The following is a 72,089-nucleotide window of genomic DNA, read 5'->3' as shown; positions in this document are numbered from 1 at the left end:
TCCATTTATATTCTATTTTCTCTCTTACTAGCACTCCCTATGGAGCTTAGTTCTTGTCTCCTTCCTCTCTGTGCCCAAGTTTAAAACATAGTGCTGAAACATTCCAGGAATTTAGTACATCATGTATTGTATGGCAATCTGGTTGAAAGTCCATAGTAACAATTCTGATGTGCAGAAAATTTTTTTCACCATACTCATACTTAATTCTATCAGATACCACCATTTCCGCGAGGAAGTGGATAAATAACACCACCAGTTGTTATCTTGAGATTCAAGATACCCTAGTCACTTCCAGGTTAATATGGTTTCTGTGGAGGAAATACTCAGGCTTTCAGGATTTCTCTACACACTCCCTACTCTTCCTCTTTCATTAGATGATATCTGAGTTTAGAAGAGGCTTGCATAATAGCTGAGCATTGAAAGTGACAGGTGGAAAACACATTAGTTCATAGCCTAATGTTCCATGAGGCTATCTAGGATTCAGGTCCCTTAGAGTATTTTTCTACTCTCCATAGGGTCAAAGCTAACTCACCAGGACTCCATTCGTGTTCCAGAGTGTAAGAAAGGAGGATGAGAGGAAGTGAAGTGTATTAATTTTCCTCTTTGAAGATATCACCTGGCACATGCCCCAGGACCTTTGCTCTGCAGCACTGCTATGCCTCCTTCCTGGTAATCTGAGTAATGATGGCTGAACTGTCCATGGGGTTACCCACTCCACTCTGGCTATACTCTGGCCCCAGCACCAAGCCTCCCTGACCTCTCTGTCTTGTCCCCTCAGACTGGTATGGGGAGAAGGGAGAAGGGGAGGGATCCCATGAGCTTTGGCGGGGGGAAGAGAGCCAAGTTCTAAAGGGGATGGGGAGGGGGTATACGTGTTTGCACCCACACACACACACACACAGATATGACCTTAAAGTTGTACACATTATTCTGCTCATATGTAATAGATTCATGTATCATACTAACAGAGGAGGCAGAGCACATACATTGATAACTACAATATAAGGAAAAAATACTTTTCATATTAATATAAAAACAGTATCTTAAAGTAGTTGAGCAGGAAGAATTAATTCATCTTGAGAAATTAAGTAAAGCATTTTAGAGCATACCTCTTGTAAAATGAACTCAATGGACTACATTTGACTGATTTATTGAACTAGTAGTTAGTGAATCTCATCCATACAAATAATGGGAAGTTAGCTAATATGAAGTAAAACAATTACTGTATCTTTCTTAAGTGAGAGTTAAACTATTAATTTTGAAATAATTTTATTACTTGACCAAAATGGAAATATGAAGGTGAAATCTGGGATTTTTTAAGGTTGTTAAAGAGTGCAGAGTTTCCATGGGTAATAAAACAGTCATGTTCAATGTAATGAACCAGAATGATAGCAAAAAGAATCTTTTACTCAAGTTTCTTCTTTTTATCAGTAAAGGGAAAACTTACATAGAGGCTCTCTAGAAGGCCTAATTTTTGCTTTCTTGACCAGAACTGCAAGAAAATTTAGGAAAATAATTATCTTGAAAAGGAGATGTTCCTATAACTAGTCTAAATTTAAAAAATGGCTAGACTGACCCGATATGATAGAGCACATTGCTACTCTAATAGAATCAAGGTTTGTATAATAATAAATAATGATAATATAATAAGTAAAGAGCGGAAGAATGTATTCTGGGTAAGCAAATAATCGGTTCTATCACAGCTATGTAACCATCCAAATTGTGGCCTTTAGATGGCTAAATCTTGTGCAACTTAAAGGTTATTCCTAATGTCCACTGCATCCTGGGGCAACTCACTTCATAAATGATTCTCTCTCTCTCCTTAGTAAACAATATTCTCCTTCTACTTCCTCTTCACTATTGGAATTATAAACATAATCTGATATCTCCCATAATAAAAATAAATAAATCTCTCCTCATTCCAATGATCAATTCTAGGTACCTGGCGACTTCTCTCCTTCTCTCCGTGGCCAAGGATTTCTAAAGTATAATCTTTACTCATTGTCTCTGCTCATTTCCTCCCCCTTTGTTTTCTCACATGAATAAGTCTGACCCCTGCTGCCACAACTGCACCTCCTCCTGATGTAAACACTGGCAAGTGGTCTTCATATTTCTACCGCAACAGACAATTTTCCATCTTTATAAAACCTGAGCTCTGTGAATCATTTCACTATGTTTTCTACTTCCTCTTGCTAAAGTTAGAGCTTCCTTGGGCTTTTTCATACCTTTCTGGACACATCTTGTTCATTTAAATGATTTATGTCTTCTATTTGTGTACCTACTCTATTGATGCAGGATACCAATATGATAAAAATTCTCTGCATTAAGGAATGTACAGAAATTCAAAGAAATGCCATATATCATGTCATTATGTTATAAATACAAGACTGACTTTGTTAAACCATTAAATTACCCCATCAATGGTTGTAAATTTTAGGTGAACATGAGAATCACCTGAAAATAAGTTACCAGAAATATGAAAGACCAAGCTGATAAAGAGAAACCTCATTCCATTACATACAGAAGGGCTGAAAAAATGTAATTTAGAAGGTTGTTAAATATGAGTCAAGCATAAAAATAAAAGAAAGGGCCTCCTCAGGTACCAGCAACAAAGAAAAAACTCAAAGCTAGACCAACAACCTCGAGTGATTCATTTGTGGCTCATGCGTATTTCATTAATTTTTGAGGACTAAAATCTAACACCATTATATAAAAAGTTGTGGCCTCCTACCCCTAGAAAATGGAAAGTTTAAAGAAAGTCATGTGGATAAAGCTCAGCTCCTAGAAGTACTGCATTAGCCATTAAAAAATGAAACCTAATAAATAAATAAAGGGAATCTGTGTATCATCTTACAGAAGTGTTAAAAAAAAACTTGTCATATATCTGGGGAAGGGAAGGGAAGGGAAGGGAAGGGAAGGGAAGGGAAGGGAAGGGAAGGGAAAAAGGAAAGGAAAGGAAAAAGGAAAGGAAAGGAAAGGAGGAAAGAAAGAAAGAAAGAAAGAAAGAAAGAAAGGGAAAGAAAGAAAGAAAAAAAGAAAGAAAGAAAGAAAGAAAGAAAGAAAGAAAGAAAGAAAGAAAAGGAAAGAAAGAAAGAAAGAAAGAAAGAAAGAAAGAAAGAAAGAAAGGAGAGAGGAAGGAAGGAAGGAAGGAAGGACCACTATAAGAAATAAAAATAGAGCATGTTGGGGCACCTGGGTGGCTCAGTTGATTAAGCATCCAATTCTTGATTTGGGCTCAGGTCATGATTTCACATTTCATAGGTTTAGCCCTCCAGTGGACTCTGCACTGACAGAGTCAGTGGGGTTCTCTCTCTCTCCCTCTTTCTTACCCCTCACCCACTTGCACACTCTCTCTCTCAAAATGAATGAAATTTTAAAATAGAGCATGTAGGTCTATTGTATGTTCAAGTATGGATTCTAAATATATACTATCTACAGATAGAGACAAATTCTAGAAAGTTAACATAACACTGTTTAAGGATACTGAAAACCCTAGATCCCTGAGAAAAGCAAACATTTTGCCATCATAGTTTATATTAAATTTCCCCAGAACCTCTGCCAGTCACAGGAAAAAATTACAAACCTCCAAAGAAATAAACCCACGTAAAATCAATATGCTGAATATGACAGAAGACATTTATTCTTCCAACTCTCCATTCACTCGCTAAATATCAATGAGATGTCCACTATAAGCCAGAAAGTCTTCAAGGCACTGCATATACAGAAATGAATAGAAAACAAAGGGATGAAGGTATAAAAGAAGGTAAATAAAGCAAAGTAAAAACCAGGATAAAAAATAAAATATAGCCAAAACCATAAAGAGCAAAAGGAACAACTTGGAACAACTTCCTCCCTGAAATTAAGAACTTAGCAGACATGTGTTTAATATATATATATATATATATATATATATATATATATATACACACGCACACACACATATATGTGTGTGTGTGTGCATGCATACTAAATGGGAACAATATAGAGAAGATTGGGCTATCTTCTTGTCACAGATAGCATGCAAATTTGTAAATATTTCTATATAATTTTTAGCATCAATACCTAAACCTGAGAAAGATATCATTAGAAAGAAATCTACAGACTAATCTCACTCATGAATATTGATGAAATAATTTTCAATAACACATCATCAAACATAATTCAATATCTAAATAAAAATAGTTTAATATAAACAATTTAAGAATGCAAGGATGGTTCACTATTAGATATTCTATTAGTATCACCACATTAATTTATCTAAGGAGAAAATGCATGTCTCTGGAGATGAGGATAAGGCCTGATAAAATTTCAAAGCATATAGCTGCTAAATATCACTTAGAAAAATAGTAATTATGTATACAATGAAATACCACTGATACCCACGCAGAATGGCTAAAATGAAAAAGAGGGAAAACACCCAATTTTGTTAAAGATATGGAGTAAACAGAACTTTCCTACACTGTTGGAGAGTATAAATTAGTACAACTTTGGAAAACAGTATAGCAATATCTGCTGAAGATGAATAGTTATATAACCTATGACCCACCAATTTTACTTTCAGATATATTACTGACCAAGATGGGCTTAATATTTCCCTCCACTTTTCACCAAATGCTAGGCAGGCGGCGGCTGCTGCTGCTTCTCCTTCTCCTTCTTCTCCTTCTTCTCTTTCTTCTCCTTCTTCTCCTTCTCCTTCTCCTTCTCCTTCTTCTCCTCCTCCTCTTCCTCCTCCTCCTCCTCCTCCTCCTCCTCCTCCTCCTCCTCCTCCTTGTTTTTCCTTTTTTTACTCTTCGAACAGATTTCCCTTTCCTAGAGCATTTACTGTAGAAAATTTATTACTGTAAATTCTTTGCCTCTTTGAATTACAAACTTTTGAATTATAAACTTTTCAAAACACCTCTTGCCAGGTTTGTAACCCAAGACTGTCTGTCTGAAGGATCTGGGGAGCTCTCTCTTTGAAATGTAACCAACAACAAAGATAGCTCCCCTATCACCCAGTCTCTACAGGAGGGTAGACACAGCTTCAATGGGTGCCTAGCTCCAAGCTGTAAGACTATCTCCTATCATGCACACAAGTAATAGGGTATGGCCAACTGGCAAACACAGAGGGTCTATCATCCCCCATTCCAGCTTTAAAAAATTTTTTTTAAATCATTTATTCATTTTTGAAAGGCAGAGAGAGAGCGCGAATGGGGGAGGGAGAGGGAGAGAGAGAGAGGGAGACACAGAAACAGAAGCAGGCTCCAAGCTGTTAGCACAGAGCCCCACACTGGGCTCAAACTCACGGACTGCGAGATCATGACCTGAGCCAAAGTCGGACACTTAACCAACTGAGCCACCCAGGCACCCCAGCCTATCCCAGCTTTTAATAACACTGGTTTTTTTTTCAGTGGAGTTGAGCTTAGATCCCATTCTGGCCTCTATTGTAATAGCCTTGAATAGTCTTTCTTACCTTCCTTTGTCCAGTCAATTTTTGCTTTGGTGTTCTCATCAGAAATGCAAATGTATGTACAAAAAAAACAAACAAACAAACAAACAAACAAAAAACACACTAGAATGTTCATAGCAGCATTATTCAAAATAGCCCCAAACAGGAAACTACCCAAACAGGACAGCCAACTGTCCATCAGCAGTTGAATGAATATCAAAATTATGGTATATTCACAATATAATTCTATTCAACAATGAGAAAAAATGCACTACAAATACAGGCAAACTATGGATCAGTTTTTACAAACATAATGCCAAGTAAAAAAAGAAAAGAATACACCCTATTTAATTCAATTCATATAAATTACAAAAACAGATTAAGCTTATCTATGCTTCAGAAATAGAGTGTTGATTATCCTTGGTGGGGGCAGTGACAGGGAGAGTTGCTCAAGAATTTTCTGGCTACTGGGGTACCTGGGTGGCCCAGTCGGTTAAGCATCCGACTTTGGCTCAGGTCATGATCTCACAGTTCATGAGGTTGAGCCCCGCATCGGCCTCTGGGCTAACAGCTCAGAGCCTGGAGCCTGCATTGGATTCTGTGTCTCCCTCTCGCTCTGCCCCTCCCCCACTCACACTAGGTCTCTCTAAAAAATAAAAAAATAAAAATTAAAAAAAAAGAATTTTCTGGCTACAATCAAGAGGCATTCTGGTCAACATCAAGAAGTATGGATCATATTCTCTTTCTTGATCAAAGTGCTGGGTGCACAAGTATGTTTAGGTTCTCAAAATTCAGCACACTGTACTATTGCAAAATACGCACTTTTTAAAATGGATATAATGTTTTAAAAGTCACCCAATGATCTTGTTAAACTTGCAGATTTCAGTGCTCAACTCTAAAGATTCTGACTGAAAATCTAGGATGAGGCTAGGATAGGGACCTTTCAACAAGTAGGTGGGTCTTGGAATCTTAAACAGTGCCTTAAAAAGTTCCAGTACTATTGTCAGTAAATATACTGCATTCAGTTACTTTTGCTCACTAGTTGTGGCTTGGTATAATACCAGAGAAATTCTGCTGCACCAGAAAAAAAAAATGCTATTTTGGGCTATGAACCAAGAGTTGATTTAAGATACAATATATATTTTATGTACTGCATCTAGCCTTGCTATTTGTCAGATTTTATAGAAACCTCCATTTTCTCATGTGTGTGTGTTCTAGGCAGCCTTCTGCAGAGGTGAGGAGTTGTCTTTGTCTCTCCAGCTTACATTCTGGTAAATTCCACCTTCAGTCACTTAATAAAATATAGTTCTGCATACTTTGTGCACATGGTCCAAAGCTTAACCCTTATAGTCAGAAAGCCTCTGTGAAATCTTTAACATATTTCAACCTCTCTTACTCTACATTTTCTCAGCTATCACATAGAAATTTTAGTAATAAAGCATTTTGATAACTGGCAATCAAATGAGGTGCATATGAAAGTGTAAACTGTAAAGAAGTGTGCAAATGCCAGTTAGTTCTGCATTATAAAAAGTTAGCCAAAGACTGTGTCATAAGAAAGAGGGGTGATTTTCCATCAGCTATTCTCATTGTCTGCTGTCCCACACAGAAGTGGAACTTATTTCAAAGGCATAAATTACATCAGCCACATTCTCTGAACCTACATCCAAAAAGATGGCCACTTCAGGAGAAAGCAGACAACCCAGAAGATCTTGACACTCTAAATTCAAGCTCTTGAAAACCATGGGGCTAAACACACTCTGCTTCTCAACTTTTATTCCAATTCATCACAAAGACACTGAAGCTTCCTGCACTCCCCAAATTTCTACCTTATATTTTCTTCCCTCACTTTCAACAGATGACTTCTCCCCTCATGTACTATTTAGAAAACACAAAGATTTGGCTGGGAAATCTTACAATCTACCACCACTAGGCTTACCAATATGTTCACAATTTCTCCTATGGCAGGAAAGCTAACTCTGACCTCCAGCCTTTCACTTTCCACTACACCATTCCTGTGACAGTTAATAAATGAACCTTTCCTCCTCCATTTCACAGTCAAATTTCTTCTCAGATTCAACACTTAATATTTTCACTTCTTAACCTCTTACTCATTCTTCAACCCAGTGCATACTGGCCTCTTCCCACTACGTCACCAATAAGCGCTCTTTAAAACAGATGGAAATCTTCATACCTTTACTTCTTTGATCTCACAGTGGCTTTTGTTTTTGTCATTTACCTTCCTTTTCTTCTTTTTGTTTTTTTAATAATTTATTGAGGCGAAATTCACAAAACATAAAATTAACCATTGTAAAATAAACAATTCAGTGGCAGCTGCTCATTCACATTATGGTACAGCTACTACCTCTATTTAGCCCTAAAATATTTCTAGCTCTTCAAAGCAAAATCCCTTACCCATTAAGCAGTTTCTCCCCATTTCCATCTTCCTCTCAGGCCCTAGCAACCACCAGTTTGCATTCTGTCTTTATGTATTTATTCATCCTGGACATTTCATGTGTCAAATAGAACCATATACACATTGTAGCTTTGGTGCTTCTTATGGTTGAGTATCGTATGTACATACCACAATTTTCTTACCCATTTATCTCCCTTTCTTCTTGAAACCCACTTTTCCTACGGTTTTTGGCACAATACACGACATTCTCCTCTTAATCATTGCAGGCCCAACTCTTAGCATAACATCTTGGAGGTTCATTTATACTGTAGGGTACATTAATACTTCATTCCTTTTTTATCAACGAATAATATATCCCATTATACACCTCTACCACACTATATATATAATATATTCACACCACCACCACCACCAAATTATAAGACCTGCATCTCCATTCCAGGTATTTCTTCTGAACTCCAGAAGAACTCACATGGGTGTATTAGATATTGCCACTTGACAGTCATGCATATTCTTGTCACAAATATACCTGAAACACAACATGAAGAAACTATGCTTTCCAACAGACCACACCTCCTTCTACTCTACATTTCTCCCCACATTAAATGGCACTGCCATTCACCCTGATAGCTAACTTAAAAACCTAGGTATTGTTCTTGTGTTTTTCCTCTTCCTTCCTCTGTTACACTCAATAACCAATTGTTTTCAGTTTATCTGCTTAATATTTCTTGAATCCAATCACTTCATTCCAATCCTTCAGCATTAATCTTGTCTAAGCTGCCATCTTGTCTCCTGTGGATTGGAATAAATACTTTTTAGCTGACTCCCAGGCCTCCAGGCAGTCTGTTTTCCATATTGCACCTAGAGTAATCTTCCTAATACAAGTTTTGTTGTCAATCCTATGATAAAGAAATCTTTTCAAGTGCTTCACATTGCCCTCAGGATAAAGTACAAATTCCTTTAAAAATGAATAGACCCTTTAAGTATTGATTTGGCTTACTTTTCTCTGGCCACCTTTCCCAGCATTCTACATCTCACATATAAAAGATTAATTTTAGTTCTTGATCAGGCCCCCCCCCACCCCTTTTTAAAGGTCTTTCAATAATCTGCTTTATGTGTCTAGAACACTCTCCTCGCACAACTATCCTACTACTTTGTCTTGCCAATTCTATCTTGTCATCTCTAAAAGTTCAGGCCTCTCCTTTTTGCCTTCATTTTATTCTTTTTTTTTTCTTTATTTATTTATTTTGAGAGAGTGAGCGTGAACAGGAAAGGGGCAGAGAGTGAGGGAGACAGAGAATCCCAAGGAGGCTCCGTACTGTCAGCAAGGAGCCTGATATGGGCACCAACCATGAGATCATGACCTTAGCCTAAGAGTTGGATGCTTAACCAACTGAGCCACCCAGGCACCCTGAGGTTTTATTCTGATCCTGTTTTGGTTGCCCTACAATCTGAACTACTGTTCAGTGTATTGTGTGACCTGTTCTGCCTTTGTCTCTGCCTCATGGTTTCCTACTCCTGCTAGGTAGAGTCCATGTATTTCTGCATCTTTTTTGATAATAATAAAGCATATTTTTCTAAAACTTTCATTATTTCTGAATGGAAACATTTTTTCAGATTATGTACTTCCTTTAGCCTTCCCTTTCATGGGTAGGAAGATTTTTTTTTATTTTTTATTTTTAATGTTTATTTTTGAGGGAGAGAGACAGAGCATGAGCAGGGGAGGGGCTGACAGAGAGGGAGACAGAATCTGAAGCAGGCTCCAGGCTCTGAGCTGTCAGCACAGAGACTGACACAGGGCTCAAACTCACAAGCTGTGAGCTGGGAGATCATGACCTGAGCCGATGCTTAACCAACTGAGCCATGCAGTCGGATGCTTAACCAACTGAGCCATGCAGGCGCCCCAGAAAGACATATTTTTAAAGACTATGGTTGAGTCTCAATAAAGTGAATTTCCTATATTCCCACCAACCTTCCTCCTCTCCATACCTCAAGGTCCATTTATGTAGAAAGACAATACACTCAACACGAAAAGGTATTTAAAGGTACTCTTGCACAAGTTTGAGCTTTGGAAATTTTACTGTGAAGACTGTGATGAAAAGGGAAAATCATGGAACATTCAATCTATTAACTAATCAAAATTCAAAAAAATAGCAATTTAATACAAACAGCAAATATACTTTATTACTAAAAGTCTCTTAACATGTTTTGCACAAAGAATATACAAACTATTTTTCTAGTTATGAGCTTGAGTGTTCTAAATACACATTTGTAAAAGGTAGTCAACTAGAAAATGCAAAGAAAACAAAAGTTTTTCTGAAGATTTTGGAAAAGTCCCCCGAGGAAACAAAGTACTATGAAAAAATAAATCAAAAGCTCACAACAAGTATTAGTGTCAGAGTGAAAAAAAACTGAATAGAATAGGAAATGAACACTCTAATTTCACTGTTTGGTCTAAGTGAAATAATAAAGGAAGCAGCGTGACTTATGAAGAAGAAACTAGATTTTCCCATAAGTGATCCACATTTCTGAATCACCCACTTGCGACTTTTAAAATGTAGTGTTTTTAGCATGTGAAGCAAAGTGAACAGCACCACTTTATCTTTTTAAAGTCCACAAAAGACACATTAGCATATTCTGTAATTTAACTTTTAAAAATCACTTCACATTATGTAAGTCTCATACAAAATAAATCCCAATAGGGGTGCACCAAGATGTCATGGGAGGAATCTTGCATCAATGTTCAAAGACCAAAATTCCAGCCCAAGACTTAGGACTGACTATGTATTTGGGAACAAATCATCTAACCTCCGGTTTCTCTGTGCCACATTTTCCTCTCCTATGAAGTAATGACTGGGTTGGACTAAATGGTCTCCAAGATAACTTACAGCTCAAATTCTAGCATGGAATAAAATTGAAAAGCAAATTTACTTTTCACTAAAATAATTACTTGCTACTGAGTATAATTGCTTCCTTTTGGTAAAAGGACATGCTCATTATACTCATTTTTATGTGCATAGCCCTGTTTTCTATTTACACAGAGTGCCTATAAAGCCATGTGATGTTTTTAGAATAAGCATAAAAGCATTCACTCTTCCCAATGAGTCTAGTCCCATCTTAGGTGGCTAAGTCCAGAGGTTGCAGACTTCTACTGATCCTGAGATTTAGCTGTTTGAAACTCTTTAACTGGGGCACCTTGCTGGCTCAGTCATAAGAGCATGCAACTCTTGATCTTGGGCTCATGGGTATAATACCATATTGGGTACAGAGATTAATTAAATAAATAAATAAACTTAAAAAAAGAAACTCTTAAAATTATTTTTCAAACTAAAAATACGTATGTTTGCATTCACTTAATATTTCATTCATTCATTCACTTATCAAATATATCTTCCTTAAATGTAAATTTTAATCTTTTGACAGTGTTTTTTTATTTTTCTTTTTTAGTAACATTGAGAAATATTTCATAGCTAGGATTGGACATGAAGACAGAGCGATAAACTTGGATAATACAGCATTTGGTTTCTAAAATGTGTGATTTAATTATAACATACAAAGATGAATTTCCTTGTGTGACTAGTAAAATAGTAATTAAAAACATCTCAAAAGACTGATTCTAAATGTGGTTTGAAAAATAACAGCATATTTAGAATAAATGAATGAATTCCCAGGGAGAATACTCTGAAGTTTAACATTTCTCTGATTATGTGAGTTCTACTCTAGTTTGTTTAAAAAATCAGTTCCATTACTCTATATACATATTTATAATAAACATAAAATTTGTGTTCAAAAGAGACTATATACACGTATATACATATATATGATATAATTCGCTGGCTTTAGAATTCCTATTTCTTCCATCACTTTTTATCTTAAACCACCTTAATCCTCAATTTCCAGAATAAATAAGTAAATGATTAAAGTCAAATTTGGAAGCTTCCAGAGAAGAGCTATCTTTAAGCTTTGTGTAAGAATACCTACATAATCGAAACTTATTCCAAGGGCCGAATACTAGGCCTCTCCCTTCTTGTCAATACCATGGCAATCTCTTCACCACACTTTTCTTGAAAATTACACTTTTCTTGAAAGCAAAGCCACATTTGGAAAGAGAGGCAAATATTATCATTTGTCTGGATTTTTTCCATTTCATAAATGTTTTGGCACAAGATATTACTAGAGAAGATGTATCTTTATTAAGTCATAATTTGTGTTTCTTACACAATATATGTGTTTCAACTACTATTTTTCCTTACAGATCACAAATGACATCAAATCCTACAACTTCTAAAACGCATGCACATTTTCTTGTTAAAACAAAGACATAGATTGCTATTGTTAAAATCTATAGATTTCCCATGTGAAAACATCTTTTTTTAATTTGAGAAAAGTATTTACAAAATAAAAAATACAGCTGAGTTACTTCTATTCTCAAATTGTACTTCCTCCCCCTGTCACATGATTATTTACATTCTTTTACCCTTTATTTATTAATATAAATATATTTTACACTCAACATTCTACCATACTGTTCTTTTTCCACACTAAACACAAGTCTTTTTTATTTTTATTTTTTTTTTGAGAGAGAGAGAGAGAGAATGAATGAATGAGTAGGGGAAAGAGAATCCCAAGCAGGCTCCACACTCAGCATGGAGCCAGACATGGGGCTTGATCCCATGACCCTGGGATCATGACCTGAGCCAAAATCAAGAGTCAGATGCTCAACCTAGTGAGCCACCCAGGCACCCCTAAACACAAATCTTTTAAATAGCATTTTTTGTTTGTTATTGCTTTTTTAAAATGATTTGTTATCATACTGCACTTGAAATCTATTCAAGGGGAAAAAATTGCAGATTTTTTATTTGGATTTTGCTTTAATATTATTGTGAATACTAAGTCAACATCCTGTCATGATCAACCATAGATATGTGATCATTTTCTGGAGGAAAATTTTTAAATAGCTGTGGATAAGTTGGTACTAATGTATGTCATAATTTTACTGAATTCAGATTTTTACTTTATACTAAAGGTAGCAAAGTCTTATAATAATAATTATTGGACTACAAACTCTGTGGCAAATTTCCTAAAAGATTATGGCAAATATCGATTTAAAGGATCCTGGCTGGATAATATATAATGTAGGTCAACAGAACAAATGATCAGTGATTCTTCAAGGTGAGCTCCATCCTTTAGTAGAAAAAGCTTTTCCCATGTGCACTTAACACAGGTTTCTAAGGACGTTGTGTATGTGTTTCTTATTGTAATTATGTAATATATCGGCAACTAATGAAAAATGCTGCTCTTTATCCATAAAATAATAGGTTAATAGAAGGAACTTTGTATGTCTTATAAATTCAGCAGCATTATTAAACTCCCACCACAATACATGAAAAGAAGACTCAAGATCCCAGAACCTATCTTTCCACACTTGCTTCAGCCCCATATGATTCATCCTATAGGTATGATAAAGTTTGAGTTTTTGCACAGGCTCTATCCTTACTTTTCCCATTATCTAGCTCATTTTTCCTCAATATTAATGTCTGTCTTGATACTATTCACCTGGAAATTCTCCCCTGGCCATCTGAGACCAAGTGCAATAACGCTCCTTGTGTCCCCACAGTACCTTCTACTAATCGTCACTGTAACACACAAAAGGGCATTACAAGTTCTCATTTCCAGGCGTGAGCAAGGACTATGTCTTAGTCACTGTTGTATTTCCAATTCACCCTACAATTCTTGGTACACAGTTGATAATAAATAGTCTATTGAATCAATTCTCACTAAAAAGTGTTTGCCAACCAATTTTACCCTGAAAGTAGTATCTAATCATCCATAGCTTTCCAGCCTCATGTTGATCTTTGAAGCCAGTTTCCGTACCAGTGTATCAGCAAATTCCTGGAATCTCAACCTTGTTCATCATCCTACACTCTTCAGTGACTGTTGCTTCATGTTCACTCAACTCATGTTACATCAAAATTCAAGCCTCTTGGCCTTGATATGGGACTTCTGTTCTTGGGTACTGACCTTGGCTCTCTTCAGCTTGGATTTGCAAATTGTCATTTAGACTTGCCCACTTTGAAGTATTCTGAGAAATGGCACGGCATATATTTCTGCTCTTGGTCCAGAACTTGGTTTTACTTGAGTTTACCTTAGCCTTGTGGACAGGAAATTCACAGTATAAATATCTGATAAGGTTTTGTGTCCATGACATGACATGACAGCAGTGCTCTTCTAATTTTATTTTCTATTTCTGTAATACACTAAACTTTCTCCCCATCGTAATATCTCTCCAATAATATAAATATTAAATAACATGCTGATGCTAGATATTTCATTTTATTATTGTTGAATTATTAATGTTTTAACAAGGAACATTTGATTATTATGGGTAACTATTATAAACATATAATATGTATAATTGCTTTATTGTTTTTATTTTCTTGTAAAATAAAATGTCATCTACAAATTTTCCATATTTTTGTGGCAATTCATGTCTTTGTTTCCCCATATCTGCTATTAAAATGAAAGTCATAACGCTTAGGTACCTGTGAATGAGTCAGAACTGGCTCCTCCCACCATTCCTTCCCAACTTAGTCCCTTGCAGAAAGTATGAAAAGAGCCTTAAATGTTTTTCACTTAGCTCATAGCATTACACACTAATAGATATTAACTCCACTATTTTACTGTGTCCTTGATCTATCCCATTATTTCACCAGTGGTATCAAATATGAAAGCATCTGAGCTCATGTTCCACCCAAGAGAATTAGGAGGATGTTAAGCACAAGCAATTGAAAATCATCTGACAAAAATACATATAATATATTTACTCTATAATTTAGTGAGAAATCATTCATATATAGATACGGTATGCACATGCACATCCTTTTTTTAAGTAGGCACTACAGTTTGTTAAAAATGAAGCTACAAGTGCTATTCTAACTTACATAATTCTGAAGAAAAACATTCTGGAATAGTATTCTAATATTTTTGTCCCATATAAATAGCCATGCTCAACAGCAAAAATGAATACTGAATGGAGATATGGAAAAGAAAAGAGAAAGAAGTGCTCAGTAAAGAAAATAAAAATAAAAAGAAGAATATCAAGAATTACCTAAATTTAATTAAACTAGAATAATTTTGTGAAGTTGCTGAAATCTGTGGTATTAAAAAAATATTAAAGACAGAGTTATCTATGACCAAAATATGTTTTAAAATTTCTTACAACTGGTAATATATTTAAATAGCATAACTAGGCATCTTGGATGGACTAATGTGTCTGATCTAAAGGAAACTAATTTTTAGGGATTAAGAAGACTTCTGGAAATACATTTAAGTATGACTTATTGGGGTTCAGACATATATGCGCATGATTTGCAAACAGAGGGACAGTCTGGCAGAAGACTATTTGCAAAGGCTACATCCTTAAAAAAAAAAAAAAAAAAAAAAAGATTTGTCCTGCTTAATTTGAACAAGTAGATAAGAAAGCTTTAGCTGTTGCAAAGAATTAGAACTCTTAGAAAAAATGGAGTTGTTATCACTAGAATCTGTTCTCAGTCCCTAGATCATGCCTTGGTTTTAGGTTGGAGTACAGCATAATTCAAATACAATTTTGGTATCCTGGAGGGTCAGATCTGCTTCCAATAGCAAATGGTTGTACCTGGTGGAGACTATGATCTGATAGGAGTTCAGTGGCCACTGTCAGTCACCACAGTATGAATACCACAGAAATAGATGTTTACCTGAGCATATAGGAGATTCTCTCTGAAACTCCAAGAAATACTTAAGGGAGTACAGGTGATCTATCTGGAGAGAACTTGAGCCAGGCTAATCTTAATGCAGTATGATATTTTCTAAAACATGAAGAGGTTTAAGTCTACAAAATTTCCAAGCCAATTAGTTCCTTAATATAACAGTAATTTTAAAATATATTGGAGTGACATCTGTAAGATGGCAGAAAAAAGTTTTCACCCATTATTATCCCACAGGAACATTGATTTTGACAACCAGTCAGGGACAAAAGCAACTCTGTGGGAGTCCAGAAGTACAGCAGAGAAGTTTCAATATACCATTGGAATAAAAATTTTGAGAATAAATGCATCAAAAAGGATAAGAATAACAGTATCAGTCTACCTGTGTCACCCCTACCCTAAGGCAGCACAATTCAGTGTCAAGATGGAACCCCTTCGGCTCACAATTTCTCTCACAGGGAAAAGTGACACTGTAGTGAGTGAATGCCCAGTTTTCCCAACTATCTGGCACATAGCCCTAAAGAGTTGCTTTTTTCTCACCTCATCCAGAGTAACCATGGATTTGGTACTCAGACTTGTAAGTACCAGCACAGCTAAGTGTTTGGAGGAGGGTGAGAGCAAGGTAGAGGTGAAGACTTAGGTATCAGGGCTTGGAACTCAATCATAGGCCAATAATTCTAATACTTGCTTCATGGACTCTATCTGGAGGCCTTCCCACAAACCACTTGGGATACCTTACCTACACACTCTTCTAACCAGCTCATATGCACCCCCAGTGCTCTGCACACCTCACCCCCACTTTGACCAGCTTCCCATGCACACACCCATTGTAGTCAAATGTGAGCATTTGCACATGGCTTGCAAGTATGCACAGACAGCCAGTTTGACTCTGCAGGATTGGACAAATTTACACAAACTAGAGCACTTTAGGGTACTACCCTAGGGAAAACAAATGAAAGGCTCTCAGTGTCTGGCTAGACTTTGCAAGATTGAGAGATAGCATAAAATCTTAAGAATTCCCCCATTCGGGAATAAGAGGTGTGAGTTAGTATATCCCTAGATACAATCTGGGAGAGCCTCTAATCCCCCAGGATTCTGACTGGTGAATGTTTCTCTCCTGAAGCCAGTCAGTAAAGGCTGGAAGAAGTGTTTTCTTCTTCAAAGGCAAAGACAGAACAGCAAGACTTCAAGGAAAATAAAAAATCAAGGACCCATGACCACCAAAGGAACACAATAATTTTCTAATAACTGACCCCCCCAAATATACATCTATGAATTGCCCTGACGAAAGATTTAAAATAATAGTCTTAAGAAAGCTCAGTGAAATACAAGAGAATATAAGCAAAATCAGGAACTCAACAGTGAAATACAAGAGAACTCAACAAATTCAGGAAATAGTACAAGAACAAAACAAAAAATTCAGCAGAGCTAGAAATTAAAAAAAAAAAATCTAGAGCTGAAGTATACAATGAATGAATGAAAATAGAGCACAGTGAGATCAGACATAATCAAACAGAAGAAAAAAATATGTGAACTTGAAGACAGTCACTTGAAATTATCCAGGGAATAAAAAAAGAAAAAAAAAAACAAAAGAATTAAAAGAAATGAAAGTTAAAAAAAGCATTTTTTTAAATGGGGCGCCTGGGTGGCTCATTCGGTTAAGCATCCAACTCTTAATTTCAGCTCAGGTCATGATCTCATGGTTTGTGAGATTGAGCCCCATGTCAGGCTCTGTTTGGGAGTCTCTCTCCCACTTTGCCCTTTCCCAGTGTATGCTCTCTCTCTATTTTTCTCTCTCTCTCTCAAAAAGAAATAAACATTAAAAAAGTTAAAAACAAAACAAAGCAAACAAAAAAATGAATGAAGAAAATCTACAGGGATATCACTAAGAGAATTAATACACACATTGTGGAAGTCCCAGAAGAAGAAGAGAAGAAGGGAAAGAGTTTACTTAAAAAAAATAATAGTTGAAATCTCCCAAATCTTGGGGGCGATATGGACATCCATCCATTCATATGAACCTTGAAATTCCCCAAACAGGCACACCCTAAAAAGGACTTCAATGGGACACATTATAATCAAACTGCTAAACAAACAAACAAACAAAAAGATAAAGAGAAAAATGTGAAAGCAGTAAGAGAAAAAACACTCATTATATCCAAGGGAGCCTCTATGAGTCTATCAGCAGATTTCTAAGCAGCAACTTTGTAAATCATGATAGATGGTAAAAGAATAAAACTACCAACCACGAAAGTTTTACCTGCCAAAGTATCCTTTAGAAATGAAAGAGAGATACAGACTTTCCCAGACAAACAAAAGCTAAAGAATTTCATTACCATCGTAATTGTCTTAAGAAAAAAAAAAAATAGCTAAAAAGAGTTCTTCAAGCTAAGATGAAAAGATGCTAGTTAGCAACATAAAAATATAAGAAAGTATAAAACTCATTGATAAAGTCAAGCAAGTAGTCAAATTCAGAATACTCTAATACTGTAATGGTGGCATGTAAATCACTTTTAATTCTAATGCAAAGGTTAAATGACAAAAGAACTAAAAATATAATTACAATTATTTTGTCAATCGATATACAATATAAAAAAGATGTAAAGTGTGACATCAGAAACAAAATATGGAAAAGTGTAGAGTTTTGTATGCAAGTTGTTATCAACAGAGATAGACTATAATATTTTATGTAAGTATTGTGGTAAACAAAAAGAAAATCCTATAGCAAATACACAAAAGATAAAGAGAAAAAAAATCAAATGGAAAAAATTCACAATGGAAAATCATCAAATCACAAAGGAAGACAGTGAAAGAAATTTAAAAAACTACTAAACAGTCAGAAAACAATTATGAAAATGACAATAGTCCTTATGTATCAATAATTACTTTAAATATACATGGATTATAGAAACCTATGTGGCTCAGTTGGTTAAGCACCCAACTCTTGATTTTGGATCAGGTCATGATCTCACAGTTGGTGAATTCAAGCCCTGTGTTGAGACTCTGTCAGCATAGAGCCTGCTTGGGATTTTTTCTCTATCCCTCTCTCTACCCCTCTCCTGCTCATGAGTTCTCTCTCTCTCTCAAAATAAATAAACATTAAAATAAATAAATATAAATGGTTTAAATTTTATAATCAATAGATATAGAATGGATAAATGGATAAAAACAAAATGCAACTATAAGTTGCCTACAAGACACACATAGATGGGATATAGATGGGTGTTCCATTTTTATTTCTCTTTTTTGTACAGGAAAAGGAAAATGTGTTCCATTTTTATTTCTCTTAAAATAAATTTTGATTTCCTTTTTGATTCCTTTTTTGACCTGGTTGTTCAGTAGTGTGTTTTTTTTTTAAATTTTTACATATTTGTGAATTTTCCAATTTTCTTCCTTTTATTGATTTCTAGTTTCATAGTACTATGTTCAGAAAAGGCACTTCATATGATTTCAGTCCTCAATTTGTTAAGACTTGTTTGTAGCTGAATTTTTTGTTTTGTTCTTGTACTATTTCCTTGTACTATTTATGTCTTCTCCTACAAGACACACATAGATGGGATATAATGAGTGTTTTTTCTCTTACTGCTTTCACATTTTTCTCTTTATCTTTTTGTTTGTTTGTTTGTTTAGCAGTTTGATTATAATGTGTCCCATTGAAGTCCTTTTTAGGGTGTGCCTGTTTGGGGAATTTCAAGGCTCATATGAATGGATGGATGTCCATATCGCTCCCAATCTTCAGCTTTAAAGACACACATAGATGAATGTGAAGGATTTAGAAAGATATTCTATGTAAATGAGTACCTAGAGAGAGCAAGAGTAGCTATGTTTTTATTCAACTATGGACTATCATCCAGACAGAAAATCAATAATGCAACATTGGACTTGACTACACTTTAGACTAAACGGACTTAACAGACATATATAAAACATTCTAACCAACAGCAGCAGCACATACCTTTTCAAATAAACACAAAACATTCCCCAGGATACATAGTAAGTTAGGCTACAAACAAGTCTTAACAAATTGAGGACTGAAATCATATGAAGTGCCTTTTCTGAACATAGTACTATGAAACTAGAAATCAATAAAAGGAAGAAAATTGGAAAATTCACAAATATGTAAAAATTTAAAAAAAAAACACACTACTGAACAACCAGGTCAAAAAAGGAATCAAAAAGGAAATCAAAATTTATTTTAAGAGAAATAAAAATGGAAACACCATATACTAGAACTTGTGGATGCAGCAAAAACAGTTCTAACAGGGAATTTTACAACAAATGCTTATATTAAAATAACAGAAAGATCCCAAATAAATAACGTAATTTCATATGTCAAGGAACTAGAAAAAGAACAAATGACCAAAGTTAAGAGGAGGAAAATAATAAATATCAGAGCAGAAATAAATGAAATAGAAACTAGATAAACAATAGAAAAGATCAACCAAATGAAGAACTCATTTTTTTTTAAATAAACCCACAGTTCACAACATACTCAATGGTGAAAAACTGAAAGCTTTTCCTCTAAGGTCAGGAATATACAAGAATGTCTACTCTTGTCACTTTTACTCAACATAATACTGGAAGTCTTAGCCAGAGTAATTAGGCAAGAAAAAGAAATTAAATGCACACGAATCAGAAAAAAAAAGGAAAAATGTGTCTGTTGGCAATTGCATGATCTTACATATAGAATACCCTGAAAACGCCACCAAAAATTTATTAGAGCTAATAAATATGTTCAGTAAAGTTGCAGTATATAAAATAAATATACAAAAATCAGTTGTGTTTGTGTACACTAATAAACTCCTGAAAATAAATTAAGAAAACAATCCCATTTGCAATATCACCAAAACGATTAAATACTTAGGGATAAAATTAAGCAGGCTCTTTATAATAAAAGCTATAAAATAGTGATGAGAGAAATTAAAGAAGAACAAATAAATGGAAAGATATTCTGTGTTAATGGACTAGAAGAATTAATATTGTTAAAATGCCCAAAGAAATCAATAAGTTCAATGTAATCCTTATCCAAACTCCAAGAGAATTTTCCACAGAAATAGAAAAAAATATATAAAATTTATATGGAACCACAAAGGTCCCAGAGGGACAATAAGAAAAATAAAGTTGGAAGCATCACATTGCCTGATTTCAAAATATATGACAAAGTTATAGTAATCAAAACCGTATCCAAAAAAACTGGCATAAGAACAGACATAGATCAGTAGAACAGAAAAGAGATCCCAGAAACAAACAACACGTTCACAATCAACTGACTTTTGACAAAGGTGTCAAGAATATATAATGGGGAAAGGACATTCTCTTCAAAAAATGGCACTGAGAAAACTGTATAGTCACATGAATAAGAATGAAATAGAACCGTTGTTTTACACCATATGAAAAAACGAACCTAAAATGCAGCAGACTTAAGTGTAACACCTGAAACTGTAAAAATATTAGAAGAAAACATAGGGAAACAGCTTCTTGACATTAGTCTTAGAGATGATTTTTTTTAATATAATCCCAGAAACAGTCATTAAAAAAAAGATAAATAGGATTGCACAAATCTAAAAAGCTATTTCAGGGGTGCCTGGATGGCTCAGTTAGTTGAGAGTCTGACTTCAGCTCAGGTCATGGTCTTGTGGTTCGTGAGTTCAATCCCTGCATCAAGCTCTGTGCTGACAGCTCAGAGACTGGAGCCTGCTTCAGATTCTGTGTCTCCCTCTCTCTGCTTCTCCCCACTCTCTCTCTCTCTCTCTCTCTCTCAAAAATAAATACACATTAAAACAACTAAAATAAATAAATAAATAAATAAGTAAATAAATAATAAATAAGTAAATGAAAAGCTACTGCATAGCATAGGAAACAATGAACAGAATGAAGAGACACTCTATGGAATGGGAGAAAATATTTGCAAACCATATACAGGCATACATCATTCTATTGTGATTCACTTTACGGCACTTCACAGATACCGTAATTTTTTATTTTTTATTTATTTTTTTTACAAACTGAAGGTTTGTGGCAACCCTGGGTCAAGAAAGTCTAACAGTGACATTTTTATCAAACAGCATTTGTTCACATTTTGGCAATTATTGCAATATTTCAAACTTTTTCATGACTATATTTGTTACGGTAATCTGTGATCAGTAATTACAACTTGCTGAAAGCTCAGATAATGGTTAGCATTTTTGGCAACAAAGTATTTTATAATTAAAGTATGTACATTTTTTTAGACATAGTGCTTTTGCACACTTACTATACTACAATACAGTGTAAACATAACCTTTATATGTACTAGAAAACCAAAAAAATATTTGACTCACTTTATTGTGATATCTGTTTATTATGGTGGTCTGGAACCCAATCCACAGTATCTCTGAGGTATGTCTGTATCCAGTAAGAGGGTAATTTCCAAAATATATAAGGAATTCAAACAAGTCAATAGTAAGAAAACAAATGATCTGATTAAAAAGTAGGGAAGGAACGTGAATAGACATTTCACAAAAGAAGGCATATAAATGGCCTATAGGTATATACAAAGGTGTTCAATTTCATTAGCCATCAGGGAAATACAAATCAAACCACAATGAGATATCAATTCCACCTGCTAGAATGGCTACGATCAAAAAAGAAAAAGATAATATATATTAGTCAGGATGTGAAGAAAAGAGAAATCTTTCTACTTGTAAAACATGGATGAACCTGGAGGACATTGTGCTAAGAGAAATAAACCAGACACAGAAAGACAAATACTATAGGATCTCACTTATATGTAGAATCTAAAAAAAGTAAAACTCACAGAAACAGAGGGTAGAATGATGGTACTGGGGCTGAGGATATGTTAGTCAAAAGGTATAAACTGTCAGTTATAAGATGAACAAATTCTAGAAACCTAATATACAGCATGGTAACTATACTGAAAAATAATAATAACATATTGTATAGTTGAAATTTATTAGAGTAGATTTTAAGTGTCTTTCACACACACACACACACACACACACACACACACACACACACAACATAGTAACTACGTGAAGTGTTGGATATGTAAGTAATTTGATTGTGCTAATCATTTCACAAGGTATACATATATCAAAACATCACAATGAATACCTTAAATATATGCAAATTTTATTTGTCAAACATAACTCAGTAAAGTTGAACAAATAAAAAATAACATTAAATATTCCATGACGAATGTTAATTTGTCTCCCAACTTCATTCAGGCTCCCCTTGAAATCCTCAGAATAGAATCCAATAGGCATGGATACACTCTACCTTGACTTGAAACTAGGCCATAGCCAGTCAGTTAAGTGTGTCTAACTTCACCCTGGGTCATGATCTTGTGGATCGTGAGTTCGAGCCCCGCATTAGGCTTTGTGCTGACAGCTGAGAGCCTGGAGCCTGCTTCAGATTCTGTGTCTCCCTCTCTCTCTGCCCCTCTGCCACTCACATTCTGTCTGTCTGTCTCTCTCTCTCAAAAATAAATAAAAACTTAAAAATAAATAAAAAACTAGGCTATAGCTACAGAGTCTCCTTTATCAAACATAAGTAGGATGGAGGAAATTTAGCAAAAGTAAAAAAAACTGAAACCTCTTACAGGTGACCAGGTGTATATATTAGTAATGAATAGATATTTCTATTAAACATGTGCATGCAATTGTTCCAAGCATTTATGTGTATTAATTCAGTCTTCACCACCACAATTTAAGATAGGTTATTATAAACCTCATGGTATAATGAGGAAACTGAGGTATGTGTGACATTAACCCACCCCTAGAAAATGCAGGATGTGGAATTAGAATCCAAGCAGTCTAGCTCCCAGGGTCATGTCCTTAACCTCTGCTTCCTGGCTAAATTTCAAGCCCTTCCACAAAAATTATGTCAATATCACTATTCTTTCCCTAGAAAGACAGCTCCAGTTATTAACCAGCATTTTTTTAAAGAAGGCAATCTGAAAATATTCAAAGGCTCCAAAATTCTAGATGAGGCAAGAACGTGTACTCTTTCTGATGGAATAGTCTCTCCATATTTTATGTGACATTTTGAAAAAGTTAATTGTTTTAATCCCTGGCCCTGATGATTTTACTTTATTTTTTTTAGGAAAGAAACTACATTTATTTTTTTCTTCAGAAAAAAAAACTACTCTATATTGTTGATACAGAAATAATTCCTATAGTATAAATAGTTTGTGAAGCTAAATGATTTTATGGTTAGGGAAATCTCCCCTCCTCCAAATCTATAAACTTTCAGAAACAAGGCAGGAATTGTATTGTTTTCTTGTTAGACTCCATAAAGGTTACTTTAGTAAGTAACTTATAAGTTACAGACACATATTATTGTTGAGGGAAAAGTAATTTGTTGTAATCATTTTTAATTATAGTTATTTTTAATTATCTTTGCTGTATGTGTAAACATTAAAAATACAAACAGGGCTGCAATAGCACAGATGGTTGGTGCTTGTTACCCAGGCTGTCAAGCATCATTTGCACACCACTGCCTCCTTTTCTCTAATTGTAAGGAAAAGCAATAAAGATGATTCTTGGAAATAATTTTCATGTTTGAAAAAACTGGCTGTTACTAAGGATGGCAGAACCAATTTATGGAAAATTTTGTCAGCCTTTATCTCTCCCTCAGCAATGCTTTTAAAGTCCTCTTCATTTGAGACTCCCTTTACTCTTAACATTTCTGGTTTACCCGGTAGTCACCCTCTCCATATCCGTGCTTGGTTTTGCTTTCACTCAATCAGCAAATCAGGAATCTGGAATGGTTAAAAAAAAAAGTCCCCTTTCACAACCTGAGTATGTGCACTGAGGTGGCAATATGAAGTGTGCAGATGGCCCCGGTGTTCCACATATCTGGTTTTATTCATCTCCACATACAAAAGCCAAAAATAAAACTAAATAACATTCCAAGATTTTAACACTCAGTACCTCTAGTGTCAACACATGATTAAAGAAAACAGCTCCAATTTTTTCAGTTATTAACATGAGAACTATTACATCTGCCACCTGGTGGCCAGCACTAAAGTGGGTCAAACTCTTGTCTGAATACTCCTCCAATAAAAGATGAATTTCCTCTGTGAGTTTAGAGCCAAAGTCAAAGGCTACATCATAATCCAAATGTTAAATCTGTCAGATCAATGCAAAGAAAAAAAACTGCTCTTGGCTTAGCTCGACGTTGGTCAATACATTATATTCCCATTTATTTTTTTTAACTGTTGTTCAATACTTAATGTTGTCTAGGCAGGCATGCTGGACTGCAGCCATAGCAAAACAAAAAACAAAACAAAAAACAAAAACAGTCTTGATAATCAGCTTTGCACAGAAAATAATATTCTCTACAAACATGGATTGTAACCAAAGATCAGTTCATTTTCCTAAAAAAGGGATTCTACGCATAAAATGAAAATAAGAGTAAATATTAAAAAGAACATGGTCTGATGGCAGTCCATATCAGCTTTGGTGATAACGGATGGAGTAACAGTTGTCTGCACTGAACCACCAGCTACACGACCAATCATTTTGATGATCTGGAAAGGCAAAACAAAAACAAAAACAAAAACACCTGCAAGAAAAATAATCATAACATTTATTTTCTAACTTTCTGTATTTCTGTACGTCTTAGGTCATTTAAGTACTAATCTACAGAAAGATACAGAAGACACAAGATACAAATATTTAGGTAATCGTTCCTCATATGTAGATACATGAGACAAATTAATGGGACAGAAAGATATTTACTCAGAAGTTGAGGAAGAAAACTCTAAATTTGCAAAAAATGTTACATTCTTTTAGCCCAAAAATAATTGTTAATGATGAGTATTGAGATAATTAAAAATCAAATTTTAATTTATCACTAAAGTTGCCAGATGGACAGTCCCAGAGTGCATGTCTGTTTTTATCACAGAAGCAAGTTACAAAGACTACTCTGCCATTTCATGCCAACTTTATATTTAATGATGAAATTGCCTTTATTAAAACCATAATACTTTGCTGAGAACATGGATGAGTTATAGAGCCCTCTCCTCTTAACTTTGGGAATGTGATGAATAGCACACTCAAGATTAAACCCCAGTTACTCTGAATATACCCCATAATGAATACACTAGAACTTAACAATTTCACATCCATTATTTAAGTTAGTGTCTATTACATGAGTCAGAATTTTGAAGTCTGTACTATAAAAGCGTATTTTAATTGTATGGACAAGTAATTTAATTATATGACCAGTGTCTAGCCTTATAAAGATACAGCACAGCAATGTATTCTTTAGAAAACAAATAAAAGGCCTGATAAAAAGTCTACAGGCTTCTGACAAGTCTTTTATAAAACAACACATAATGTATAATATATATATAAATATGTATAAATATATATAAGTATGTATAAATATAAATGTAAAGCATATACATATATTCATGCAACTTCCAAAGCAAAGACTAGAGACTTCCGCTAACATGGGTGCAGTCCCAGAACATGGAGATTGTAAATGGCATGATGGGTAGTGACAGGGTGAATTTTCCCTCACAGGAAAGAACAAGGAAATTTTCTTGTCCTGACTTTGGAACCAACTGGAGGAAAGGGGGAATCTTCCCTGAGAATGCATCACTACACAGAAACCATCACAAGAGATTCTAACACCAATTCATGCTTTCTTTTGTGATTCCAAAAATCCCTTAAGCTATATGTTGGTCTTGTTTTAGGAATGGCAGTGCTTCCAGTACCTAGCAGAAGTAAATACATATCTATGTGGAGAAACTCACCTTTCACTCAGACCCCAAAATTAAAAAAAAAAAAAAGTTCAGAGATCATAGGTCACATTCACAAATAATAGAATTTACAAGACAACACAGCACCTTGAGCAAGAACCAGCAGAAATACAAGCAACATAATCAAACACACAAAAATTTCCAAATGATCAGATACATAACAGTAATTGTGTTCACTATACATAAAAATATAACGAATTCAGATAACACTCTTTTTCTCAGTTGTTTACTCATTCACACTGCTTTCCTGGGCTCTCACTCACTAGTTTGGTATATGTGCATCTGTTGTCCTGTTGTCCCTGAAGTCTACTGAAATATTGTTTTCTGATCTACTGTCCTCAGCCAGTCTAACTTCACACTTAACCCCAATCATTGCCCTGTAGAACCTGCATTTTAAGTAAGAAATGACTCTTCCCATTTCCCTTATGGCAGCAAACTTCTCACTTCAGAATTATCCACACATCATCCCTGACATACCTTCTAGGCAAGAAGTTGAAATGGTTTTATTATTAAATATTAGCTGTGCTTTCAGATCCACTGCCTTCATATCTTTGCTTAGATTTAACCAAATCCTAATCCAGGCTTCACCATTTATTAGCTGTATCTGGTTAGTCCACGTCTTTATTATCTATTTGCTGACCAATCTCTCATCTATATCTCCTGCCTAGAATTGTCTCCTAAATGCTATCTTCACACATTCAATTATCTACTTGATATCTCTATATGGATAACTGATGAACATTTTAAATTAGATATGTCTAAATTTGAACTCCTTTTCTTCCTTTCAAAACCTCTCCTTCTTGACCTTCCTCAGCACACTTGATGGTAGTATTTCCATCCTTCAGTGGCTCAGCCAAAAGTCTTAGAATGTGCCTGACTTTTCTCTTTCTCTCATGCCTCAGATCCAACTTTTCAGGAATAGTGGACTCTATCTTCAAATTATATGTAGAATATAATTAGTTTTGTCTTTCAATATTCACTGTATAGACAGATTCTGTTGAAGATGTGTGCCTCATCTTACTTATACTAGTCCATTTCTCCAATAGCAAGTTCTGCTCTGAATCCCAGCTTGGGGAGATTGAGGTGGGAATATAAACTTAAAGAGTTCACTTGACATTATGAATCTTTTCCTGCAATAGGAACTGCTACTGCACACATATTCGATTTCTCTCTTGAATCCTAATTTCAGAAACACTGCAACCCCATACCTGGTTGTGATGCAAATTTTTATGCCTTATTTGTCATGTGCTTTCTTGGGCACCAACTAAATCTGAGTTGACTATGACACTTTAGGCATTAGATGTTGGATCACTGGCTTAAATGTCAAATGTCAGCCCTACAGTTAGGTCAAGACATTGGCCTCATGCTACTTAATCTGACTTCTACTCAACCTTACCTCACTTTCAACCATTTGTATAGTTGGCTAAGGGACTTTCACAATTCAAACCTAATTCTTAAAGAAATTAAAGTCCAGAAGTAGGCAGTCCAGGACTTGTGCAATGAGTGACTCAGTAACTGTCATAGGGACATGGCCTTTCTGTCTTTATTCTCCAGTGTTAGATGCAGCCTTCATTTTTATTATTGTAGTCTTGAGACTGTCGAGTGTTTGCTTATCCTTCAGATATCCTGGCAATATTCCAGATATTCCAGGCATAAAGAAGAAAAGAGGAATGCAAGGAGCAGTACCTGTATCAGTAAAATTAAAACTGTCCTAGAAATCCTCATCCTACCTTTCATTGGAACTATGGCATACATCTTATCCCCACTGCAAGGAAGTCTGGGAAGCAAGCATTTTTATCTATTACATTGGCTCTCTGAACATAAGCAGGACTCTCTTGGTAAGGGAAAAAGAATAATGCATTAAGTGTAGACAGCCTGTTTCTGCCATGTCTAGCAAAGAACACTGGGCTTGTTTCATAAGCTACAAGAAAGGTCACACAAGTTGGATGAGTATTAATAGTTATTAATAGTAAGTTCCTCTTTTCGTACAAGTCTCTTAAAACTTTAAAATTACAAAGACAAGTGTTTATTGGATTATTCTTCCTTGGAGAAAATTCAATGTTGGACAATTTTGCTCAGTTTGATTACAAGCAATTGGTCAGATTGCTTCCAGTGTGAATGCCTGGAAGATTAGGGAGCTCTGTTCCAATACATTTTCCAATTCTTTTCATATTCCTCTGTCCTAGATGTTTCCTTTTCATGGTTCAGAAGTTAAAGAGTAAAAATGCCTATGTTTCTTGGTCTAAAAATTAGTTATAAACTTATGAATATGGCTGGTTATAGTACAGGGAATACTAGTTAGGTATGCTAATCCTGAGAAAACAGTTTGTTTCTGTATAGGATTCCTTCTACTGGATGACTCATAGAAAACTTGCAGCCAAATCTGGGATCTGTTCTCATCAAGTCATCAAGACTTCAGCAGTACATTTTTTTTTTTTTTGGCCAGAACTTCTTTCTCCACTCCATTTTTCTTAGGTACATATAATTTATGCTTTTTTACTATATTATATACATAATATAAGCTATGTCTTCTTCTAAAAAAGGTGGAATAAAAATTAAAATATTCTTGTAAAAGTGAAGTATTACATTGGCCAAATATTTTCTGCACATGGTGCATTGTGTTATGAACCGGAAGGCACACAAGAAAATTGCGATACAGGTTACTATTCACAAGAATCATAGTTACATATATAGATCTATGTATTATCCATCTATCTTTCTAATCATCCTTCCTCATGTGAAACAGTGAAGTTTAGTTTGCAAATATGAAACCATTTGTAAAATTTAAGTATAAATTAAGAATGAACATCTGCTAGGAGGTGTCAAATGGGAAGTTAGTAAAGAGAGGATTTAGGAAAGACGAACATGTGGTGACCCCGAGAAATAAGTGAGACATGGTTAAAAGCAGCAGGGAGCCCTGTAGAAAGAGAGAATGAAAAAGTGAAAGGTACAGACATGGAAGTGAGCACATCAGATGGAGAGCCATATTACGTGAGCGTGTTAAGGATCCATAAAGATGCATTAGCCTGATAAGAGCAGGACTTAAAAGGAGATAAGTGGAGAGCCTTCTGTTTGATTCAGTAAGAAACCAGTAACAACATCATTCTGGAACAGGAAAGAGATGTGATGAAACAGTGTTTCAGGAAGATTAATTTTGTAAGCACTATGAAGAATGGATTGGCATGAAACTGAATTGAAGGAGAACAGCTAGGAGTCTGTTGAAATAATCCATGTGTGAAGTTATGAGGGCCAGGACAAAAATGGTAACTGCTGAAATGGAAACAAGTAAAAAAAAGTAAAGAGTCATTATATGAAGCATCAGCAGTCTCCAATTTTAAAGGGAATCCAGCTGATAACTGGAGGTTAAACTGACTGTGTGGCAGCACTGCCCATGCTTATAATAGCACATATGTCATTATCCATTTCTACAGATAGAGGGGTTTACAAATAATGAACCCCATATCTACAATTCTTACCAATTCTAAAACAATCTCCCAGTTACCATAATTTGTGCTCTGATGATTTCATGAAAATGGTTATTTCTTGATTCTAATTATATTGGTAGTTTCTGAAACAAATCACTGGTTCCATCAACTCTGAAATTTCTCTTGCTTTTGGTCTCTTCTTTACAAAATGCTTTTGCTTCTACCACAGACTGATAACCCTAAAAAGGTCCAAAGGATTATGTCATTCTGACCAAAGTTCACAGTAACATATATTAAATGTTACTGGCTACTCATTTTGAAATTCTGAACAGCATTATGCTATGTAGGTCTGATGAAAATGACTATTTACTAAAATCTTTGCTTTCCCCTCTTCCTGGACACCAAACTTGACTGCATCGTCCTTCAGGGTGGCTATGTAACAGAGTTCTTGCCAATGGACTGTCCGTAGAATTGATGTTCAGCACTTCTGGGGTTTGTCTATGTAACCATCCACATCTACTTTTCCACTCTCTGAATTGCATAGAATTCATTCTATGAATTTCAATTCTAAGTGACCTTGTAAACCACGCGCAGAAGTTGTCAAGATCTCAATCATCCTGGATTTTTGAAGAATAGTATAAAATTTATATAAATATGAAATTTATACAGAAATATAAACTCCTTGTCCTTAAATCAATATACATTTTAAAGTCTGTTTATTAGAGTAGTTAGCCCACCCTAATACACTAATTATCAGATTTTCTCTTGAAAATGCTATTTGAAACACAAAAAAATCATGACTGTGACTCAAATCCTTTGAGATGACAGTAAATACCAGGTTGAACATCAAATTCCAGCCAAAATTGAAAATGTTAAAAAAAAAACTTATCTAATCTTCCAAATTTTGTGAATCCTCCCTAAGACCCTGAGTCTAGGCTGTTGGTTGGTTAATGTATAGAAGATCCGAGGAGAAAGATCTAGAGAGCTATTTGCAGGATCCCCAAACCACATAAAATAGATAAAGTAAGTAGCACGAAGAAGATTTAAGGAAAGATGCAGGCACATGCTGAATAGTGCATCAAACTGAGCATGATTAAATGATAGATGATGGATTGGTAATGAAAGATAAAGGAACAGACTGGGACATCTGTGGGTCCCAAGACTGTGTGTTCCAAAACAGCACCTATTAGTTATGACCTAACATTTTCCCCTCTTCCTTTTTACTATTTTGTAAGTATTTTTGATTTATGGCACATATAAATTGCATAAGTTCTAAATTACAGTTTGATAAATTTCTACAATGCAAACATACACTCTCATCCACTTCAGTCGTTTTCAGCCCCAGAGCTAATTATTCGGACTTTTATCACTATAAATATGCAAATACAAGTGTATAGAGTGCATTATACTATGTCTGCTTCTTTTGCTCTCTCTATATTTTGCTCTCAACATTGTTGAAATAGTTCTTTTAAATTTTGTATACTATTCTATGAATATGACATAATTCATTTATTCATTCTAATAATGAAGGATATTTGGATTATTTCCAGTTTGGGGCTATTATAAATAATGCTGCTAAGAAAAGTATTGTGAATATATTTTGGTGCATATTTGCATGTACTGGTGAGTAGAGGTGGGGCTGTTGGGTCAAAATATATTCCTATGTTCAGCTTCAAAAGGTACTGACAGGGTGGGGGAGAGGGGAAAATGAGTGATGGGTATTGAGAAGAGCACTTGCTGGAATGAGTACTGGGTATTATATGTAAGCGATGAATCACAGGAATCTAACCTCAAAACAAAGAGCACACTGTACACACTGTATGTTAGCCAATAATAAATTATATTAAAAAATAAATAAAATAAATAAAATAAATAAATAAATAAATAAATAAATAAATAAATAAATAAAATAATTACTTGGCTAACCATGTCATAAAAACAAATATGCTTAATGGTAAAGAACTACAGCATGGAATCAAAGACATGACAGGGAACAAGATAATATCAAAATAATATACTTTTTAAAAATTATTTTTCATTTTATTTTGTTTAATTTACATCCAAATTAGTTAGCATATAGTGCAACAATGATTTCAAGAGTAGATTCCTCAGTGCCCCTTACCCATTTAGCCCATCCCCCCTCCCACAACCCCTCCTGTAACCCTCAGTTTGTTCTCCATATTTATGAGTCTCTTCTGTTTTGTCCCCCTCCCTGTTTTTATATTATTTTTGTTTCCCTTCCCTTATGTTCATCTGTTTTGTCTCTTTAAGTCCTCATAGGAGTGAAGTCATATGATTTTTGTCTTTCTCTGACTAACTAATTTCACTTAGCATAATACCCTCCAGTTCCATCCACGGAGTTGCAAATGGCAAGATTTCATTCTTTTTGATTGCCGAGTAATACTCCATTATATATATATATATATATATACACACATACACACACACACACACACACGCACACGCACATGCACACCACATCTTCTTTTCCCATTCATCCATTTATGGAAATTTGGGCTTTTTCCATATTTTGGCTTTTGTTGATAGTGCTGCAATAAACATGGGGGTGCATGTGTCCCTTCGAAACAGCACACCTGTATCCTTTGGATAAATACCTAGTAGCGCAGTTGCTAGGTCACAGGATAGTTCTATTTTTAGTTTTTTGAGGAACCTCCATACTGTTTTCCAGAGTGGCTCCACCAGCTTGCATTCCCACAAAATAATATACTTTTTAAAGAATCAAATAAATCATGTAGAAATGAAAATAAATGAATGAATGAATGAATGAATGAATGATATGGACAATTTTCCAAATTTCTTTAAGCAATTCTCATGGCCAACAGCAGCATACAAGAGTTTCAGATGTTCTACATCTTTGCCAACATTTGATATTTATCAGTTTTTCAAACATTAACTGTTTTGACAATTAGCTTTGGAGATTGTAATAACTGAGAAGCAGAAAGAGAGACTTTGGAGGGTTCCACATGTACTACATCTTCTCTAAAACTGACATCAGATCTTTAGATTAGGCATTCTAGTGTTTGTGAAATGCTATAACATATGGTTTTAGTTAATTTAAGTGATGATTTATGATGTTAAGCAACTTCCATGTGCTTATTGACCATCCATGTTTCTCCCTTTAGAAAGTATTTAGTTATGTTTTTACCTCTTATTTTGCTGGGTTTCTTGACCTTTTACTGTTATATATTATAGATATAGATCCTTTGGTAAATAGAGTAACATGAATATTATTTCCTAGTATGTGGTTTGTGTATTCATTTCCTTTGTAGTTTGTCTACTTATTGAAAATATTTTTGATTAGCAGAAATTTTTAATTCTAGAAGGTGTGCAAATCATACCTGGCTCTTTGTCCTGATTAAGAAATCTTTGGCTACCACAAAGTTAGAAAGATTTGGACCTTTTTTCATCCTAAAAGGCTTATGATTGTAGCACTTATATTTAGATCTGTAGTCTGTAGGCCATCTCAAGTTAATTCTTGTGTATAAAGTTGAATTTTGAGGCTGGTTATTGTTTTCAGATTGTTATCTCATCCATTTATTAAAACAACAACAACAAAACACCTTCTTTTCCCTATTAAGGTGGCTCAATGCCTTTGTTTAAATAATCAATCGAACATAGATGCTTGGGCCTATTTATGGACTATTTATTCTATAGCATATTTATACTTATGCCAGTACCACATTGTTTTAATCACCATGCCTTAATATCAACTCTTGAAATACTTGAAATAATACAGTGCACATTTTCCAATCTTGTTCTTTTTCAAAAATTCTATGCCTAATCTAGATCCCTTATATTTCCATATACATTTTAGAATCAACTTGTGAATTTCTACAAAAAACAAACAAAACAAACAAAAGAGCCTGTCAGGATTTTGTTTGGTATGTTAAATTTCTATACGGGAAGAATATTGCTTGTCAGTTAATCGTCATGGTATAGCTCTATATAAACTTTCTTTACTTGCCTTCAGAAATGCTTTGTAGTTTTCAGGAAATTGATTTTCTAAATGTTTCTCATATTTTTTCTCTTTATTTTTTTTTTTTTTAATTTGAGAGAGAGAGAGAGAGGGAGAGAGAGAGCGAGCAGGAGTGGAGGAGAGGGGCAGAAGGATACAGAGAGAGAATCCCATACAGGCCCCACACTCAGCATGGAGTCGGATGTAGGGCTTGATCCCATGACCCTGGGATCATGATCTGAGCTAAAATAAAGAGTCGGATGCTCAGCCGACTAAGCCACCCAGACATCCCTGTTGTATTTATTTTTAAATATATTTTATATTCCTAGTTTGCTGAGTTTTAATTATATTTCAAATTTTTCAAATGCTTATTCTTATTTAGAGGATCATAGATTTTTTTTTCTCAATCTGTTAATGTCATAAATCACACTGATTTTTCCAGCATTAAACAAACTTTGCTTTCCTGGTAAAAACTCTTCCTATTCATGTCATACTATCTTTTTACTACATTTTTGGCTTTGATTTGTTAATACAGCTCATTCTCATTATTTGTGATATTTATGTTCTACAAAGTCACCACAAATACACAATTACTGAATATAAAACCATTACATTTAGAGAAGTACAGAGTTAGGTTCTTGCAAGCCTCTATTTACAATGTTTTCCTCAACCAAACAATATTTAACCTTGTTTTGTTTATTTTTCTGTTCAGAGATACCTTATTTAGTATATATTATTGATTCATTAACACAGAAATCATGGCTAACAGTACTATAACTCATGCTTGAACAAAACTTATCTAACACTTGATTTTTCTCCTGAGGGCACATCACAGCCTGCTTATATGTTGAAAACGCTAGACAACTGACACTATGCTTGGGAGCCATTTTAAATGGCAGTTACCAACAAAAATCACAGAAATATGAAAAATGTGACACTTAATGAAATATGAAAAGATACTTGTTTACAGAATGAAGGCTGAAACAAGAAATCACAGTGCCACCTTTTTCATCAGTTGGGAACACACAAGTCCAGTGACTCAAATTTTTGGTTGCTCTGTATGTATGCATACCTACAAATGACCTAGAAAACACCTTGCATATTGATTTGGAGCTACAAATAAGTTTTAGTCAGTAGGTACATTTACAAATATGGGAACTACGAATAAAGAGGATAGGCTATATTTTAGTAAGGATATTTTTATCTATGTTCATAAATAATATTGATATAAAATATTTTCTTGTCATACTTATGACAGTTTAGTATGGGGATGATGCTGGTCACCTATTTGATCTAATTTCTTTTCTCTTTTATTCTTTATTCTGAAAGTATTTTTTCTTCTTACTGATAGAAGTCATCAAGAAAGTGATTGGACCTGGAGTTCTATTTGTTGAGGTTTCTTAATATGGTTTCAACTTTATAAATAGATAAAGGACTAATTATATTTTTAAATTTGTACTTCTTCTGGTGTTAGTTTGGCTAATTGTGTTTTTAAAAGAACCTATGTTTTCTAATTTATCAAAAGTATTGACCTAATTTTATTCATAGTATCCATTTATTCTTGTGGTATCTATAGGATCTGTAGTAGTGTCTTCTCTACCATTTTATTATTATTTTATATCATCAGTCTCTTCTTGTTCAGTTTTACTAGCAGTGTATCAATTTTATTAATCTCTTCAAAGGACCAAATTTTAAATGTATTAACTTATGTTTCTTCAATTTCTACTTTATTTTTCTTTATTTAACTTACTTTAGGCTTAATTTGTACTTTGTTTTCTATATTCTTCAGGTAGAAATTGAAATAATTGATTTTATATTATTTTTTTCTAGTAGAAACATTAATGTAATTAACTTCACCTCTCAGTGCAATTTAGGTACATTTTAATATATTGTGTTTTTTCACTCAGTTTAAAATATTTTATAATTTTGTTTCTTTTGAATTCTTTTGTAAATGATTTCTTGAAATATTTGAAATATATCCATATATTTTTTCTGCTATTGATTTCTAAATAAATACAATTGTGATTAGAAAATATGCTATATATTATTTCAGTTCTTTGAAAGTTATTTAGACATTTTTCATAGCATTTCTGAACTTGTTGAGTATATGCCCATGAGGGAAATTTTAATATGTTTTTGAAATATTTTATATACTCTCTAAATTCATGTCTAGTGGAAGAGAGACAATTCATACATACTTTTGATTAGTTTTTCCCCCATTATGTAGTTCAACCTTTGTCTTTATATCAATGCTTTTATCTTTTTTAAACAGCAAATATTGTGGTTTTGGGATTTTGTTTTGTTTTGTTTTGTCTGACAAATGTCTATTTGGATAATTCAGTTTCTTTGGATTAAGTTTATTTCCATTTAATCTGTCTAGTGATATATGTGTTTTTAAATCTCATGTTTTACTATTTTCTTTCTATTTGCTTAATTTCCTTTTTACTTCTCCTGCCTTTTATTATTTCATTTGTTAAAATCTATTTCTCTAGTATTTTCTTTTAATAGCTATCTCACAACACATATTTGTGTTTACCTTAGACTAGAACTTGTATCACTTTCTAGATAATGTCCTTAAAACTCTTTTGTGTTACTGTTGTATTTTCAATCTACATATGTTGTAAAAACCACAAGATCTTAAAGGTTTAGTTAATAGATTTTGGATTCTAGTAGTCTTCATTCCTTCTTGGACTTCTATGTATCCATCCAGCATTTTCATTTTCCCTGAATCTTTTTTTTTTTTTTTTTTTTTTTTTTTTTTAGAATTTCTTTTACTCCGGACCTGCTGGCAACCAGTTTTTATTTATTATTTTTTTCAAAGTTTATTTATTTATTTTGAGACAGAGACAATATGAGTGAGGGATGGGCAAATAGAGGGAAAGAGGGAGAATCCCTAGCAGGCTCCATGTTTCCAGCACAGAGCTAGATGCAGGGCTTTAACCCATGAAACCACAAGATCATGACCTAAGCTGAAACCAAAAGTTGGACAGCTTAACCAACTGAACCACCCAGGTGCTCCCCAGTTTTCATTTGTACAAGAACATTTTTCACCTTTCTCTTTTGAAGATAAAAGCCCAAAGGTAGGCTTCTGTTAGCAGTTATTTTACCAGAATTTTAAAATTCTAATTTTATTGTATTCTATTTCTCTTGAAACATCTGCTGTCATACTGTTGCTCCTTGAAAATTGTTATGTATTCTCTGTTTTCTCTCTGGGATCTCGGTGTCTCAAATCCTACGTATCTTGAGGATCCTAAATTTCAGTTTGCCTACCCAGACTAATGAGACTATACAAATTCTAGTCCACTCATTTCTGTTAGGCCTCTGTTCTCCATATTGTGAATCAGCAAATATCCAGAGAGGATAAATGAAGGACAAATACTTGACTGGCCTTAATGTATTTTGTTTTCCATTAGAATGTTGGCTTTTTGAACCCTGAATGCCCTAAATTTTTTCCACTGCTTTTTTTAAATCCAGATTTGAAGTGGGTTTTGACAAGAGAATTAGTCTGATAAATGCTACTCCATAGAGCCAAATATAATAGTTTTTTCTTCTTTTGTTTTCTTTTCTCTCCACCTTCATTCCTACCCATGGCCCTCACTCTTCGGGGTACTACTATGTCCTTTGAGGATGACTACTACTGGGGCTACAGGAATGTTACCCTCTTGATGGGACCATCACATCTCCTAGGTAGCATTGCTGCTACCACTAAGAGCAAACACTGATGTACCAGAACTCTTAAGGAGACATGTAACAAGATGCAGAAGAATTTGTCTCATTCTTTTCTGAGTTATACTTTGGTAGAGAGATGCTGTCTCAGACACTATCATCTCTTTAATAAAAGGAGCTTTCTTTCTAATACCCATAGGTATTCACTCACAGAGTAAACAACCAGGGAATAATGTGCTATTGTTTTTTTTTTAGGTATGCTTACTATTAAGACATCATTATTGAATCAGATTTGACTTTCTTATTCCCTCTTCCTCAGGTAAATGTTATTGTAAGAGTCTCCACAGAACTAGGAAAACAAAGTTTTAATAACTCCCTACGTAATTTCATAAAACATTAACAAACATATCTAGTAATGGATACAGCCTAAAATAGTGGTTCTCAACTGTGAGTGATTTTTCCCTTCTGTCCAGGAGAAATTTGTCACTCTTTGGAGATGATGACATTTTGAACTGCTATTGGCATCTATTGAATAGAGGCTAAGAAGGCAGCTAAACTTCCTTCAATGCACAGGACAGACACTACCCCACCTTCCACCCTCAATAAGGAATTATCTGGCCTAAAATTTCAATAATGCCAAGGTAGAGAATACGTGACCTAAAATTAAGTTGGGTTCTTTCTGCTCTATAGCAACTGAGCTAAGCATTTTCAGAGGCAATTGTAAGTCAATTATCAAAGGAGAATAATAATGACAATAGTATCAACAATGTTTCAAATGTGTTTAATACAGATTACTAAGTACCTTCATATATAATAGTGATTGAGGAGAATGAAAGAAATAACTCGAAAACTAACAACACTTTATGACTGCATGATAGTGGAGACAATAAGTTTACAATACTCCAATGTTGAAGTTTATGTACTTGTTTTGCTTAGTAATCAAGCTTTGTGAAAGGAAAAAATACTTATAATTAGATTGATCTAAATTTGAGAGTTTTAAGAGCATATTTTTTGGAAATTAAGGAGGTCTAGGATGGTCAGTGTGCTGATAGGGATTGAAAGGATAGAGACTTATATTAAGGTTGAGTAGGGAAACAAGTGAAGTTTTGAAGTCAGACTGGATGAAATACTAGGACAAAAAGTGACAGGAGGCAGTCTTGGAGGACTCATTGAGGCCAAACAGAGCAGATATTTGTTTCTGGAGCTGAAGCTCCAGAATATGGGCACAAGCCAGAGCAATAAGAGCTTGTTATTGAAAATTCGTATTTAAATATATTGAATTTAAGATCTCAGAAGTGGTATAATTCAAGGTAATGGCAACATTCAATGTTTGGCCAGGAAACTGAATTGATAAAATTAAATGGAAATAAATGCTTATAATTGCAGTAATATTTGAGACTTCATTGACTAGGGTATTTGATATATTAGATAATGCTGCATAAAGAAAAAGTTACCCTAAAATTCAGTTGCTTGCACAATAAGCATTTATTTTTCTCTTTCATATCTTTGTAGGTCATTTATGAGGCTCTTCTTTGGACTGCGCATTGGCTGCATTTGGCTGAAGATTGTGATTTTGAATCAGGAGTGCCTGATGTGTCTTTTTGTTCTCATTGGTCCAATAGCTCTCCAAGGCATATTCTTATGGAGAATGACAACACAATAGAGCAAGCTGAAAATCTCAATGCTTTATGAACCCTGCCCCAAGCTAGCACATTATCATTTCTGCCCATAAGCCACTGGTCCAAGTAAGTGACACAAAATTCTAATATTTAAAAAAAAATTTTAATGTTTTTATTTATTTTTGAAGAGAGAGAGACAGAACATGAGTGGGGTGTGGGGGAAGGAGCAAAAAGAGAGGGAGACACAGAATTTGAAACAGGCTCCAGGCTCTAAGCTGTCAGCACAGAGCCCAATGCAGGGCTCGAAGCCACGAACTGTGAGATCATGACCTGAGCCGAAGTCAGACATTCAACCAACTGAGCTACCCAGGCACCCCACAAAATTCTAATATTAATGAAATAAAGAAATATATCCTATCTTCATTGGAAAGTTTGCAAAGACAAAAGAAAAAGGGCATGAGTGTGTCATTTTACTAGGGAAAGTATTTTTTAAATGTTCAAATAATGATTCACTCTATTACATATGTGTAACCCTTATGCTGTCAAGATCACTATGTTAGACATGGAAGGATTGGAGGAAATTCTTGTGCAAGGGAAAAGGAAGTAAGCAGGGGCAAGCAAGAAGAATGTTCACACCACAGTGTAGGTCTGATCCTTTGGCAGGAGAGGAAAAATGAAGTAGCACTGAATCAAAGAATCTCAGATTACACTGTAGTTTTAAGCAAGTCATGGAGGGGTGCCTGGGTAGTTCAGTCAGTTCAGCTTCTGACTTCAGCTCAGGTCATGACCTCACATTTTGTGGGTTCAAGCTCCATGTCAGGCTCTGTGCTGACAGCTCAGAGCCTAGAGTCTGCTTAAGATTCTGTGTCTCCCCTTCTCTCTCCCCCACCCCCATTCATTCTCTCTCTCTCTCTCTCTCTCTCTCTCTCTCTCTGTCAAAAATGAATAAACATTAAAAAAAAAAGTCATGGAAATACTAATGGGAAGTTTTCAAGTCAAAGTTGCCCGGATAGGTCTGACCCCTCACAGATACAGGGCCTTCATTAATACTTGGACATATTAACTCTTTGCTTGTGAGTAGACAGAAGAAAGCATGGCTGTAGCGTAAAAGCAGTGGTGGATCGAAGAGGCAGGATCTGGGGCTTGCAGTCCACTCTTCTTCCCCCATCAGGAGACCTACATGATACTTTTTCATGGCTGCCACAGTCACACACTACATGGGAGTTGAGAAAAAATCTTGAGAATCAAGAGAAAAAGTTCTCAGTGAATGAGAGAGAGGTAGTACTGAGTAGGAGATAACTGTGTTGACAGTAATGAGAATGATTAAGGGAAATTACCACGATTTTTCATATTGCTCACAGAGGAGATTGTGAAAAATTTGTTCTCATGAAACCCAAAATGGCTGCAAGTGGTCACTTCTCTCCTTCTCAAGAATTCACATATAACCAGCTAATAACCTGCTGTACTGGGGCACCTGACTGGCTCAGTGGGTTGAGCATCTGACTCTTGGTCTCAGTTCAGGTCTTGATCTCACGGTTTATGAGCTGAAGCCCAAGCCCCACATCAGGTTCTATGCTCTGATAGCACGGAGCCTACCTGAGATTCTCTCTTCCTCTCTCTCTCTCTCCCTCTCTGCCCCTTCCATTCTTGCACTCTCTCTCTCAAATAAACTTTAAAAAATAATCTATTGTGCCATTTTGTCAAGAATTATTATTCATTGCACCACTTGTTTGTTATTTCTAGAAAAATCAACATTTCCTTCTTTCATTTTTTCTCATTTTTTTATTGTGGTAAAATATACATGAAATTACTATTGTAACCATTTTTAAATATACAGTTCAGTAATATTAAATATATTCATGGGGTGCCTGGGTGGTTCAGTCAGTTAAGCATCCAACTTCAGCTCAGGTCATGATCTCAAGGCTCGTGAGTTTGAGCCCTGTGTCAGGCTCTGTGCAGACAGCTCAAGCCTGGAGGCTGCTTTGGATTCTGTGACTCCCTCTCTCTTTGCCCCTCCCCCACTTATGCTCTGTCTTTCAAAAAATAAATACATAAAGCTTCTGCACAATGAAGGAAACAATCAATAAAACTAAAAGGCAACTGACAGAATGGGAGAAGATATTCACAAATGACATATCAGATAAAGGGTTAGTATCCAAAATCTATAAAGATTTTCTAAAACTCAACACCCAAAGAGCAAATAATCCAGTGAAGAAATCGGCAAAAGACATGAACAGGCACTTTTCCAAAGAAGACATTCAGATGGCTAACAGACACAAGAAAAGATGCTCAACATCACTCATCATCAGGGAGATACAAATCAAAACCACACTGAGATACTACCTCATACCTGCCAGAGTGGCTAAAATAAACAACTCAGGAAACAACGGATGTTGATGAGGATGTGGAGAAAGAGGAACACTTTTGCAATGTTAAGTGGGAATGCAAACTGGTTCAGCCACTCTGGAAAACACAATGGAGGTTCCTCAAAAAAACTAAAAATAGAGCTACCCTATGACCCAGGAATTGTACTACTAGATATTCATGCAAAGGATACAAAAATGCTGATTTGAAGGGGTGAATGCACCCCAATGTTTATAGCAGCACTATCAACAATAACCAAAAAAAAAAAAAAAAACAAATTATGAAAGGAGTCCAAATGCCAATCAACTGATGAATGGATGAAGAAAAGGTGGTATATATACATGCAATGGAATATTGCTCATAATTCAAAAAGAATTAAATCTTTCCATTGGCAATAATATGGATGGAACTAGAATATATTTGCTAAGCAAAATAAGTCAGTCAGAGGAAGACAAATATATGATTTCACTCATATGTGGAATTTAAGAAACAAAAGACATGAATATATGGGAATGAAGGAAAAATAAGATAAAAATAGAGAAGGAGGCAAACCATAAGAGACTCTTAAATGAAGAGAACAAACGGAGGGTTGCTGGATGCGAGGTGGGTGGGGGGATGGATGAAATGGATGATGGGCAGTTAAGGAGGGCACTTGTTTTGATGAGCACTGGGCATTCTATGTAAGTGATGAATCACTAAATTCTACTCCTGAAACCATTATTACACCTTATGTTAACTAACCTGGATTTAAATAAAAGAGAAAAAAGTAATTAAAAAAAGAGAAACATAACTTATTTTTGTGTGTTGATCTTGTATCCTACAAGTTTACTGATTTCATTTTTTAGTTCTAACAGTTTTTGGAAAGCATCCTTAGAATTTTCTATATATGAGCATGTCATCTGCAAACAGAGATAATTTTACATGTTTCTTTGTTAAGATCCCTTTTCTTTTTCTTGCTTGACTGCCCTGGCTAGGGCATTTAGTGTTATGTTGAATAAGACAGTAAGACTGGGCACCCCTGTCTTGTTCCTGACCTTAGGAGGAAAGCATTCAACCTTTCACCATTGACTATGATGTTAGCTGTGGGCTTCTTATACATGGCCTTTACTATGTTTAGGTATACTTCTATATCCAATTTGTTGAGAGTTCTATCATAAAATGATGCTCAATTTTTCAAATGCTTTTTTCTGAATTTATTGAGAAAATCACATAATTTTTATCCTTCATTCTGTTGATGTGATGTATCACATTTATTGCTCTGTGTATGTTGAACTATACTTGCATCCCAGGGACAAATCCTATTTGATTATGGTATATGTGCTTTTAATGTGCTGTTGAGTTCGTTTTGTATTTTTTTGAGAATTTTTGCATCTATATTCATTAGCAATATTGGGATACAGTTTTCTTGTATTGTCCTTATCAAGCTTTGATATGAAGATTATGATGGTCTCATAAAATGCATTTGGGAGTGGTCTCTCTTCAGATTTTTAGAAGAGTTTGAGAAGGATTGGTTTTAATTCTTCTTTAAATATTTTATAGGATTCACTAGTGAACACATCTAATTCTTGGCTTTTCTGTTTTTGAAGGCTTTTGATAACTGATAAAATCTCTTTATTCATTATTGGTCTGTTTAGATTTACTGTAAGATATATGTTTCTAGATATTTACCTATGTCTTCTAGTTTATCCAATTTGTTGCTGTATATTTGTGTATAGTACTCTCTTCTGACCCCTTGCATTTCTGTTGTATCAATTGTGGTGACTCTGTGGTCTTAACAGGGATGCAACTTCAGGCTGGGCTTTGCTATCAGGTACACCACTGGAATGGCTCCACTGTTGGGCAAAGTCATTGGCTGGGCTCTTTAGTGATAAAAGACCTCTATTTCTTGCAGTTGGGTGGGACTGCAGACTGTGCTCCCCAATTGGGTGGGGTCATTATCTGGTCTCCCTCATGGAACAGGACCATAGGCTGTGCTATATTATTGGATGGGGTCACTGGCTGGTCTCTGCTAGACAAGACTAGACACTGGGCTCAGCAATCAGGCAAGACCATAGGCTGGGTTCTGTTGTGGGAAATCACTATATGCTGGGTTCTGAGATTGTCTAGGGTCACTTGTAAGCCTCCCTAGCAATGCAGGGTCAGAGGTTATACCAAACAGATAGGACTGTGGCTTGGTTCTCTGCACAAGTGCAGCTAAAAGATGGGATATGTGGCTGCCAGACTGGCAGATCAGTCCTCCTGAATGGGCGAGTCTTCCCGCTATCCTCAGCAGATGGGCAGGGCTGTAAATTTATTTCTATGCCAGGGCAGGGCTGTAGATCAGGCTCCTCAGTCATTAAAGCTCTTTGGCTGAGGAACCAATGTCAGGCAGAACTGCCCACTGAGCTCCCTGGCTAGACAAGGCCACCAGCTGATGGGCAGAACTTCTGGCTGGGATCTCCACTGGTATGCAGCTATGAGGAGGAATACAGTCCGCCAAGACCCAAGCACTGGTTACTATAAGTCCTGCCTGCTTTCTCTGTTTCTATTTGATTCTCAGTGGTCATGACTAGCAGATTTCCACAATGATCTTCGTGAGGCGTGATGCCAGTGGGTCTCCTGGGAAACATCCTACAAAGCTGGGGGAGCTGGATGTCCATCTTGAGCTCTTTTCTTTCCCCAGATGAAGAACCACAGGCTCAGGAGGGTCTTCTCGGTGCAGGCACTGTGCCAGCATAGGAAACAAGAGCCATGTAGTTAGAGTGTAACAGCATTTCCTTCTATGAGGTCATTCTCAGTCTCTGTGGTCCAGAGAGGGGCTTCAGCCTCACCCCTTCATTCTGGGATTTCCACAATGGTGTCTTGTCTATGAATGGATGCTAGCTGGTCTTCTTGTGAGGGAAACTGAAGTTGGGAACAACTTATACAGCCATCTTGATAACATCACTTTGAAATTGGCATGAATCTTAATACTAATTTGTATCTAAATCCATCAAATTACTCCATACTCTTTAATGTTATTTCTCAATTATATCCAAATTTCAGCAGAGAAAAACATTATTCATTGGGTCTTTATTAGCTATATCCCAAAACTTTAACCAAGGGTAAGTAGTTCATCTGTACCTCAATATCCTTATGCATAAACTAAAATTATTACCAAGTATCAGGTACTGTATCATGTTTTCAACATATTTTGACTAATACAATCCTTCATTGCATCACTATTAGGTAACTAAAGCATGAAGAATTTAAGTAACTTACCAAAAGTCACATGCCTAGTAGGGAGAAAAGCTGGTATTTGAATCTAGGCTGTGGATCCAGATCCTGAATTATTTTTAAGTTTTCATTTAAATTCTAGTTAGTTAACATACAGTGTAATATTAGTTTCAGGTATACAGTTTAGCGATTCAACATTTATATCCAAAGTCCAGTGTTCATTGTAACAAGTGCACTCCTTAATCCCCATCACCTATTTAATCCATTCCCTCCCATCAACCTCCCCTCTGGTAACCATCAGTTTGTTCTCTATAATTAAGAGTCTGTTTCTGGTTTGCCTCTCTTTTCCCCCCAATATGATTATTTGTTTTGTTTCTTCAATTCCATTTCTCAGTGAAATAATATGGAATTTGTCTTCCTCTGTCTGACTTATTTCACTTAGCATAATATTCTCTAGCTCCATCCACATTGTTGCAAATGGCAAGATTTCATTCTTGTTTATGGTCATGTAATATTCCAGTGTATGTGTGCGTATACACATATTCCACTTCTTTATCCATTCATCTGTCAATGGACATATGGGTTCTTTCTATACTTTCTATTGCTGATAGCGCTGCTATAAACATAGTGGAGCATGCATCCCTTTACAAAGAGTATTTTTGTCTCCTTTGGGCAAATACTTAGTAGTGCAATTGCTGGATTGTAGGGTATTTCTGTTTTTAACTTTCTGAGGAACCTCCGTAGTCTTTTCCATAGTGGCTGCACCAGTTTACATTCCCACCAACAGCTTCTCCTTTCTCCATATCCTCGCCAACACCCGTTTCTTCCTGTGTTGTTAATTTTAGCCATTCTAACTGGTGTGACGTGATATCTCATTGTAGTTTTATTTCTATTTCTCTGATGATGAGTAATGTTCAGCATCTTTTCATGGGTGTGTCGGCCATCTGTGGGTCTTTTTTAGAAAAATATCTATTTATGTCTTCTGCCCATTTCTAAACCAGATTATTTTTTTTTCTGGGTGTTAAGTTTGATAAGTTCCTTATAGATTTTGTATATTTACCCTTTGTCAATATGTCACTTTCAAATATCTTCTCCCATATTCTCCCATTCCATAGGTTGCCTTTTAGTTTTGTTGATTGCTTCCTTCACTGTGCAGAAGCTTTTAATCTTGATGAAGCTCTATTTTTACTTTTGTTTCCCTTGCCTCAGAAATTGCTATGGTGGATGTCAAAGAAGTTACTTCTTGTGTTCTCTAGGATTTCAATGGTTTCCTGTCTCACATTTAGGTCTTTCATCAATTTTGAATTTACTTTTGTGTATGGTGTAAGAAAGTGGCCCAGTTTCATTCTTTTGCATATTGCTGTGCAGTTTCCCCAGCACCATTTGTTGAAGAGACTGTCTTTTTCCCATTGGATATTCTTTCCTGCTTTGTGGAAGATTAATTGACCATATAATTGTGGGCTAATTTCTGGGTTTTGTATTTTGTTTCACTGATCTATGGGTCTATTTTTGTGCCAGTACTATACTGCCATGATCACTACAGTTCTGTAATAACATGAAGTCCAGAATTGCAATGCTTCCAGTTTTGCTTTTCTTTTTCAAGGTTTCTTTGACTATTTTTGGTCTTTTGTGTTTCCATACAAATTTTAGGGTTGTTTGTTCTAGCTCTATGAGAAATGCTGGCGTTATTTTAATAGGGATTGCATTAAATGTACAGATTGCATTGGGAAATATAGACATTTTAACAATATTTGTTCTTCAATCCATGAGCATGGAATGCTTTTCCATATCTTTGTGTCATCTTCAATTTCTTTCACTAGTGTTTTATAGTTTTCAGATCCTGAATTCTTAACTAAGACATTATATCTCACATTATATCTCACTAAGACATATAATCTCACATTATATCTCATATTTAATAATCTGTACAAAGTATTTAACGTTATACCCAGTGCATAAAAGATATTTAATAAATAATGTGAATTTTATTTTTGCTGTCAGTACTTTCACAAGCTAAGTTTCACAAGCAAAGACTCCCATGTAGGGGTGCCTGGGTGGCTCAGCTGGTTAAACATCCAACTCTTGACTTCAGCTCAGGTCATGATATCGCAGTTCAGAAGATGGAGCACTGCATTGGGCTCTGTGCTGACAGGGCAGAACCTGCTTGGGATTCTCTCTCTCCTTCGCTGTCTGCCCCTTCCCTACTTGGTCTAGCTTTCTCTGTCTCTCAAAATAAATAAATGAACATTAAATTAAAATTCTCATGTATAAAGTAGAAAGATAAAATATTTTGGAGCAAGAAAAAGCTAAATCCATATTCCAATTTTCAATTATTTACATTATAATCTTCAATGAATTACTTAAGCTTTCTATTTTCTCAATTTCCTCTATTATAAAAAAGGGTAATGATATACATTTTATAAGGTTTTTATAAAGATACTCATTTAGCAAATTTTAATATAATTCCAGGCAATGAGAATGTAGCATGTATTATATTCTAGTAATATAGAGTTAAACAGACACAAATCTGTTTCTCAGTATTCCAGTAATGGTAATATATCTAAGCACTCAGATTTGCATTTTAAAAATTAAAAAATTAAATCTCGCTTTTAGTGTAATAAATATTAAATCCCCTATTTGTTGAAATTTGCCAGAAAAATGCAAATCTACAAGAGTGAGGTAGCATTTCTTGATCTGATTTTAATTCTATAACTGTTAGCCTTCAGACAAGAAACTTGTACTGTATATGATCTTTACCACGTGATTTTACTTACTGATCTCTTTATTCTCCACCTCATTTCCAAAGGGTTTGAAGTTTCTTTTCTGTTTGTAGTCATATATGTAAACCTACTGAAAAATCACATATATCCCTTTCTCAACTAATTATCCAACATAAATCTCCATTTAGCTATGCTTTAATATAAGAACTTCTGCAACGGCTGCAATGGACTTGCACATGTATTCTACCAAGTACTTGACATGAAGTTTGCTCTAGCTATCTGCTAAGTTCTCATAGGTGCTCTGATGATTCATATTATAGCTGATTAGATATGCTTTCAGTAGTGTCACTTTAAATTGAAAATATGCCAGACTTATTAGCATTATCACTGACAAACTTCTTAATTAAACTACTGATTCCAGCAATGATATAGTTTATGGGTGCTCAAAAGGTGTAAACCTTTCCTTCCATTATGTTTCAAATTGTGCTCTAAGTATTACAGATTCTAGTGGTTGTACACACTTTTAAAAATAATGCAATTGTTTAGTTCTGACAATTATTTTAGGAGGTCCTCTAATCTCACCCTCTCTTTTTTCTTTTGGATGATGAAACTCCTTGCAAGGTCATCTGGGGAATAACGAGAATCTAAGATGTAATTTTAGTTAAGTGTCATTTCCTCTATATGCTGGATGTACTCTGTTCTTTGAGGAGATTCACCTCTTTCGTACTTTTTCCTTTTCTATTTTTTTTTAAAGTAGGCTTCACACCCAGTGTGGAACCCAATGCAGGGCTTGAACTCATGACCCTGAGATTAAGATCTGAGCTGAGATCAAGAGTCAGGTGCTTAACTAACTGAACCACTCCGGCACCCCTCATTGTTCTAATTTCTATTCTCACCTTTTTGCTCTTTCTTTGTTCCTCCCTATGTAATTCTAGTTCTATTCCCTGGCTCCAAAGATCTTTTTCCTTTTCCTTCTTGACTTTTCCGGTCATCAATTACATTTATTCACAGTCCCATGCTTGTTGTATGACACATACACTTAAAGATTATTAAGAAGCAAATTGGTTCCATGCATATGAAATACCAAAGTAGCATTAGCCAGCTTTACAGAAAGTTAAAAATAAAACTAAACACACTGGATGCTTAAAAAATTAGCTAGAAAACAGGAAGATCGCACGTCAGCTAATAGTATAGGAGAACATCTCATAGACAAAAAAAAAAAAAAAGAAGTAGAAAATAGAGAATCTTAGCTGTCAACTACTGTATTGGGCACTTTGCAAATATTATTTTAATTACATATTTTTATAGCACTTTCAAGCAGTCATTATTGAGGAAAATTAATTTCATAAAAGTCCACAATATAGTATCAAATATCATACAAGTACTTGTTAAGCTGGGAATGAAATTCAGATCTGTCTCTCTCTAAAATTTCATGTTCTTTTTAGTTCATCACCCTTTTATAGTGGCCCCTAATCATTTCCATAGATGGAAATATGATGAAGTTAGTTACTTGCTAATTATGATACCCAAAACATTTTCAATGAAAGTGAAGAGAATAAAATCAAGTTAGTCAAATCAAGTTGATCATTATTTTCTTTTGATTTGGGTATACTGGTTGCTACCTAATTGGCTAGTGGTTGGAACTGATAGGCAGTTGTGATAAAACTAATGAAATCAATTCTTGTTAAAAAGGAAATGATTGCTATCTAAATATGGTATCAAGCTTAAGGATTCTTATGTGTTACAATTTACTCAATCTCCAGGTATGGGAGTCAACTTTGCATACAAAACAGTTCACTTAAAAAAAGGTGCACATGTCCCAAGACAGCAATTTCAGATCCTTAGACTCTGACACACTCTATGTGAGCATTTATTCTAAGATATACAACAAATAATGCAGACAATGAGAATCCTAGAAACTGTCTATGGTTTTTTTAAAAGTAACATATTATAGAAGTTTAAATATTATGCCTGTAACAGAGTCATTTGCTTTCATTTGCACCAGCGAATGTTGAGAGACAATTCTTTGAGTTTCTTAGGTTTCTGCACATGTTATGAGTGGACACTGATTGCCTTTTGTTCTTTACTATCTTTCAGGTATACCTGTATAGTGAACAGCCATGGAAGACTGAAACAGCATCTCCCTCAGGAGCAACAGATAAGCATGTTTTCTGTCTAGTATAAAAACAGGGTCCCTCTCTCTGGAACCTCATTGGTGACTGCATGTATTACCTGGCCTTCTTCATGTTCCCCTGTAGGAATTAAAACTCAGAGAACCAGAATGGAAATATGGTCATCTGGCTATTGTTATTACTACAAATAGTAAGCAGTCCTCTGACTGACTCAAGAATGCCAACATCCATGAAACCGTGGCAGTCGAACATGCTAGTTTGTAAGTAGGGTAAACACTTGTCACTTGACAGCTATAGACAGTAAACAGAAAAACCACTACTAAAATAATTCTAGAAAATAGCAGTGGGCACTTGACAGTGGAAGCAGTTTGGAAAAGGGATAAGCTTAAAATCTTTTTATAGGATTGCTTAGGTTTAGATCTCTCTGAACCTACACAACTTATTTCAACTTACTTGGTCTAAAGGTTGACATAAAAGCGATTCATTTTTTAACATTCTGTTATTTGTACTTCAATCCTCTTTTTGTTTACTATTTTAGAGGTAAATTTTGCGAGTAAGCCTAATTTCTTTTTAAAAAATGTTCCTTCAATATGTTTTATTTTACTAAATTTTTGTTAGTTTTTTTTTAATCCGTTTACCGAAGACTATATCTCATGTCCAGTAGAAGGCAATAAAAATTCAGAATTTTTGTCAAAATCAGTATTATAAATCATTATTTAGTAAAAAATAAATTAAAACTCCTTTTAAATATTTAGTACAAAAATTAAACTCCTTTGCAATAGTAAAAATAAACTCCTAATCTGAAAATATTCTCATCATTTTATATTTCACAATTCAGTTCAATTTCCATGTATTTGAATTCACTAGTTTTTTCTCAGTTGTTTTTAAATATTCATTGGTTTATTTATAAAACTGTGTCATTACACACTCAATTTTCAATAGAAATGTCCTGGGAAATCAGATATACAATGGAATATTATTAGCCTATAAAATATAATTTGTAATACAAATTGAATTTGCATTATTTAAAACTAAAAATAACATGGAACAGAATCAAATAGGTAGTCTAATAATCTAGAATGTCAGATTGGGTAGCAACAAACACGTTGTCTTTCTTTAAATCATTAACATATGATGTTAATTGATCTGTGGTAGGCTGTCTTTATGCACTTTCTAAATAAATGTAGTTGTCTAGAGAAAAGTTGACCCCTTTCTCAAAGAAAAAGCTTGTTAGAATTAAAAAAAAAAATTACAGGGGCGCCTGGGTGGCTTGGTCAGTTAAGCGTCCGACTTCGGCTCAGGTCATGATCTCACGGTCTGTGCGTTCGAGCCCCGCGTCGGGCTCCGTGCTGACAGCTCAGAGCCTGGAGCCTGTTTCAGATTCTGTGTCTCCCTCTCTCTCTGCCCCTCCCCTGTTCATGCTCTGTCTCTCTCTGTCTCAAAAATAAATAAACGTTAAAAAAAATTTTAAATAAAAAAAAATTACAAATTTATATATCCAGTACCAAAGACAGCAGGCAGTTTCAACCTAAAATTCTTTCTCTTCATGTTGGCATTTGAAATCTCTGTACTCATGTGGAACATAATCATCTCCTTAACCCTGGTTTCAGTAGTATTTTTCTGCATAATGTTTTGTATTGCTAACCATATAACGTAAGACATTCGTGAGTATGAGGGGAACCTTACAAAGTGTGAATATCACTTTCATAGATTTCCTCACAGTCTTTCTTTGGTGCCTGCTACAAAACGCACTTAATCAGCACCCTGATAAATGGTGCATCCACTTAATTGGAATAATTGCCAAGGAGAAGAATCAATGTAGTTCATTTCAATGACTCCAAACAATGGATAAATTGCACACAGAGTTCATTTAAATAGCACCCCTGATGTTGTCTGTAGGCCTAAAACAGGTGTGAATTGGTATTTGCCAGCACGAACTTCCCACTGTGTAACCTTTTTTTGGCATCATGCTGCTTTCCTGTTCTACCACAGCTGCTAAATTAGGTTATCTTACTTCAGATGAGAAAGTTAAAGTCCTTGAAGCTCTGATTCCTCAGTAACATGTTTGCATGAGCAATACACCAATAATAAAAGCAAAAAGTAAGTATTTTGGGAAAGAGTAATTGAGTAATTAAAATGCTGAAAGAGAGAAATGAAATGCAGTCGACATCTTTTTTTAAAAAGCTCAAAACACAACAATATCATAGTAATTCTCAGGCTTCTAATAAGGAAAGAACACCAGGGCACTTATATCCCAGTGGATACATCTTCAAATTATATTAGAAACTTGGAATAGTTTTTCAGAAGAGGAGCTAGGTGGCAAAATATCTCTTTCTAATTTCTGGTTTACATGTTGTTGTATATGTGGGTATAATCTTTTGATAATCAAGATGAGAGATTAATTAACACATTTATTTTTTTTCAGGATCTGTGCTAATTAAGAGTATTCCACTATATTTTTTTCTAGTTTCTTTTAAAACTGAATCCATATGCAAAATGTCTCTATCTTCCTACATGTTTGTTTATTTATCTTGTGAACCTGTTTGCTGAAATCTGTTCATGAGAGAGGTTGAGACTGTTGATCCAAGAGTCAGAAGGAGGAGAATCAGGACTAATTTCCCCCCGAAGTCCCTGATACCCTTCCCTCACTGAAAACTTTGACACTTTGCAAGGGATGGACTTCATGAAACTCTAGAGACAAAGGGTAGGTGGCATGCTAGATATCATTTCATGCAAAGTACTCATTTTATAGATGAGGTATTTAAATCCTAGACCGACTTGGATTTGTTTCAAATTCTCTCAGCTAGTTAGAGGTACAGAGTCAGGTTTCTTGGGTTCTGTTCCAAGAATCTTTGACTTGTACTCTTCCTCCATATGACAGCTATCTTACCAAACATCAGGTAGATAATGGACATTGAAGACTGTAAACTGTTTATATACTTACTGCTCTACAGTACTGTTTCTACATACTTCTGCTTTCTAAGCACATATTCATGCAACCATTTTCTCATCCATTTATGCATTTTCTCAGTAAAATGTATGAGCTCTTGCTGTATTCCAGGCACAGTGGTGAGCCCCCAAAATTTTGAACTGCTGTGTCCCTGCCTTCAGAGATTTCACAACTAAAGATTGGTCTTAGTATATTGTGGGGAGGGGGTGATTACTTACCTCCCTTTATGATGATGCTATATATCAGGCTTTGTATAACATCTCATTTAATCTCCACTGCAATCTTATGGAACAGGAATTATTGACCACATTATGTAAATGAGAAAAATGAGATTTAAACCTGTTTAGCCAATAAGTGGTAGAGGAAATTTTGAATCTGTCGTACCTCATAGTTCAAACTCTTTCTCTTTCCCATGCCATCTCCCATTGGGGACTGGTAAAAAAGAGGTCTAAAATTTAGTATGTATCTACCTCCTAGCTTTACTTATTAAATAGGAAAATTTTGTTACAGATAATGCATATGTTCATCCTGTGAATGCTAACCTTGCACATGCAGGCATGGGAGTGGTCTCCCCTGACAGTATAGCCGTGGTTTAGTTCAGGACATAGAGCTGAAAGTAAAGGAACTGAAACATTCTCTTTCACTCTAATTATAAATTGAGTATGGTCTCCTCTCAAAACTTTCCTTACCAATTTTTAAGAAGCTAAAAAGTCACCTCTGAAAATAGAGGTTAATGTTATATTTGTTTGGCATTTTGTTTGCATGTCATGGTCATTGTTTGAAGGAGTAGAACCTGAAATAACCCACGCGACATGATCACTACAGTTGCTAAGGGGAAAATTTATGCAGGTGAACAACAAAGGCAACACTGCAAAAGGAGTGGACAACCAAAGGGCAATGTGTAGACCTGAGGAGAAAAGGTGAGCCCAGTTATATATGTAGATGACCTAGTTACATTTACCCATACGTTAGGCAATTGGGGCAGCAAATCACAAAATCTTAAGAAGTCACTACATGTCACCTAGAATATGGAGGAGGGTGGAAGGCTATGGGGTAATTGCCTGAGACTTGGGGCCCAATCTGCACTTCTAATCAACACTTTGAATATAAACATGAAAACAATATTGCAGGATTTAATCTTACAATCTACTGAACTAAACAAATATTTAGTATTACATTACACATGCAAACCACAATTCTAAATTTACATCCATGAAACACATCAAAAGAAATTACACTTAAATGTACATATTTCAGGGGCGCCTGGGTGGCGCAGTCGGTTAAGCGTCCGACTTCAGCCAGGTCACGATCTCGCGGTCCGTGAGTTCGAGCCCCGCGTCAGGCTCTGGGCTGATGGCTCGGAGCCTGGAGCCTGTTTCTGATTCTGTGTCTCCCTCTCTTTCTGCCCCTCCCCCGTTCATGCTCTGTCTCTCTCTGTCCCAAAAATAAATAAAAAATGTTGAAAAAAAAAATTTAAATGTACATATTTCAAATACTGACATAAAGGTACACTGTACTGCCCTACAATATTTTAATTCTGATCACCACTTAATTGTGTATTTTACTTTTGTTTCACAAAAATGTATCTGTAGCTTTTAAAAATTGAAACAAATCAAAATGTATTAGGATTAAAGGGACTTTTTAAAAAGTATATCTAATGTAACAGTATCAGTTTTGAACAGATGGCAAATCTTAACTTTTATTTTTGCAATGCACATATTGTTAACACTTGACCTGGTATGTTCCCTTTGGATAATGATTGTAACATGATAAAGCGAAGAAAAAACAACTAAAACTGTTATCCTGTTAGCAACTAAGATTAATTTGATATAGCAAAGCATTGCTAAATAATCTGGCAAAACATGAGGTATTTTGTATATCTATTTTAGGAACATAAACTAGTCATTACAAAGGATAGTGACAAGCAGGTATGTTGCAAATTTCAGATTAATTAAAATGCTGTTTAACAAGCCTTATTAGAATGCAAACGTTTTTCATGATTGCTGTCACAGGCTGGGTTTTGGTTTTGTTTGCTGGGTTTCCTATCCATTTAAGCTTTTCTATTTCTCCATCCCCAGCCTCCATTCCTTTGCATTGAAGTGAACCCAAGCACAGCAACATTAGCCTAATGCATGAGAACAATGAGGTGAAGAAAAAAAAGACTGAAGAAGTAAGTCTAATTACTCTAGTTTCATAGAATAAGCTTTTAAGGCTAAGTTCACACTAGGGCAATTACCCACCTAATTGCTCTAGTTTGAAGCTGGTTTGAAAAGATGTTTTCAGCAGTGTGAGGGGAAAACATGCAAATTCAGTGGATTGGTTTGATCCCTATTGCCCTTTTTATTAAAGAAAAACCCCTTGAAGTGTTGAGATGACATTCCTTGAACATATTTCCAATGTACCACAAAGCCTTTCCTGATAGACTGCAAAGCGGTGTGGAATCACACCTAAACCCATGTACTAACCCTACTCTAATAACTGACCAGTAAATAGAAAAAAACAGAGTGTCTCTAAAAATACAAAGCTTCCATTTATGCAGACATATCTGGCAATATAATGCTTTTTATAATGAATAAGTAATCTAACAAATGTTTCAATTTTATTCAAAAACATTTTTTATTCTTTTAAGAGTATTGTCAAAAGTTATGTCCTTATATAGCTGGTCAGTTCTATAATCTAAACCCCTTAAAATGCAAGGTTTACGAATCTGAGTTAGAAGTGATTAATAAAGTATCCAGTGAGATGCAGCTCTCAAGTAACATCTGATGGAAAGTGTGTTTCATAGGAAGAAGGACATAAGCAAGAAAGGGAAAAAAGAAGGAAGGGAGGGAGGGAGATGGAAGTGAGGTTAAAGTGAAAACCAAGGTTGACAGGGGCGGTGAGCCCTAAAGACATGAAGTGTGTGCCTTTGGCAACAGCACACACTTCTGTGGGTTGGCATCTCCATCAAGAACTGCTTGTTTATAAAAACAGAGGTCTAAAGAGAATTATTCAAAGCAAGGGTAGACTTAGGGCTAAAAGAATTGCATTACCTAAGCCAATCTCATTGTTAAAGAAAGAAAACTTAATTTCAGAGAACTGTCAGGATCACATGAAGAATTAATAATACAGCTACAGCCTGTTCTCAAATCCAGGTTTCCTGACTGCCAGTCTGTTTATGAACAGTTTACAGATGGGAAGAACAAATGGAAATCTGTCCAGGTTAGTTTATTGGGTTAGAAAAGGAACAGAAGTGCCTTTCAACTGTAGTCTACCTTTAGGGGACTAGAAAGCAAGTATCAAAACTGTACTAAGATAGGGTACCTACCTCCCATAAGTCAATAGGTAAGAAATGCTAAAGGAGAGCTACAGAACCAATGACATGGAGGGAAAAAAAAAAGTTGAAAGAAACTATCAGGAGAGGAGATCTTTAACAGAGGAATGAGCGTTTCTGTTCTGGTCTAATGCTGCCAGGTTTTTGTGTACATTCTGAGTACAGGATTATCTGGGTGTGCTAGCTGCTTTTAAAGAGTCAAAGTAAGATGTTTAAATGTATTATAGATCTCACTGTTTCATGTTTGTCGCTTTTCTACTGAGGTCTACCTCTGGGATGGGAGGAGGGGGTAAAGAGATTAAGATAGCTGACAGACACAATAGGGAAAGAAACATTTCACTTTTTAACTCATAAAGCCCTATCTTTATAGAGATTAACTAGAAAGATGTTTTCCTTAAAGTTTAGAAGAATAAAAAAGAAAAATTCTATGCCTCATTATAGTTGAAAAATCATGAGAAAGGCAACAAATTGAATCTGCTTATGGTGACAATTTTCGTTTTGATCATATTATTTTAAAATTTGTGATTATGCCTCGCTATTTAAAAAGATTTAAAGAAATGAAAAATAATTTAGCCTCATTGATTCCATTAATGATTATTAAGAAAAGGCTATTTTTTTGTTATTTGTTTTTTTGGTTTTTTTGTTTGTTTTTTTAGGCTAAACGTGACAAATATCTGTATAAATGTACCTACTTCCTAGTGTTTTACCCATCACAGACATTAATAATTAATCACTGTATTAGAGATAGTCAATTGATTTTTTGTTAGCTTGTCATCCCTGCTTTGGACCAGCTGTCAGTAAACGATTTCTCTAAAGAGTCAGACAGTAGGTATTTTGGGCATTGTAGACCATAAGATCTCTGTTTCATCTACTCAGCTTGGCTGTTGTAGCTCCAAAGCGGCCATAGACAACATATAAAAGGGTAATTGCCACTCTATTCCAATAAAACTCATTTACTAAAACAGATTTGGACACATCACATTAACAAGAGAAAGAATAAAAACCATATGATCATCTCAATAGATGCAGAAAAAGCATTTGACAAGATAACAACATCCATTCATGGTAAAAACTCTCACCATAGTGGGTTTAGAAGGAACATACGTCAACATAATAAAGGCCATATATGAAAAACCCACAGCTAACGTCATAATGGGGAAAAAAATGAGAGTTTTTCTTCTAAGATCAAGAACAAGACAAGGATTTCTACTCTCACCACTTTTATTCAACATAGTACTGGAAGTCCTAGCTTCAGCAATTAGATAACAAAAAGAAATAAAAGGCACCTAAGTTGGTAAGGAAGAAGTAAAACTATCACTACTTGCAAATGACATGATACTGTATACAGAACACCATAGACTCCATGAAAAACCTGTTAGAACTAATAAATGAATTCAGTGAAGTTGCAGGATTCAAAATTAACATGTAGCAATCTATTGCATTTCTATACATTAACAACAAAGCAGAAAGATAAATTTAAAATAAATCTACTTATAATTGCAAAAAGAATAAAATATATAGGAATAAATTTAACCAAGGGAAGTGAAAAGACCAGTACTCTGAAAACTATAAACACGATGAAAGAAAATTAAGAAACCATAAATAAATGTATATTCCATGCTCATAAATTTGAAAAAATTATATTGTTCAAATGTCCATACCACCTAAAGCTATCCATGGATTTAATATAATCCCTATCAAAATACCCATAGCATTTTTAACAGAAATAGAACAAATAATACCACAATTTGTAAGAAACCACAAAAGATCCCATATAGCCAAAGTAATCTTGAGAAAGAAAAACAAAGGTGATGGTATTACAATCCCAGATTTCAAGATACACTACAAAGCTGTAGTAATCAAAACAGTATGGTACTGTCACAAAAAAACAGACATAAAGATCAAAAGAACAGAACAGCAAGTCTAGAAATAAAGCCATATATGACATGTATTGATGTATATGGTCAATTAAGATACAATAAGGATATAAGATTATATAATGGAGAAGAGACAATCTTTTCAATAAATGTGGCTGGGAAAACTAGACAGGAACATGCAAAAGAATGAAATTTGGCCATTTTCATACAATATACATGTAAATAAACTCAAAATGGATTAAAGACCTAATGTGAGACCTGAAACCATAAATATTCTAGAAGATAGCATAGGCAATAATTTCTGTGACATCAGCCACAGCACCATTTTTTCTAGATGTCTCCTGAGGCAAGGGAAATAAAAGCAAAAATAAACTACTGGGACTAAACCAAAAAAAAAAAAAAAAAAAGCTTTTGCACAGTGAAGGAATCCATCAACAAAATGACAAAGCAACCTACAGAATAAAGGAAGATACTGTAAATGATACATGCAATAAGGGCCTTGTATTCAAAATATATAAAGAGCTTATACAGCTCAACACCCAAAAAAAGATCTAATTAAAAAATGGGCAGAGGACCTGAATAGGCATTTTTCCAAAGAAGACATATAAATGGCCAACAGACACCTGAAAAGATGCTCAACCTCACTAATCATCAGGGAAATAAAAATCAAAACCACAATGAGATATCACCTAACAGCTGCTAGAATGCCTACAATCAAAAACACAAGAAATAACAAGTGTTGGCAAGGATGTAGAGAAAAAGAAATACTTGTACAATCTTGATGGGAATGCAAATTGGTACAGTCACTGTTTTCTATAGTATGGAGGATCGTCAAAAAATTAAAAATAGAAACACCATATGATCCAATAATTCCACTGGTGGGTATTTACCCAAAGAAAATAAAAACACTTAAGTTGAAAAGATACATGTGCCCCTATGTTTATTGCAGTGTTATTTACAATAGTCAAGCCATGGAAGCAACCCAAGTTCCAATGATGGATGGATAACAAAGGATGTGATATTGGGGCACCTGGGTGGCTCAGTCAGTTAAGCAGCCAACTCTTGATTTGGGCTCAGGTCATGATCTCACGGTTCATGACCTTGAGCCCCCATTAGGCTTCACGCTGACAGTGCAGAGCGTGTTTTGGATTCTCTCTCTCCCCGTTTCTCTGCCCCTTCCCTGCTCATGTGCCTGCACTCTGTTCCTCTCTCCCTCTCTCAAAATAAATAAACATTTTTTTTTGAAAAAGATGCGGCATGTACACACACACACACACACACACACACACACACACACAGAGGAGAATATTACTCTGCCATAAAAAAAGCATAAGATCTTACCATTTGCAACAACACAGATGGACTTAGAGGGCATCATGCTAGGTGAAATAAGTCACACTGAGAAAGACAAATACCATGTAATATCACTCATATGTGGAATCTAAAACACAAAACAACCAAACAGAAAATAGACTCTTAAATACAGAGAACAAATTAGTAGTTGCCAGAGAGGTGGTGGTGGGGAGATAGTTAAATAGGTGAAGGAGGTTAAAAGGTACAAACTTCCAGTTATAAAATAGACAAGTCATGGAGATGAAAAGTACAGCATAGGGAATATAGTTAATAATACTGCAGTAACATATGACAGATGGTGATTACACTTATCATGGTGAGTACTGGGTAATGGAATTCAACAATGGAATTGTTGAATCAATGTTATACAGCTGAAAACTAATATAACACTGTACATTAATTATACTTTAATAAAAACAATCAAACAAATAAAAAACAGATTTGGCCTACAGACCATAGTTTGCCAAATCCTGATTCAGAGGTATTAAATACTGTTACTATGCACCTGATGGCAGGAGTACATTCATTTCAATTAAAAAAACTTAAGAGGAAGGAGTCTATTGATCTTGAGAAACAGATTCTATGAAATGTCTGCAGCTTAATCAGTTTTTCCTAATCAGCAGCACCAAATTTAGTGTGCTTAGTAGCAGAAATGAAAATATCTCACCCATAGCAATGTACTCATCCATAACTAGGGCCACAATACAACTTGTGGACTCTAGGCACTTTTACCTTTGTGGGCTCCTGTACTCAGCTACTATATTCAAACTTATACTCTATCAAGGAGAGTCCAAAAGAGAATTGTTTTTCAGACAACAAAAGCAGAAGAAGTGAGGATGAAGAAGAAGGAAAAAGTACTTTAGAGAAGTCTACATCACCACATAAAGAAATGGAATAATGGTTTTCCTTTCTTCTGAAATAACCCCAATCTCAAACCAGGTCAAATTGTGTATCTTCAAATCTCAATAATATAATAAAAGCATGTGATCTTTGTTTTTTTATCTAATATTTCAGGTAAACTGCAAAAATCTATGGGCTATTTCTGTAACTCTAGATAATATCTCTACATTATTTAAATATACTTAGTCTTACTTGAATTAAATTAATTCCAGATTAAAATGAAAACATGCTACGGGGCGCCTGGGTGGCGCAGTCGGTTAAGCGTCCGACTTCAGCCAGGTCACGATCTCGCGGTCCGTGAGTTCGAGCCCCGCGTCAGGCTCTGGGCTGATGGCTCGGAGCCTGGAGCCTGTTTCCGATTCTGTGTCTCCCTCTCTCTCTGCCCCTCCCCCGTTCATGCTCTGTCTCTCTCTGTCTCAAAAATAAATAAAAAATGTTAAAATGAAAACATGCTAAGTAAAAATAACATCATTTTATTATAATTCCATGATTTGTTAATAAACTGCATGTAGTGGGCATTGCAGACATAGGTCACTGAGTAGGCTCAATTAAACCCATCACTAAATACAACAAAAGAAATAAGTTGGCAGAAGCAATAGTTGCTACTTTCACCGATGCCTATGTTACAGTGTAGTTACCACAAAGAGTGGTATTTCCTATTAAGTACCTTTGGAGGGACAGCACGAACTTGATGATCAGGTTACGGCTATTCAAACATACATGATACATGAAAGGAAGTCAACTACTACAGTGGGATTGCCCAGAAAGAATATAACAAAGAAAAGTTTTAAAATTCCTTCTACCAGAAAACTCAGAATGATGTAAAATCAAGACATGAATCAATAATTTACAGTTTTAAACAATCTAATCTAAATATACTAAATGCTTTCCTTTGTAGAAAGATTGCAGAGAAAGAAAAGTTTTTTCATACCTGCTTCCTTTCAAAGCTGTTATGACATACCCATAGCCCTTGTACATGGAAAAAGTTAATTTTGTATTCAGTGATGTATGAAATGTGAAGAATATATGAAAAAAATGAAAGACCTTTACTTCTGATGTTCAATGGAAGATTTATTCAATGCCATAAGACAAGAAAATAAAATGAGGCATAAGACTTGAAAAGGAAGAAAAATAGTTATTTGTCAGAGAAAATAAAGTTGTTTCTGTAGAAAATTAAAAAAAAGTTAAAGACATAATTAGAACTAGTAAGAGAGTTCAGCAAGACTGCAAGATGTGAAATGGAAATGAATGAATCAATAACACCATTACACAGAAAGCATTGATAAAGTAGTGAATGCAATCATAATTTAAAAAACGGTCCCATCCAAAGAATTTAAATGTTATCAAAGAATAAATCTGTGGGGCGCCTGGGTGGCTTGGTCGGTTAAGCGTCCGACTTCAGCTCAGGTCATGATCTCACAGTCCGTGAGTTCGAGCCCCGCGTCGGGCTCTGTGCTGACAGCTCAGAGCCTGGAGCCTGTTTCAGATTCTGTGTCTCCCTCTCTCTCTGCCCCTCCCCTGTTCATGCTCTGCCTCTCTCTGTCTCAAAAATAAATAAACGTTAAAAAAAAAAATTAAAAAAAAAAAAGGAATAAATCTGACAAATGAAGTTCAAGAATTGTATGAAGAAAAACACAAATGTTATTCAATATTATAGACAGCTATTATAACAAAAATAGCTAAATAAATGAGGAGTTATACTACACTACAGTATAATGTATAAAGAGGGTTTGATATCAGAAAATATCAATTCTCACAAAATTTATCTTTAAACTCAAATAAAAATACAGTCAAAATTCCAGCAAGGATTTCCATAACACATGAAAACTTATGAAATTCACCTGAGTGAATAGTAAAGAGCATCTTGAAAAATAAGAAAAAGAAGTGAAAAATAACTTTAGTTGATATCAAAAGTTATTATAATTCTAAAGAAATTTAAAATAATGACCAGAATAAGGGGAAAGAATAGACAGACTCATGAAAACTAACAGAGAGTCCTTAAAGATAGTCACATAAATATATAGAAACTGGTGTGATTTAGAGGGTGCTATCAAGAAAGAGAGAGCAAAAGACTCTTGAACAAATTGCTGTCTCTATGAAAAATAAACAAATAAATTAGATTTCCTAATTCAAGCAATTGAAAAATAAATTGCAAATATATTAGAGATCTGAATGTGGAATGCAAAACAAAGAACAGAAAAAATTTTAAAGAAAAATATATTTTTGGCATTGGGATTGCTCATCCTCTGTTTTTGTTGGTTAATTTACAAAGGGAAGAGTCAATATATAAAATTTAAAATTTCCATATAACAAAAGATACTGTGAACCACAGTATATAACCACACCCTGGATGTATTTATAAAGCACATAATTTGCAAAAGACTAGTACCCAGTATGAACTAGTAAGAAAGGAAAAAGTACACAATTGCCTCATGATCAATAGGTTTGGTGTGGCAATTCGTTATTGTGGGTGAACATGAGTGCTTCATAAAAATATGAAGATATTGGCAAATTTACTATTTATCAAGAAAATGCAAATTGAAACAATAAAGACTAAACATACATTTGATTGGCAAATTTAAAAGTTTCTTGTTATCAAGTGACTGTAGAGATGAGAGAAAACTGGAAACCTCTTACTAAAGTGAGTTGATATATCCTGGAGATCTTTTTATTGTGATATTTATTAAAGTTAAGAACATATAAAAAACCTAAACCTCAGAAAGCACATTGCTAGATATGTAGTCTATTAAAAAATCTTATCATGTGTAAGAATATTCACTGTTTTTAAGAGTGAATAAAACTGACAATGTAGAAACATAGAGGAATACTATATCATATGATTGAGTACAATGTATTCAGCAAAAAATGAATGAATTAGGTATACTTTAGTTAACAAGATGAATTTTGAAGACAAAATGATGAATAAAAAATCAGATGCAGAACTATGTACTATTTACATAATTTTAAAACACAGGTGGTAACAATATGAAACTAAGGTAGTGGCTTCTACTCAAAAGAGGGAGAAAAAAGAAGTATTGGAAAATAGGATGAGGTGGGGATAAATATATGGTATAATCTTACCTATTGTGTTTCGTTTGGTAAGGTGGAAAAAGGACAATGGGCGAGAAAAACGAAGTGAAAGAAAAGGATTTGTGTTGTAGACACAAAAATGGATGTAGTATTTTCTACACTTTTGAAGTATATCATTAGCTTAAAAGTATTATATGTAAACCCTGTCTTCACCATGTTCAAATACTAAGAGTGTGAAATCAATGGTACAATAAATAATAGATACATGTGGAAGTATATTTAATAACCCACAAGTCTTCAAAGGATGAGGATTTATATTGGAGGCCTGGAGAGTGGTTCAGGATCATCCAGGAAAGAGCAAGGAAAGCATAGGCTTTTCTCTAGCTTTTAAAGAAGTGAGAAAACTGAAGTTGGTGTGGAAAGAAATGAGTGTCCAGTGAATATTCTAGTCAAAATGTCTAGCTTGGAAAAGTGATTATAAATGAACTGACACTCATTATAAATAGGGCCTTAATTTTATTATAATTTGTAAGTATTGATAAATAAAATGTGCCAGAAAATGTAACTTAGAAAATATTCAGATATAGTTGACCCTTGAACAACACAGGTTTGAACTGCATGGGTCCAATTACACATAGATTTTTTTTTATATAAATACAGAACAGTACTGTTTATGCATTTTCTCTTATGATATTCTTTAAGTATTTCCTTTTTTATTAAGTCTTTTTATTTTAATATGGTATTATATTAGTTTCAGGTATACAATATAGTGAGTGATTCAACCGTTATTTATAGATTACTCAGTGCTCATCATGATAAATATACCCTTAATTTCCTTCACTTATTCCACGCATCACCCCATCCGCCTCCCTTCTGGTAACTATCTGTTTATGCTCTATAATCAAGAGTCTGTTTCTTGATTTACCTCCCTTTCTGTCTTTTTTTCCCTTTGGTCATTTGTTTTGTTTCTTAAACTCCACATGAATGAAATCATATGGAATTTGACTTTCTCTGACTGATTTATTTTGCTTAGCATTATGTTCTCTAGCTCCATCCATGTTGTTGCAAATCGCAAGATTTCATTCCTTTTTATGTCTGAATAATATTCTGTTTTGTATATATACCACATATTCTTTATCTGTTCATCTCTTATAATATGCTCAATAACTTTTTTTCTGATGCGTATTTAATTGTAAGAATACAGTATATATATATATATATATATATACACACAAAATATGCGTTAATTGACTTTTTGTGTTATTGGTAAGGCTTCTGGTCAACAGTAGCCTATGAGTAGTTAAGTTCAGGGGGAATCAAAAGCTACAGGTGGATTTTTGACTATGTGGGGAAGTTGGCACCCCTTACCCACGTGCCATTCAGTGGTCAACTCTATTTTCCTCTTTACTAGAAAATTTTAAACAGTTCAAATCCTATTGCCAAGGAAACTAATATTGAAAAGTATTTGTTATTCTGTATATTGTAGAATAAATTAAAGAACTTGCTTATATGTAATTAGCATATCTCAGTATGAAAATACACTCTTCTTTGGTACTATGAATTACTATGTAGTTATTCATTTATAACTTTATATTCTGTTTGTGGCATTTTTTTTTCCTTTATATTGTAACACTTTGTAACATCACAATACTTAAAAAGAAAGAAAATAAACATCAATCCCATATTATCTATAAATTTAATAAAAGGAGATCTTTTCAGGTAAAGATCTATGTAGCTATCCTGGTATGGGCCTACAAATCTTGCACATAGTATTATTCTGTCACTGTTCAAATTATGAGCTTCATCTCAATAAATCTTTGTAAACTTTTTTTTATGTCCTAGTTTTAATGTATAAAGAAAAAAATTTTTCCCAAGGTTCTGAAGAAACTGGTTATTTTTAAGAATTATGTAAAATGTATTTGGTTATTAAAACCATATATTTATACAAAACTGTTCTGGTGAATGTTTAACAACCAACTTTCCAGAAAAAAATAAATGCATTTACATCTATATACCTACCTGTATCTATCCCTATATATCTATATGTACATATATGTGGTGTGTTTATTATAAATTTTACTGGTATTAAGCAATTATAAATAGCAATAAAATATACAATATTTTATATTAAATTCCATACAGCCAATTGATCCTCACAGAATGCTTTCATCAATTTTCTTAAAATTTCTGTATCCCCAACTAACCTATAGTTGGATTGATGAATGTTGGTTGATTTCATCATTTACAATAGTGAACAAGACAAAAATGAAACAACAAAGACACAAGGAGAACTCAACTTTTTGTCAATGGTTGGAGCAACTTGTTTGTTAAATCAAATAATAGTTTCAACTGCTGGAAGATTACTTCCTCAAATTTTTGTGTTGTTGACAATGTAATGGCAACAGACACAAAACATTTTTAAGTTTAATCTGCATTATTAACATTTTCTCTGACACTTTCTTCAGATTAATCCATCAATAAAACAGAAACAAGCTTTGATTTGCAACATTTGTCCATTTTCATGTAAAAGTACACTCACCATGTACAGTTTAAGCCACCAACTTGACATTACTGACAGTGGAATTAGGAGGGGAGATACCATTATGTACACAGTTTTCCCTACCTACAGATAAAATAAAATAACTTTCAGAGCATAGATGATAGTAAATGTAGAAAAATAATTAGGAGGCATGAGTTTTGAATATTTGTAATCACCTCTGTTTTTAATATAATTCATTTAATTATAACCTGATATAATTTAATTTTTAATTATGACTGTGCTTAACAATCAGTTCACAAAATTCCTGAGAATTTACCCATAGGCTTTTGGAGCTGGCATTAGTTGACTCCTATATATGTATACACACAAACACACACACACACAACATTGTGCTAATATAATAACATGGTCAATATTCATTGTCTCATTTTGTCTAAAATGTTGTATAAATAACCATCTTTTATTAGTTTTAATATATTTGCTAACTATGTTTGCAATAACTTGGACATACTAATTCATGAGAAAACTATTCATTGTCAGTTATTCGTTTTCTTCAGGTTGACATGGACAAGTTAGAGGAAGTAGACTTTACTTTATTGTTGAACACTACGTTTCACCCTTGCTATCTACTTAAACCTTAGGCACAAAAGAGTGATCCCCTCTGGAATGCTGCTTCCCTACAGACATAGGTCTTCTGTCTGAAGTTTCCAATTTTCCCAGGTGAACTAAATATTCTATGAACTATTAAACATACAGTTATTTTAAAAGAGCAACAGTCATTAAGGTCATTGCACTTCAGGCTTTCATTTGAACTTCTTTTGGGTTCAAGGCAGACAAAAATCTTTTGTTTTACCTACTTTCTTCCTTAGCCCAGAGGCAACATAAGGGAGGATGAGAAAGGAAACCCCTTCTCTCTAGATTTTTGAAAACTGTAAAATCTAATGATAGAAAAGGGCTGCAGTTTGAAACATGAAAGGTCAAGGTAGCCTACTGAAAACATAGCGAATATGTAACTTCTTATGGGAATCTCCCAGGCGTGAGATTATTCTGAGATTTTCAATCTTATAGTTAAATAGCAATATATCAAAAAGATGGTGAAAATAGTTGCTTTATAAAATGTTCAGAAGTCAGTCATTTCATTCTCACAAAATGTCAGCAGCTTTATTCACAGGGCTTAAACTTAGGAAACTTGAGATAGGAGTATTTAAGAAAACATCCTTCAAAAATAAACAAACTTCCCTTCAAGATTAACTTGAAAGAAAACATTAAGTGAGTCATTTTCACAAAGCAATCATTTGCCTATTTCTAACCCCTGATAGAATTTATACAGAAGCAAATTCGTGGTCAGATTCATTCATCTGCCACCAAAAAGTTACCTTGTGTAAAGTCCCAGAAGATATATAAGAAATTTGCCACAGGTTCTGAGAAGTTGAATAACAGCCTCAAGTTTCTTGAACCCTAGGCACCCATCACCAATAAGTCACCGTCAGCATCTGTATTAGATGTATCTAGTGCTCTGGCCCACATCTTGGTTTCACCTCTGATTCCAGCTAAGCCTGGACATTCCTGTGCAGTTTTCAATTCACTTTTCACTGACAATGTTTTGCCTCAACTGTTGGCATCTTAGCTTTCTGCACCCAAGTCCCTTTATCTACACATGAGTAGCTTAGAAGTGGAAGGAGAATTAAAAGATGACTCTTAAAAGAATGGCAAACTTAAGTTGATTAATAATCATCTCTCCATTCTGGCTTTTGGACGGACAATTCTAGAAGATATTCTATAATCTTCTTAGCAAGGTCTCAATGGCCCATCTTTTCTTCCCTTTCTCTCTTCTTACATCTACCCTGTTGTTTGTAATTACCTTCCAAATACTACGTGGAAATAAATCATACTCCGCTTACAGAGAACTTAAGCTAAAACACAATCAAATCATTACACAGGTATTTGCTAAACCAGGTTTCTCTATAACAAAATTTCTTTTTGTATACTCCCTCTCCAACAGGGGCATAAAAAAAAAACACTCATTTTATTACTGTGCTCCATTTCTCTTTTTCACTAACTACATAGACTTTAGCTGCCATTATACTGTCCTCAGTCTGCCCATTCCTCCATACATGCAGCCATCTCAATGTGCCCTATTAAAGATATACTCATCTTTCAGAGCTTTTCTGACTACTCTCCCCATTCAAGTTTTCCAACTCTGAGTCCTGGTCCTAGAAATGTTCTTTGTGTAGGATAGAATCTAGATAAAGTGGTAGGACAATGGGAGAGAAAACTGAACCACTGGTACAGTCATAGTGTATTAAGTTTAGAGTTACTTTTTTTTTTAAGTTGATTTCTTTATTTTGAGAGAGTGTGCGCTTATGAGCAGGTGAGGGGCAGAGGGAGAGAGGGAGAGACAGAAAATCCCAAGGAGACTCCACACTGTCAGCACAGAGCCTGACTTGGGGCTCAAACTCATGAACCGTGAGATCATGACCTCAGCTGAGATCAAGAGTCAGACACTCAACCGACTGAGCCACCCAGGTGCCCCTTTCTGAGGGCAATGCCCCTTTCTTAACGTAAAACACAAAGCAACAATCCTCATAGTGGTAACTATAATATAAATCTAGTAAAATTTACCCAATCGTTTACTCTGGAAACTAAAATGATCCCAGAAGCAGAACTGAGATATAATATAACTGTAGAAAGGTACAAAATATTTTTAGTGGTAATCCATTTGCTTTTCTATAGAAACACTGGCAGAATTAATTTTCTTGTGACCTAGAAGTATGTTCTCTCTCATTGATGCTTTCTTACACATGTGTTCACTTTTTGAAAAATATTGTACGTATCACTACAACCCACTGAAATATTGGCAGCTCTTTATAACTATTTTCCTTTTCCATGTATAAGGTATTGAGTCAACTCTGCATACATCATGTCACTCAAAACCCAATAAAGTAAACAGGAATATACATCTCTAATAATGTAGCATATCTCTTTGTGCAGAGAGACTAGGTTTCAACAGGAATATCTAGAAAGATCCTTATTAAATATTTATGTACAAACTTACGTACAAAACCCTATGTACAAATACTTACAAATACAAATATTTAAATACTTATGTACAAACCTGCAGATGTATGTTCAGTTTATACTCTTGGATTTTTACACAAAATCTATTTTTTCTTCCTTAAAATTTATAAAGGCAAAGTATGAATTTTGCTTATTCCATAAGGAATAAATCTGATACACTGACAATTACACACAGCATATTCACTGCTAGAGGTTACACACCATTTGCTACAGATTTAATGGCTAAACATCTCACATATATACTCAGAGGCATACATGTATTTTACTCTTACATTTATTTTCCAATAGAAAATCAGAGAAGAAAAAAATGGAAAACCAAAATAAAAAAGGAATGTCTGTCTTCTACTCTTTCAGTAAGATAATTTACACAAAGGTAGTAAAAAAAGATAAAGTACATTGCTTCAGTAAGGAATCAGCAGAAATCATAATGATAAAAGTTATCTTGATTTTTTATTCTTGATATAGACAGGCAAAATAAATATTTTCTAAACATATTTTTTCTATTTATTCTATGTTTATATTGATGTGTATGGGTACATGTTTTTCTTGTTTATCCAAGTCAGTACTTTTTTATTTTGGACTGTAGTGAACATGTGCTGCTAAGGAAGACATCTTTTGGGGGCACCCGGGTGGCTCAGTCAGTTAAGCATTCACCTCTTGATTTTGGCTCAGGTCATAATCTCGTGGTTTGTGAGTTCAAGCCCCACATCAGGCACTGCACTGACAGTGCAGAAACTACTTGAGATTCTCATTCTCTCCTTCTTTCTCTCTTTCTCTCTGTCTCTCTCTCTCTGTCTCTCTCTCTCTCCCCATCTCTCCCTCTCCATCTCTCTCTATCTCTCCCTCTTCATCTCTCTCTCCATCTCTCTCAAAATAAATCAATAAATTAAAAAAAAAAGATCTTTTGCTTGGACCAAAGACAGAAGTCAATTTTCCCCAAAAAGGAGCAACCCAAAATGTATCCCACCATCTTGGCATATGTGGAAAATATTAACAAGGGGAGAGATGAGGGGAAAAAAGGCACAGTAACCAGAAACAATGTCTTTCAACAGTTAATAAATACTCATATAAGATATGGACATTAAGATGTAGACAGATAATAAAAAATTACCTAATTTGAATAATTATGTTTCATAAGAGGATTAACAAAGATGGGAAGAGGCACTCAGGGAAGGGAGAGAAAGGGAGAGAGAGAGAGAGGAAGAGGGAGAGAGACAAAGAGAGGCACACTTAGACTGAACAAAAATAGAGAATTTTGAAATCCATACTAAGCAAGGCCTGCTGGCTTTCCAAAACCATTGCAGTACCCTCCTAACTGGTGTCACTGATTTATCACTAAGGTCTTTTATTTTCATCACAGGCAGAAAAATCTATTTAAAACATAAATATCTTAAAGAAAAACTTGCTAGCTGATATGGCAGACTAACCCTTGCCAATAGGTATAACGTCCAAAATAATAAAAGTTTTATAAAGAATTATTTATAAATATTATTATAAATTATAATTATATATTATAAATATATAAATATTATGTTATTTATCATTAATGTCACAATGCAAACTGGTTTTCAAAACATATAGGTTGAATTCTTCCCACGGTCATTTAAGGACTCGAGTTCTGTACTTCATTTGCTACATTTCAGTTACAGGGCTATATCACAATGCAGGGGAGGCTGAATATTGGTAAGTGTTCTGATCCCATGTTCTCTTTGATGTTCTGGGATAATATTTCTGGTTCTATGTACCCATTCCCATAACTTCTGCATGCCTGGCACCTGCAGCCTTTTTCAGGAGACTATCTTGAGCAGTAGAACCTGTCTTGCCCAGAGGCACTGATAAGTCTGCGAGGGCTGCCCACAGCCAACAACTGACTAGTGTAGACACATAAAAGCCCAGTTCTCTTACCTCAAGGTGGTACAATTCTGTGAAGTTAACTTATACTCCAGAACACCCAGAGGAATTTGTTGAGGTGAGGATTTCACTTGAGATTGCATTCATATTTAGCTTTTTTACTTTCCCCTCCCTCATCAATTTCCTTACAAATCACTGGCACATCAATCCACAGCTCGGAGGAATGCAACCTAAGACCTTTCCCTTTGTTCACTCTGCTCCAGGCATGCTAATGTCCATGCTTCTTGCCAGCATGCCTCAGTGTCAGAGACTTGTAGCTGCTTTTCTTTCTGCCGTTAATGCTGTTTTCCCACATGTTAACACAGTTTGCTTTTTTACTTCCTTCAGGTCTTTGCTCAAATATCACCTAATTAGGGAAGTCTTTCATGTCCATCCCATATCCTCGGCCCTTCTCAGAACATACAAGATCTTTCCCCCTTACCATCTTATTCTCCCCAGCATTCACCTTCATCTGACATATACTGATGTATGCTTGCTAATTGATTGTATTCCATGCTAGGATATAGATCTCATGTTAGAATACCAACTTTGTATCCATCCCCCAACTATATGCCAGCACCTAGTGTAGTACCTAGGTCCATAGTAGACATTCAGCACATATTTTCAAATGAAGTGTACAAATGAATGAATGACTATGCAAATGACTTAACTACAAAATATGCAGTATAGGATTTCCATTCTATAATTAAGCTGTCTTGCCTTTCTCATGCCCCAAATTAAAGAAATCTTGTAAGAATGATTACTGATAAATATCTGGACTAGTTGTGCCTCAACAGTAACAGTCTATTGCAGAAATGATCGTCATCCTCACGTTAGGCAGATATGGTAAGCAGTACAGATTGTAGGATATTGTCTTAGCCAAGCTTAGATGGGACATGTGTGGAATGTGCTGTACAACAATATATGGAATCAAAAGTTCTGATGATATAATGATCAACATATGCTTACTCTGTTAAAGCTTCCAATAACTCGAACACATTTACTGAGGACAAAAAATATGCTGTAGAGGCCTTCTCATAGTTTTGTGCTGTTAGAGAATAGAAAGCTATGTGACATAAAAACTTTCAAAATTAAATTCTTCTACAACAAATGAAAGAAAGTAAAAGTCTCCTAATAGTTTTTCAGGAATGAGCAAGCTTGGAAAGGAATGAGCTGTAAAGATAATGCTGAGGTGGTAAACACATTAATAAATTAAAAGAGAAAAAGAATCAAGCATTGAAATCAAGAGTGAATTTTAAAGGTAACTTAATCAGATCAGGAAAGGCAGTCGGAGACAGGAGGCTGCTTGAGAGAGGTCTGAAGCCAGACTTCAGTGCTGGGTACATAAGATCTTTCTCTGTCTTCTTTTTTTTTTTTTTTTTTTTTTTGTTCTGAAGAGACAGACATCCTCTGTTACTGGTTTGGCTGGCTCTTAAGATCATTGATAACTACATGGAAACTTGTAGTGAAGTTGAGTCAAGTCCTTTCTAGATGACACATAGTGAGATGGAGTCAGGCTCTCTGTCCATTATTATCCACAATGTGAGCAACTAAGTTTTAATCTGAACAAGGGACTTATGACTGAAAGTATATCACTATATTGGCGTATTATATTGACTTTCTGATAATGTTCTCAAGCCAGTTGAGTAAGAGAGAGAAAATGCCAGTGGGTACAAATTGTGGCATCAATTCTCTGCCAGACTGATCAATTGGATTTATATATTACCTCCAGCTACATTCTTAA

Source organism: Panthera leo, chromosome B4 (genome assembly GCF_018350215.1).
Source record: "Panthera leo isolate Ple1 chromosome B4, P.leo_Ple1_pat1.1, whole genome shotgun sequence".
NCBI lineage: Eukaryota > Metazoa > Chordata > Mammalia > Carnivora > Felidae > Panthera > Panthera leo.
The sequence above is the reverse complement of the archived record's forward strand: the minus strand, read 5'-3'. Positions refer to the sequence as shown.